Source organism: Lytechinus pictus, chromosome 3 (assembly GCF_037042905.1).
Source record: "Lytechinus pictus isolate F3 Inbred chromosome 3, Lp3.0, whole genome shotgun sequence".
NCBI lineage: Eukaryota > Metazoa > Echinodermata > Echinoidea > Temnopleuroida > Toxopneustidae > Lytechinus > Lytechinus pictus.
This window is the reverse complement of record NC_087247.1, coordinates 37,473,628-37,545,716: the sequence shown is the minus strand read 5'-3', so window position 1 is coordinate 37,545,716 and position 72,089 is coordinate 37,473,628. Positions and strand designations below refer to the sequence as shown.

Genomic DNA, 72,089 nt, shown 5'->3' with positions numbered 1-72,089 from the left:
AAGTTTTTCAATCTCTCTCTATATATGTCTAAGAAAGATTATATGTCTAAATTCATGTATATTTTATGTTGTAATGATATATGTTTAAGTGGACTTCAGGGAATGGTCGTACGCAGCAAGGGGGAAGGGGGGGGGGCAAATTCCCGATCAGTTGTTGTGAAAACACATTTTTTTCCTTAACATTTCATGAAAACTATGAAAAATGTGCAAATGTGAGATGTGTACCAAATACTTTTATTACACTTTATAAAAAAATAATAATCGCCACATGAGCAGCTCGGTCCGTTTTTATTTTTCAAAAATATGTTCGAGATTTGCCCCCCCCCCGGAAATATTATCTGCGTGTGGTCATGCAAAATGGCATGACTGGAAATCCTACATTTTGAAAAGAGCATTTGACAGGGTCAGACTTCTGTCAAGTCATCATTATTACTTTAAACTACAATTAAAACATAAAATAATTATTATCCTTTGTTTCTTTAAAAAAAAAAAAACTGACACAAGTCCTTCTCAGATGTGCTCATTATTGTGTCTATCCTCTCCTCTATTTTCTCCTCTCCGCTTATCCGCCTTCCTACGGGGTGGGAAGGGTAGATATTTTTAGGACGGGTTGTTTTGTCCTTCACCAAACTGTATATTTTTTATTACTTTGTATTTATTTTGTGAGTATTTCCCTCTCCTTTATTCATTCTTTTCTCATTTGATTATCTGTATTTATACTTTGTTATTTTGTTATTTGTTGTGTTATCTATTTCTTGAGGGGCCCACATTGTACCAGCATTGCTTTTTAGTGGGTTCCTCCATTTCCATCTTAATTTAATTTATATTGAAAAATAGTATATATATTTAAAACCTACAATGTGTTGCCCAAATCGTCTAAGTGTTTTTTTTCACAACATATGTATTATTAATTTTGTTTGCAACGGATACAAATATTTATGTTTATATATGGTATACAATTTGTTTTTGTTTGATGGAAGTGAAATAAATGAATTTGAATTTGAATAGAATTTGACTTTTCCCCTTTTCATTTTCATTTATAGTGCAAAAATATGTGCGCCGCTCGGCGGTCCCCCCCCCTTTCGCCAAAAGCTGGATCCGCCTATGCAAACTACATGTAAAAGTTACACTGCAATGGAATAGTTACTAGCAATTTAATTAACTGGCAAGGTACATGTAGATCTGAACATATTGCTCTTTCATAATGGCTGCAAAAAATATATTTCATAAATACTGTACTTCAAAGGTAATGAGAAAAGATGCCTTTATTTATAGATCCAGACCGGACCCGAAAATGAAATTCATAAATTATATACCAATCGAAAGCTTATAAGCTACTAAATACAGCAAGGTATGCTATATTAATTTTCACCGCTTCCCAGCTGAGTATTTTGCTTAAGAATATTCCAATTATCGGGCTTCGAACCCCGCTTAGAAAATAGGCTTTATTGTGCTTTTCACTTGCCTCGAGACCCTAACGTCACGTTGTGTAAGAAGCGTCGTGATTCCATAGGTTTGTACACAGAAACACTGGGTGATTTTTTTTGCTTTCCAGATAACGCATTTCATTCTCTTCACTTCTATCACAGAGGGATATCACATATATTTTTACCCACAAGCTTGAATTTATGAAATCTACAGTTTTGAACTAGTTTTTGCCATATTTATTTCCTGCTTACTTGGCGCAAATTTCAATTCTATCTGCATTTAGATTATGTATAATAACTTTTCCTGACATAGCAATTTAGGCCCAATAAGAGCCAAACAAAGAAATCACAAAAAAGTAGTGAATAGTTGTAGGTTTACAACAATTTGAACAGTGAATAATTTTGAGTGCCATTTTCATCTGAAAACGAAAAAAAAATGGATTCATAACATGGAAATGGAAGAAAATACCCAATGCTTTTGTACACAAACCTATGGAACCACAACCCTCCTGACACAACGTGACGTCATCATTTCCAGGCGACATGGGGGTGCTCAATCGAAGCGTACTTTGGAGGAGTAGTTTCTTTGATTTTTATTTAATATTTTTAACTATTGGAAGAATCATTACCTTTATTTTAATATATGATTGTTTTTACACCGGTCAGGGTCTTTATCGAAGAGGCTTCATGTACATATCATTTCCTGGCTACCTGTAGCTAGATAATAATGTAGCTGAACAACAAAAATAATTGTACGCATTATCTACATGTTCATGTAAAGTAAATAAATAAACTATAAGTTCCAAGGACAATTGTAAAGATTTTCTTCCAAAATCTAATGCACGCATCAAAATCCACATTTGTGAGATTAATCTACTTTTAAAAATCAATAATGATTTTTATTCTGTTTTCCTTATCCCTTTCACAGCTCTGTACTAATCTGTACAAAGTACATGTACTTCTCAACCCTTTTTGTCATACTCTCTGACCATGGGTGTCGATCGGTATGCTTGGTTGGGGGGGGGGGTGATTGACACAAATGTTCTTGTGGATGGGGATCTTTCAACATTACCCCCACTAAAATTACAAGTTAGGACATTTGAGAGTGGTTGATATGCATGGTGTTCTTGGAAATTGCTTAATGCAAAAAGCATGAACTAGCGTTTCTTCACTGGACGTAGGGGAAAAGTAGGGGATTGTTGCAGTGTACTTTACTTATATAATTTTTTTTTTAATTCAATTTGTGTTACAAGTAAGCTTATTATAAACCCATACGAAAGAAAAATGACAAAAATTGTCTGGACCATGTACAAAGTGATATGTTTATTGAGCATGATGTATACAACTTCTCTCTTAAATCTAACCCGACTGGCAATATCTTTTTTCTTCTTAATGCATGATCATGATAAAATGCACATTCGGACAAAAAATATAAGACTAGCACAAATTACAAACTGTGTGGCTTCTCGTGTGCCATCGGGCTTACCGTCATTCCTTAGACGATTTTAACCCTGGATTTTAACATGTTTTAAATACTTTATAAGTGCATGAAACAAAAACAAACATTAAAACAATCAAAACTCAACTGTCATGTTATGATATTTCTCCAACATTTTCTTGAACCATCAGTGTGTAATATCAGCTAATATATACATTATGTGTTAAAATGAAATTTACGTACCGCATGAGTGTGCTCATATAGAATGTAAAACTGCCATCCCTTTCCAAACTCAAAAGATATTTCTTTTTGCCAAAATAAGAAAAAAATAATCAAGTTTAGTTATTCAAGTCCATAACAATAACAAGAATAACATGAAAAAAACATCCGATGTTCATATCCTCATATCCGCTTTAGAGAGAATGAATGATTATTCTTTCTGAAACCATCAATTGATTTCACTTATTAAAAAAATTGTAAAAATATGATCATATTATATTGAGCTCACTGAACCTCAATATTTTCATGAGAGGTATCTGATGGGGTCACATGATAAAATGTTTTAATATCAATTACATCCAACCGCATACAACAAAGGCACCATATATGAGCTACTGATCACCAAACGACCATTATGACTTTTTTTAAAGTGAAATTTTTGCATTTGATGTGGGCTCACTCTTTCATGACTATAGGCACCTCATTTCCACATAGATAGATAATGAGGACATCGATGCTCTCCTGCAAAATATTATTGACCAAAAGTGATCGTTCAAGTCAAGGTATTTGGATATACAAGTAGGGGTGACTTTCGTTTTGTGCACATCTTGCTTTTGGTATATTTTCTTGTTCAAGTTACTGAATGCCGAACTTAATATATAACTACCATGACATACATCGGTAAAGTGTGTATAACCAGGCAAATAAATAAAGTGATAAGCCTATACTCTATAGAAACGCAAAGGTATTTTTCTTTTTCTCTGAATTTTCTGGGAATGAATAAGAAAAAGGTGAAATAGAACAACATCTATTTCAGGTAGTCTCAATAATGTCCGAAAATCTTTCGCCTCATGTCAGACCTCATTGCAAATAACTTTTTATGACAGCGATCCCTGGCGATTTACTTATTTTACATAACTTCAAAAATGAAATGATATTCAAAAGGGTTGTAGATTAAATGGAACAAACATCATGCACTTGGATGTGGGGAGGGGTAAATCTGAGAAAAGTTATTTGTACTTTTTCAAAATTGCGGCCCTCTGGGATTTACGTCCATGGGGTTTTCCCTGTTTACTCCCGTTTATTTTTCCACCCGTTTATTTTCCCACCCTTTTGAATTAATTGATTTATTAAAATGTATTTATTCACCAATGCCTGGTGGGATAGAACACCCTATCAACAAAAGTTGTTTTTAGTTCATCGGGGTCCTTTTATGTCATGTGTTAAAAAATATCATATACATAAACATTTAAATTTTTGTCATCTTGAACCTCCACCCATCTGTTTTAAAGTCCTGGAAAAGAATGTTCTTATTTAATAACAATATACACACATTGCGACGGAAACAAACTGATTGATGGCATACTATAATCATCACTATAATTATCATGATCATACTTTTTCATTTTTGATCATCATTATTTAATTTTTCTACCCTAAATTATTGGGGGGATGATAATACAGGCCATCCCCCCACTTGAAATATTAGGGGGGATATATCCCCCCATCCCCCCCCCCCCCCCCCCCCGGTGATCGACACCCATGTCTTTGACAGTGAAATATGTGAAGAAGACTTTGAAAATGATATATTTACAAGTGCCCACAGTAAAATGTACCGTGATGTGATCCATTCACAAGAATGAGACTTTAATTACATTGTATGAGTCTAAATTTTCAATACCCATACTAAGACAAAATGCCTTTATGTAATTACATGTGTAGATGAAGAAGAATATAAAATATATCATTCAAACATGTACATTAATTATTCCATCTGAGTAAAGTGGAAAAACTAGTCTGTATTGTTTTGAAGTTTGAAATTTGGTACATTAGCACCTTCTTTCATATATCATGATGGTAACATCATACCCACAGATTTAACCAAGATATGCACATAGAGTGAAATAACTATTATGCATGTAACAGTAATTTCCCAACAATGAAATGTCTATTTGTAGCCTTAAAAGTAATGAACTATCTTAAACTGTCGTATGATACATGTACATGTATTCACATCACATAGATCACGGACGCTCACGTCCCTGCGCTGCATAGATCTACTACATCAATCCCACGTGCACAATGTATGCACACAGCTGATAACGAGTGTGCAAAACGTAAACAACGTTGCACTGTTCGGCGCAGCGAGATTGACAAGTAACTCATGCATATTCATGAGCACTCGTCCATTGACCTTTGACCTCTGACGTCACCGCTGAGCAACTGATCTAGACGATATTTCCTCGGAGTACAGGTTCTCGGTTTTGCGCGCACACTCGGCTGGGCGTACGCACGGAATAGAACGTATATATCGGTGCAAATAAATTCGTTTAATATCGTCTAGAACTAGACTAGGTTTTTTGTAGTATGGATCGATATCATGATGAAGCCCATACCTCGCGCGTGCGCCTTTTCGAAACGTGCAAGTGTAAGTACTGGCCGCGCGCACGCAGAGACGCCGAGTCATGAAAATCTCAAGCATAACATTTTTTTTAACTTGGCATCTCTGCTGGACGGTGTCGTAAGAAGGGACGGGATCATGCGGTAACCTACCTCGAGCGAGGCGAGGGTCGCTGGTCACAGCATGAATATTATTATATTGGATGGCTCAGAAAATACCAGAAATATTCCAAGAGTTTGGGAAAATATTTTACGAATCAGTGGAATATTTTCCCAAACTCTTGGAATATTTCTGGTATTTTCTGAGCTGAGCCATCCAATATAATATTCATGCTGTTTGACTAGCGAACCTCGCATGCGATGTTTTGAATCGGTCGTGAATAATTACGTGTGAGGAATTAGATACTGGCCCAAAATCACCAATTTTGAGGATACCCGGAGGATGGACACGGAGTGAAATAAGAGTAAGAAATAAAACTATTTTTCTTTCTCGTTATATTTTTTTCTATAATTTTTACAATAAACCACCATTTGATCCCACCTTTGTCACTCGGTATATCCGAACTGGTTCACCGTCCCGATGTTCGGGCAGGAGCGGAGTGTAGCGGTTGGTGAAGTGGAGCCTGCACGTTGCACGAACATCGCTCGAGGTAGCGGTAACCTGTCTTTATAATTTATTTATTTAAAAAATAGGCCTTATCGTCATCCAAGTCACTGGGGACAAACTTGAGACACACCTCAAATATCAGCAAACTTTCAATGGAATCCACGGTTGGCAGATTTTCAAAAGAAATCTATTGTTCGCGGTGCGAAACGGTGCGAAGCTTCTCACTGAACGGGGACTTCCTTCCACCACACGTTTTCCCATTGACACAATAACATATGACTCGGACACTTTTTCAAACGACAATAATAGTCTTTTTCTTTTCTCTCCTGTGGCTGTATATTCTTCCAAGTTGATGAAACAATGATCAAAAACACTAAATAAAACAAAATTATTCACATTAAAAACACTATTTAACTGTCTAATTACTCCTCGTGATCCGAGTCCCCTTCCCGTGTTGAGACTGCCAATTTCCCATAGGAGGGGACTCGGATAACGAGTAATAGTACTCCTCGTTATCCAAGTCCCCTCCTATGAGAAATTGGACAGTCTTAACACGGGAAGGGGACTCGGATCACGAAGAGTAATAAGACAGTTAAATAGTGTTTTTAATGTGATTTTCATTGATTTTAATGATTCTTATTATCGAAAATATTCATTTATCATCTCTAGGAAACTGTCTAAAAGTGGCAGAGTGGTTTTGAAGAGGAGGGAAATGAGGGGTAGATGAATATCAACGGGTTAATTGCCGTTTTGTATTTTTAGGAGAGGGGACTTGGATCACGAGTAATAGTACTCCTCGTTATCCAAGTCCCCTCCTATGAGAAATTGGACAGTCTTAACACGGGAAGGGGACTCGGATCACGAGGAGTAATAAGACAGTTAAATAGTGTTTTTAATGTGATTTTCATTGATTTTGATGATTCTTATTATCGAAAATATTCATTTATCATCTCTAGGAAACTGTCTAAAAGTGGCAGAGTGGTTTTGAAGAGGAGGGAAATGAGGGGTAGATGAATATCAACGGGTTAATTGCCGTTTTGTATTTTTAGGAGAGGGGACTTGGATCACGAGTAATAGTACTCCTCGTTATCCAAGTCCCCTCCTATGAGAAATTGGACAGTCTTAACACGGGAAGGGGACTCGGATCACGAGGAGTAATATAAGACAGTTAAATAGTGTTTTTAATGTGATTTTCATTGATTTTAATGATTCTTATTATCGAAAATATTCATTTATCATCTCTAGGAAACTGTCTAAAAGTGGCAGAGTGGTTTTGAAGAGGAGGGAAATGAGGGGTAGATGAATATCAACGGGTTAATTGCCGTTTTGTATTTTTAGGAGAGGGGACTTGGATCACGAGTAATAGTACTCCTCGTTATCCAAGTCCCCTCCTATGAGAAATTGGACAGTCTTAACACGGGAAGGGGACTCGGATCACGAGGAGTAATATAAGACAGTTAAATAGTGTTTTTAATGTGATTTTCATTGATTTTAATGATTCTTATTATCGAAAATATTCATTTATCATCTCTAGGAAACTGTCTAAAAGTGGCAGAGTGGTTTTGAAGAGGAGGGAAATGAGGGGTAGATGAATATCAACGGGTTAATTGCCGTTTTGTATTTTTAGGAGAGGGGACTTGGATCACGAGTAATAGTACTCCTCGTTATCCAAGTCCCCTCCTATGAGAAATTGGACAGTCTTAACACGGGAAGGGGACTCGGATCACGAGGAGTAATATAAGACAGTTAAATAGTGTTTTTAATGTGATTTTCATTGATTTTAATGATTCTTATTATCGAAAATATTCATTTATCATCTCTAGGAAACTGTCTAAAAGTGGCAGAGTGGTTTTGAAGAGGAGGGAAATGAGGGGTAGATGAATATCAACGGGTTAATTGCCGTTTTGTATTTTTAGGAGAGGGGACTTGGATCACGAGTAATAGTACTCCTCGTTATCCAAGTCCCCTCCTATGAGAAATAGGACAGTCTTAACACGGGAAGGGGACTCGGATCACGAGGAGTAATAAGACAGTTAAATAGTGTTTTTAATGTGATTTTCATTGATTTTAATGATTCTTATTATCGAAAATATTCATTTATCATCTCTAGGAAACTGTCTAAAAGTGGCAGAGTGGTTTTGAAGAGAAGGGAAATGAGGGGTAGATGAATATCAACGGGGTTAATTGCCTTTTTATTTTAGAGGGGGGACTTGGATCACGAGGAGTAATTATGCAGACATTCTTGTTACCTAACGAAATAAAGCAATGGAGACTGTTAAGAGGGAGATGCAATTTGATTTATTTAGTATAAACGTGATAGACGAAATAGAGCAAAATCATAAGAAACATATATATGAAAAGAGATTTATTTAGCATAAAAAGTACGACGAAATAAAGCTATAAGGACTGAAAAAGAAGTAGATGCAATCCTGATTTATTTAGTAAATTAGGAATCAACGAAATAAAGCAATGGAGACTGACTGGAGGGATCTAGGGCCTATTGATTTATTTAGTAAAAACGTAGACGAAATAAAGCAAATTTGATATTGTAAGAAACATAAAAAAGATGAATATAATCCTGATTTATTTATATGAAAAGTACTAGTTTACGGAATAAAGCAATATAGATTGAAAAGAAGTAGATGCAATTCTGATTTATTTAGTAAATAAGGAATCAACGAAATAAAGCAATTGAGACTGAAGAGGATATAGGGCTTATTGATTTATTTAGTAAAAACGTAGACGAAATAAAGCAAATTTGATATTGTAAGAAACATAAAAAGATGAATATAATCCTGATTTATTTATATGAAAAGTAATAGTTTACGAACTAAAGCAATAGAGAATGATGCAAATTCTGATTTATTACGCCAATAAAGTGGAGACTGAAAAGAGACAAGTAACACACACAACTACGAGGTTGGTAGAGACAGGTAGGACATGTTTTACGTTGTGAAAAATTGTCCGTGGATCCGAGTCACCGGGGACTTGGATCACGATAATGCCAAAAAATATTATAAAAAACAAAATACAAACTAGTATTAGTATTACAATTATAATAATACAAATTACTATAGGCCTAAATAAAATTAAAATTTAAGAATAAGATTAAGAAGAAAAAAAAGAGAGAGGAACGATTTTAAACTAAAGGACACGTCGAAGAAAAGAAAGAAAATAATAGTAGGCCTAACGAGTTGGCGGTAATAATAGTCAAATATGACTGGTCGCCATTAATATCCAACAAACAACAACAACGTCATGAACGTCGACTATCGCTCTGCGCGCGCTCTCTCGCTGCAGGCTGCCGCACCTCCCGCATTTGCAGAGCGCATCGCCATCGGTACCGTACCCAGCCTTGCCCCGAGTCGCTGCGTTAGCGCCTCGCCCTCGGCCCTCGCTTCTTACGAAATGAGTAACACCACGACGATAACGCGCAATTTAAGTAAATTTTGCTAATTTTTCATACTTAATTGTTTCGTATTTACCCTCGATTCATATTGATGCTGTCAAAAATTGGAGGTAATCATCTTTCATCATCGGTCAATGCAAGATTCTAAATTTTCGCTTCCTTAGTTTCACGGTTGTTATGTGTACAGATTTATTGAGAAGAGAAATGTCAGATTTGCGCATGCTCGGTGCCATTAAGCATTTTAGAATGGATTTAAGGACGTTCCACAGTTATATTTGTGCGCATTATGATCTGCGCATAGTTTACACTCTGCGCGCTGACGTCACAATGGATGAACAGGTATTAATTAGCTGCGGGTATGAGCTGATTTTTCTCATCTTCTGCACTTTAACTGCAGATCCGATGCGTTATTTCATGAAGCTAAAAAATTGAATTATTCCATGGACCATTCAAAAAAATATTCTCTACAATTTCAAAATACTTTACTCTGCAGTACTGCCAAGAATCACGAATATTAGCCCGAGTTTGAATAAATGGTAGAGTGGTTTTGATTTTTTCTTCACATAGATACTAAGCATTCGGCCCATTTTTTGTGTTTTAAAAAGCACATTTGCTCTAATAAAAATGCTGATAGTTTAAAAACAAGCACATGTATGAACCCCTATTTTTTAATGTTTGTACCTCTTAGGTATACCTTTCTCTACAACTTTGCAAATTTTGGTGAAAATGACATGGATTTTGAATAAAGTGCAGCATTTATTGTACGTTTGTAGTTTGTTACTGAAATTTTACATTTTTCAGATTGGGATTTTGTTATCTTTTAGGCCATTTTTAAGAACTGACAGTGCTGTTAAACTTAAAATTGCAAACAAATAGCACTATTAATAGATTCTCCATTCTAACGATACAATTATTAATTCTCTCGCGAAATTTGATGACTTTTTCATGTATTTTGAATGAGTAATGGAGGTTTAAACTCAATGTAGTAATCTTGGGTGGTCTAAAAATGCCAAATTATTTTGAATGCGCAATTCTTCAGAACATCAATTTGGGTGAACTTTGAAGCTCTATAGCAAAAAATCAAGCACATGGACCTATGTTAATTTTTGCATATTTCGAATATTAAGGTTCTAAAGTATCTATGTGCAAAGTTTGGTGAAAATGACATGGATTTCACTTTAACTGTGGAACGTCCTTAAGACCTCTTTTCAAAAACGAATCTAAAATATCATGAACATAAACCCGGACATAAACGTGGATGATTAAATCGCCTTCATACCGCCTTCATGTAACGAGAGGGGGCAGGGGAACAGCGTGAATTTTTTTTCTGCGCATAACTTCTTGTTCGTTCCACGGACTTGATGGGTATGCGTCATAAATAAATGCCTTTGTTAATCATAAAAAAGGCCGAAAATGTGTAGTTGCCCTGAATGTTAACATTAAAGAATTTTGAAAAAAAAAAAAACAAACCAAAAAATTAAAAGCTTTGAAAATCGAGAAGATCCCTTCCCCTTCCCCAAGGAAAAAAAATCGAGGGGGGGACATCCGGACATGCTCCCCAGACACCAAAGATTTATTTGAAATGGGCTGATTGGGAAGAGGAGCTAGGGTGCTGATTTTTTTTTTTTTTGACATGCAGGCAAAGAAAAAAAAGTTTTCATTTCAAATCTTCGGGAGTGCTTCAGGGCCTTGAAATAGGCCCTGCACCTCATTACCAAGCAGGATATAGGCCTATTATAGGCCTATGCATTATAACCATTATCAAGTTCTTTGCAGCCCGGCCCGGTTTTCAGCAAAACAAAGAGGTATTTTTAAAAAAAAAATTCTGCTTTTCTCCCAGTATTTTTCACTAGGCCTACTTGAACAAATAGGGCGACTGCCCCTGCTCCCTATATAGCTTTGGAATAATACCCTGTAGCAGGGGCAGATCCAGCCCTCGCCAATATGGGGAGGGGGCGGTGGCGGATTTTTTTTTGCAGCCATAATGATCGCCCGCTCGAATTAAGTTGATTTTTGTTTCTTTCTCTGAATGGGGTAGTCCTATTCACTTCTTGGCACTAGCGTACCTAAGGGGGGGGGGGGGCAGGGGGGCAGACTGCCCCCCTGACGAGTCACAACTCATGCAGGGGACGTACCCCTGCCCCCCCCTGACAAGTCACAACTGATCCAGGGGACGCCCCCCCCCACCTTTTTTTTTTTTGGTACGAAATTTCCAGTTGAAGACCTTTTTTTTTTTTTTTTTGCTTGTCAAATTTTTTCTCGGACGGACGTAATATCCTCCAAAAAAATTGCCCCCCTTTTGGAAATTCCTGGGTACGCCGCTGCTTCTTGGCTTTATTCTTATAAATCATAATAATATCAGTGCGAGCGCGAAGGGCGAGCTAATTTTTTGAAATTGTATGTATTTTGTCCTAAAATTTGAACATTCTCGGCAATGTTTATATGTGTATATGCAAGTTAATTATAATTACTGGGAGCCAAAGCGAGCAAAAAATTTTAACAAACGTTTTGCTCTGATAAAAAAAAGGGACCTGAAAAAGGACTGCTTCAGTTAGCCATGAAGACGTTTCATAATTATTTCAACAAGTAATATTGCGAGCGCGAAGTGCGAGCGGAAATTTTTGACATTTCTACCCGCCGAAGAATGGAAATTCTAAGCATATTTTTTAATCAAGAACAGTATAGGTATATATATAACTAAACAATTATTGATGCGAAGCGCGAGACCTAAAAACGGGACTCTTTTCATGTTTTGTAAATCATGAAAAGGATGAGTAATTGGGTCTTCCTGCATTAATATAATGCGAGCACAAAGTGCGAGCAGAATAATTTTGATATTCTAGTGAACTGAAACTGGGTAATGATTTATTCAGAGAATAAGTGGCATATTTGAATAAACATGAGCGCGCGTTTATTGTGAGGTGGATAATGGATTGCACTTATAATAGAGAGTTGATATTTTTCATTATTACTTTGAGTTTTTACATAGGACCGGTACATTCTGAGGACATTTTGTCATTCATGAATGATGGCTACCTTCCTATTTCTCTTCCTAAGCGCAATCTAAAAAAAAAAATCGATATTCCATTCATTAATCTATAAGCCTAATGAGAAAGCGAAATATGTTAATACTGTATAATTATTATGACCTGAAAACTGGACATTTCAAGCACTTTGTAATTATGATTAGGATGCGTACTATATTTAAGAACTAATGCGAGCGCAAATCTCGACCCGAGATTTTTAATAAACTGTCATGAAATGGGGAATTTAAGTAGTTTGTTATAGAATTGATATTGAGAAATGCATAACTCGATCACCAATCAAAATGCGAGCGTGCAGCGCTAGCTGATAGGCCTATGTTTTGACAACCGTTTGACAATCTGACCTGAACAGTGATATTTTGAGAATTAACTTTATAGAATACACGAAAATAATAAGTATCTGGCAATTCAAATTTTGCAAGCGCGCAGCGCGAGCATAAAATGTAAATATTAAGACCATTAGTGACATTTTTAGAGAGCACTCTTTGAAAATCAATTTGTAAACCAAACAAAATGATGAAATATCGATTTCCGAGCTGAAATATGTTTTGTATATTGACTTCAAAACTTGATATTTTAAGCTCCATATTGAGCAAGATAGTTACCTAAAAGGCAATACAAGCGCGAAGCACGAGCGAAAATTAGTGACAAGAAAATGTTTTTTTTCCAATTACAAGTTTTTCCCTCATCTTATTTTATTCACTCGTCATCCTCTTCTAATTTTTCCCTTCTTTTTTCCCTCGCTTTTCCCTTCTTTTCCTTTCTTTCCCCTTTTTTTTTCTTATTTAGCTCCGCCAATGGGGGCCCGGGCCCCTTGGCCCCCTGGATCCGCCTATATTAGCTTTGCATCCCTCTCCCTATCTCTATTTTTCTTTCTATATTCTAGGCAGTTGTCATCGTATTATTGTCCATCCTCACTTGTTTTGTGTTGTGTCGTGTTATTGTCTTTTGTCTCTGAATTTCACAATCCTGTATATAAGATTTTGTTTGCCCCTTTCGTTATCTTCATGTATTCCTTTACGTATATTTCAAAATTCTTTCTATATCCTAACTTTTTGAGGGGTATACACATTTTACAAGCTTTGCTTTTCAGTGGACCCCTCCATTCTTCTCATGATATATGATTATATTGCTTTAATTATATTTAATTATATTTTGATTATATTGATTTAAATTTGACATGCATGTTAATTTATATTTGAATCACTTATTGAATATGTATATTATTTATTTAATGTTGAATTTTGTTCATGCTTTTGTTTAAATTGAATTGATTTATCATGTAATTATTTGTATTATGTTGAAGAATTGAAAAATAAATTGAATTGAATTGAATTATGAATTCAGGTCCAGGTGCACCCAATTTTGCGTCCATTCAGCGCTCTGGCATATTGAGCCAACAATTTTGAGTGGGCGAGATATATGGTATATGCAGTAAAATTCTACATATTTACGCGTAGACGAAGCGAGCGAGCAAGAATTAAAATGTGTTTGATACAGAATTTGAATTTTGTGATAGATATTTGACCCGATATCCAGAGAAAGATATCATATTTCACCTTTTCCTTCCCTTTTCTTACTTTTTTCCTTGGTCGAGAAACCAATGGGGAGCCATGGCTCCCACCCCCATCTATACTAATGCTTTGAGTCAAACATGGTAACCCCCCCCCCCCCCCCCCTCGAACTATAGAAATATTTCCAGTTAAGGGGTTAAAATGGTCTGGAATAATAGACTAATCTTCTTGCTTGCTATAAAAGTAAACTCGACCCGAGTAGAATTCGTAACATATTGTTTCGTCCCACAAATTCCCCATTTGTGACATTTTATTGTTCTTTGTGGTCACCGTGACTCGTGATGGTTTAATTTTCGATAACTGGAAATAAACGACCTCTACTCAACTCCAACATTGCTACCATTTTGGTATTATCTCCGTTACTATAGTCGAACCAAAAGCATACGCATTGCTTGGGCCTAATGTTAGGCCCCGGTGTTAGGCGGAAAAATAGGCCTATTAATCATCCGGCAAGATAATCTAGTCCCGGAATCTAGTGCATGATAGAATTATCTAGACGCTTTTTAAGCCCTAGCTGTATACAGTCAAAATGTCAAGATGTGTATTGAGGTAGCTGAAATTTTGATTGTCCACTCGAAAATGCGCAATAAGAAACAAAAGTAGAGTTTAAAAAAATCATAAATTTGGAAACAAAAATGACTACCATAACCGCGAGGAATAAGCCGAATGAATAATGTTATTATGTGTAAAAACGCTAGGCCTATCCTGCATGTGACCTATATTCTGTGACGCTCCACAATATAGGCAAGAGTGCATCGGGGGCACTGGATACATCCTCCGCTTCTTCTAATAGCCCAAGGGTTAACTTAAGCCATGGCATGTCCCAAATAAATTCTGATATCACTTTTATCCACAACTATTTTGAAATTATGTTATCAGAGAAGTCTTCTGGGGCATTCGAGGCAACCATAGGCCTTTGTCTCAAGAACTTAATTGGCAGATATTGATATTTTTGTGGTCCTGTTTTAAGATAAATATAATGATTGCACACCAATGAAATTATCTTGGTATATTTTTTATAACAAAGATTCAAGTTTCAACTTCAATCGTTTTTTGGGGGGTTTGCTTTTAATTCCTGTTTGAAGAAAAGAAAGGTTTCCACTTATCTCATACAGATAGATCGGGCTTAATATAAGCCCCCCCCCCCCCCGAAAAAAATGAGGCTGCGAAGAGCGAGTTGAAATGTATCAAGACCCAAAGGCTTTTTTAATCATGCAAGATGATTTTCCATGTAAAAAAAAATGCGAGCGCGAAGCATGGAAACCCTTGATACTGACCTAGAAATATGGCCCCAATAATGTTTTGAAGGGAATCAGTATATGTCAGGCCATCATCCAATTGGCATGTCAGTGGACTTGAATTTTTATCACACCGGAGGAGTCAGCTCGTCTGTATAACGTCACAAAATTGAAACTTTTGAAAGATTTTCTTCAAACCTTCACCATGCAACATTTTCTCAAATTTTTGCTCTTCTTTAGGCGGCGAATTAAGTTTACCCTGATTACCCTGGTAATATATGGTTTTAATAAAAACAGATAAATGGAGAAGACTCTTAAATTTGAAGGTTATGAATTTTTAAAGCATTGACTTTTTGATATCACAGATGAGCAGCTCCTCTATAATTATGTCGTGTGATATAAATTACCCCCCCCCCCCCATTTTTTTTTGAAAATTTTGATAGTGATTCTATTCCTCCTATTTTCTATGATTTGATTTTTTTTCTTATTGGAATAAAGTGAATTCAACTGCTTGCATAATAATGTCACAAATTAAAAAAATAAAAATCATAACTCTCTTATTCTTTGATGGATTTTCATGAAACCTTCACTAATATTTTTATGTTATTTTTCTGCTTTTACAAAAAAACCTACTTTTCGATAACTTCTTTTTTGTACGTCTGCACCTGCTCGAAATTAGGAGGCGAATTTAGTATGAGGTAACGCAGCTCAGGCCGGCTCGGGTCGACATCTGCGCTTGCGCAATTAAATCTGTTGTGTACGATCGGGAACATTTTTCCCGCGAGATGAATATCAAGCAAAATATCAATTCTTGGGTGTAATAATCAGGGAAGTGGATATGAGTGAATACTGAAATAGATCTCTATTAAGCACTGAACTTTTTTCTACCACCTAGCACCATGGGATTCCTTAAATTGCTGATGCTGGACAACTTCAAGTCCTACCAAGGCAAACAGACGATTGGACCGTTCAAACCATTTGCCGCGATCATCGGTCCAAATGGGGCAGGTATGTACGGCAACCCTCCGGCGCGAACTGATGTGCGGCCATGCCCATGGACGGTCAGTCGGGGCTTTGAGTCGTTAAGAATAAGAGGACTCCGTTGTAATATTTTTAAATATTTTTTCATATACTTTTTCATCACGAAGCCTTGAAACCCTCCCCATTCTGATTCTTGCCTAAGCGGGACTTAAAAACAAAGATCATGAAGATGGATTTCCCTAGGAAATCCATAGTTAGATTAGATCTAGAGACTATAGAGTCAGAGACTAACTTAAGTTTAGTTTAGAGTCTAATGGGGCGTTGCAAGCAGGGTTGCCAGATCGTCGCTAGTCTTCACGGCCAAACTCAACAGATTTTGCGGCCAAATTCGGCCAAACAATTTTTTTTCACGGCCAAATTTCACGGCCAAATTTTATCTACTTTAGGAAAAAAATTAGACATACCCCTATACTCAATTAATGATGCTATGTGCTTCCCTAATAGAGCCTGCATTCTTTAAAAAAAGTTAGATCTCATGTAAACCGTGCGGAACGGGTGCTGGAGCGGAGAATAGTTCGCAAAGTCAGTACATTGGTGACTATCGACTCGAGGAAAACGGCCGATGAAAGCACCATGCATTTCGATCTAGTTCATCAGTTACTACCCATTGAGCTTTTTTGTTTTGTTTTGTTTTGCCAATAATCATATGCCAAGCTTCATGGGGGATTTTCAAACTCACGACAAAAAAATTACAAGAGAGAGAGAGAAAAAAAATTAGTTGAGGAAGTATTGAGAAAGAAGAAAACAGAAAAAAAATAGAAAACGTAATATGTAAAGGTTGGGCTGCTTTTGATTACTTTTAATCACATTATATAGCCAAACACTGTTTATTTTGCAATTACATCTTTATATGGTCATGACTAACCAAACATGTACAGCTGTTGTAAAAATGGGAGTTGTGAGGGTTATGTGATGGCACGAGACACATACGATATATATATACGATGGCACGAGTGGTTGGTTAATTACAAGTACGACACTGACACGGGTTACGACTCACTAATTACACAAATGGGTTACTTCGACGGTACAAGACAGTGACAACAACTAATACTCACCTGACACTTGCACTGACGATGCCACCAGGTAGATACAGATAACAGCTTTCTTCAAGACTTCTAATTAATGCAGGTTGCAGACCATGGCGCCGAGTGGGGAGCTTCTGGGATGTCCTCACTCGATGGCGTCTCGGGGTCTTCTCTCTCTGGTGTCTAGTCTGGATCTAATCTCTCAGCACCAGCTTGTGTACGTGCTGTGCAACGCACACACGTAGCAGGCGTAGGAGCATATAAAGGCTCCTCCAATCAGGAGCGCTCCTCGCATGCACACAGCACACACACAGACTTAATATACATGAACATAGATCAATACATAGACTAATACACAGACTAATACATATAGGGTACTACAGGTACATGGCAAATTTACTACATTCCTCCCGGTTCCATCAGATTGCGACATATATTGACAAATCCATGAATTGGCTATATTGTGCAATCTCAATAGATATAAACAGATATGAAGAACTCTGACAGAAGAATGTAATATATGCCTATATGATTAAAACTGATTAAATACATGACATCAATAAAATACCTCAAATACACAAAAAGTGTGATCTGAGGATATGAACTATTCTTAACTTGTTCATTAAAAAGATTGCTGGTCCAGCAAAATTAAACATCTCATCACTTGAGACCAGCAAATATACACTTGGAGAAACAAGAACAAGTTAATGGTAAGTATCAATCTGGCCAGGCTGGCCCAGTCTTGTCTATGTATTGATACAAAGGTTATCTTCTTATTTAGTGCAAGTCTGAATGACTGAAAGAAGGTATGTTCATCCTTCAAAGTGCACTACTTGACGTAGATTCTTAAAGTTGACTCTTGGTCAGTGCTCTATATTAAGTTGTATATTGTACTATTAAAATAATGACAATGGAATAAAGCCTATTTGGCTGGAGCTCTGTTACCAATATATAGGCCTGTACAATGTGACCTTTACAAATATGATATATGATTGGTAATATATGTTTGAGCTCTTAAAAGCATGTAAAGTAATGATACTTCAACCAGATCTGGTGCAAATAAATATAACAACATGGACTTGACATACATACATAGTATTTTCTCTTGAGAAAAACTACTAATATTTCAACATCCTGTATGACAATATTTCCAGGGTTGTTTATAAAGCCTTTGCAAGTTTGCAAACAAGGTAAAGGATCAATGGTTGAAATATCTATATCTTTATGAAGTATAAAATATATACAAATATGATAAAATAATTATCTATTGCATAACCAGTGTTTGCACCAATTACTTCATATGTCACCTGAAGAGGTAAAAACTATTGAAAAATAAGAAGTGTGCCTTCACCTTCAGTGACTATTAAAAGAAATACAACGTATAACAGAAATTTCAATTGCAGGACTTTCAGCAACTGATCAAGGAGATACTACTCCATTATTGGGGTGGTGGCCAGGGAGGAAGGAGCCACGGACAAGGTATAAGAAATGGGTCATTACTTAAACTACAGACATATCTCTGGTTCCACCAGAGAAGAGAACTGAGGAATTCAAGGATGGACAGCTTAGGAGGGGTACTTCCCCATAGCAATTGCACAAGATAATTCTGCCCATGCTTGGCATCCTCAGTAGAGGCTCGACTGTCCTCTGACACAGTTACAAAACTTACATTATCTACACCTATGGTATTAGCTGTAACATCACTTACACATGTAGTATTGACAGTTACATCGTCTACACATGTGGTATTTACAGTTACTTCATCTACACTTAGGATATCTACATGTTTTCCTGCTAAACATTCTGGACAGTTCCTCTTAAAGTGTCCAGATTTGTTGCATACAAAACAAACATCACGACAAGACAACTTGGATTCAGTGTCTTCTGTCGAAGGAGAATGTGTATGCCTATTAAGCTCTGGGACAGCAGTTACCGATCCCTGGACTGAGGACTGGAAGGACTTCATCTGTGCCCCTGGAGCAGATTGAATATCAACCTTCTTCTCCAGATTGGGCACTCGGTCCTCCAGACTGTCCTGACGGGAGGACTGCTGAGCATTAGAGGCATGCCCGGAAACGCCCATACGGTTAACTCTGGGATCCTCCTCGACAGTATCGTAAGACCTTTGTCTTGCATACTTTGGCCGATGCTGAAACCACCGAACTAAGTAAATGGCATCATCGAGATTCCGAGGACGTGATTTGATAGCGTATTTTCCCGCTTCATGGTCTAATAAACCCTGACAAAACTTTTGCACTATTTGCCTCTCAAAAATCTCCTCAGGTAATCCGTCAAAGACGCGTGAAGCGTAGGATAGGACACGGTCGGCCCATTCCCCCTTTGTTTCGGTTGTTGCCTGCTGCGCAAAATCAAATTGCAATTGTGCGACAGGAAATTCTTTGGAAGCAAATCTTTGCTCAAGCTTCTTGATAACATCTGTATAGGGAATGTTTAGCTTGGAAGAAACAATAATTGATGCAAAATATTTGATTGCGCTTCCCTCAAGACAAAAGCAAAGTTCATTGAGCTGTTGGGCTTGACCCCAACCGCGATCTTCCGAATATAGCTGGAAATTACGTATAAAAGTGTGCCAACATCCTCTACCATCGAAGGTCACGTACTTGGGCAACGAGGACACTCGCGGACCAGTACACCCACAAGAATAAGATCTCAGGGCATCGCAACCTCGATCTAAGGACGGAAGCCTTGAATCTAGAGTAGATGAATGCCGAGATGATTTCAGTTTTTCTGACAATGATTTCATTTGAACAGCCATACAGTGCATCATCATTGCTATATAAGCATCATCTTTGGAATGATCATTAGAAGTATGACAGGAAGATTGTGGATAAGAATCATGTTTATTTGTACTCTGAACCCTGCTGTTTGATCTGGGTTCACATTGAGTATAAGATGAATGTAAATGTTTGGAATCCTCACTAGTATAGCGAGTACCAGGAGCATATCTAGAGTGATCAGTATATTGTGAATGATATCTATCCTGATCAACCTTGGAAGAACCATATGAAATATGACCAAAATTCCTTGAACAATCTTCATGATGATCAGTCCTAGAATGATAAGATGCATCAGTACTCAAATTATCAGCCTGAGGCTTTCTACCAGTATTGGGTTCAGCATATTTATATTGGCATTTATCAGCACATTTATATACAAGATCTGTTAAATCGAGATCAGATAAATAATGTATCCTTGAACAATCAAACCTCTCATAAACAAATTCATCTACAAAATTTCTTGGATAACCAAGCTTGTACAGATTATTTGCCAGTGAATACTCATATAAGTATCCCCTACTAGTATTACGACTGTCTATAATGTCTTCAACTAATCCTTGTCTTGCTCTGGCGATTTCACTTTGCATCATTATGAATTCCAGATAAATTCAGGAAAGTATTATTGATGATCACCTTGGTGATTCAAAGGCATATTCTTAAACATATTTTAAATGATACTTTCATTTATTCAATGATCTACAGTGTATTAAACTTAGCAGAATAAAGCTTGCAGATCAGTGAAAGAACTTAACTAGGTTTGTTTATACTTGTGTCACTGAACACACTTACTGCCAAGGAAAGAGTGAGGTACTGCAATACTTGTACTGCTAAGAACAAGCGTCTGAATATTAATAATAAATGTTTGTACACTCTCCTGTAGCAATGGATGTATTCAGTGAAAGTATATTTACAAATTACAGTGCAGCTTCAAGTTTCAGGAACTACACTTGTGGAATAGAATATCAAACTTCTACTACTCTGAGTAATCGCAGAAGTGTCAATAAGTTTTACTTCTCTACTACTATTAACAGAACCTAACAAGGATTCAACTTATTGAAACCTCAACAATCACAGGAGTAGCATTAAATGACAATTGTCTATTCCTGATGAATGCAATAATTCAATTTACAAACACATTTATCCCACATCCGATTTTTTTTTTTTTTTTTTTTTTTTAGAATGGGGATAAGTTACCAACTTAAAATGAAAGTGAATGGCAATGAGCCTAAAAATGACTACTATTTAGAAATCAACTTGCGCAAAATGACAGCAGTGAATTTTGTACTTCACTGAAGGATTGAATTCCAGAGCCTGAATATAAATTTGCAAATTTTCAGCGCAAGAATGATGCTCCAAATATACAAGAGCAACTATATGAAAAAATAATTTCAAAGAATGTTGATATCAATTATTCTGATATCAAAGATCAATAGTATCTGTACTTTTCACTTAAAATCAGAATCAAGAGTTGATTGAATTAAAATAAGTATTTTCAAGAACCTTATTAAAATTTAATTCAGAACTTTTTGACCTTCACTTGAGAACAATCTTTCTTTTAAAAATATAGAAATTAAATCTCTCATACGTGATATAGGATTTAAATTTACAAGCAAGAATTATTCCAAAGAAAAATTCCTGATCTAACAACGCTTGTTAAAAATTATCAACTTAAAAAATCTGAATTTCAAACAGACAGAAAGACGATCCAAGATAACCTCCAAGAAAAATTTCCTACAAAGAACTAAGGGCCTGAAATCAAATTCCAAGTCCTAGCTCGTTCAAACAAGTGTACACCGAGTCAAAAGGCAAAGCAAAACAATTGCACTTGTTGGCTCCAGGTATACACAGTCAGGAAATTACAAACACCTGAGAGATTAACAAGATTATCTGCAAGGGAAAAATTCCCAACTATAATGAAGATATTTGAAATCAAATTCTCACTATGGGATTATTCTGATCCAATATTTTTATGACTAAATTCGTCGTCGAGCTAGTTTTACAAAAATCGGAATTATCACAAACTGACAAAGATCTGATATATATTTTAGGTAAAAAACCAATTCACTGCTCTAACTCAGCTGATAAGCTCAAATTCAAGAGGTTAAAGGAATTCGAATAAATTATTTTAATTCCCAGTAAGAGTCGAATTGATCTCAAACAATGCAAAGACAAAGTAACGATAGTGCTGCCTACAGCACAACACCTACACGTGAGATAGGCACACGCTGTTGCCGTTGGCTGGTGGAGATCTACTTGATCGACACCGTCACCAGACGAAGCTGAAAAAGGTACAAACGAGAATATGGCAATATGGGAACAAGGAACTTAGCTCAATTAGCGTAAATATTGAGTCAAGAGACAATTGGCAGCTAAATCCAGCAAATTGTCAGTAAAAACTGACGAAAGGAAAACTCGTTCAAAATTTGCCTTCACGGCGACGATAGACGGCTCGTGAACGTTACCCTGGCCCTGCCTGGAGCTACGGGCCAGACAGAGAAGTGCGTTGCGCTGGTGTTGGTTGAAAACCGCGCGACGTTAGACCTAAAATTAAGTAATAAAGAATTATCAAATTACAAAATCAACTTCTACGAGTTCCTGCTTGGAACTAATCTTTAAAATAAATCAACAGTCAATCACTATAATTGTATAAAATCAGAATTTTGCAAATTCTAACTCTGATCGACTGTTGTGTTTACAACGAGAATCTCTCGATCAAGTGAAAAAATATACAAGTCACGTGATTCGGCTCGACAGTGATGACTCACTCAATTATACGTACGCCGAGCGAGGCGATCGAGGGTGGATTGTCAATTTTTGTTCAAAAACAATCTATTACCTCTTGATTTGCAAATCAATGGAAATCAAAATCAGCACATAGATTTATCAATAGTGATGATTCAATTTATTTCGAATCAAAACGACATATAAACATGTAACATGAAGAACATAGAGAACAATTTATCAAAGTTATCAAGAAATTAATAGCCTACCGGTTTCTCTGCAAAACTACACAATTTCAAAAAATTATGGAGCCTACACCCAACCAGCCCAAACTACTAATTATTCGATAGGGAAGATAAAATTATTCAGACTTCTCTTTTCCAGTCCCAACGGGTCTGACACTGGAATTATATTTATAGAAGTCTATATTCACACAAATAATTCAGACGTCTATTTTTTCCAGTCCCAACGGGTCTGACACTGGAATTATTTATAGATGTCTATATATTCACACACAATTCTACCGAGTGGGTGAACAATTAGCAACAATGAGTAACAATAACTTTCAGATTGAATTTAAGACAATGACAATCACAGTTATTAAAGAGAAACAATCACAATATCAGATGTGATGAATGAAATGCTTTAAAGAAAATTCACAAGATGTGTATTGATTAAGAACAAAATTCAAGAGTATCTTTTCAAGTTACAGGTAAGATCCGAAGCTCAGAAAACCCACCTATTTTCTAGTAACAGGTAAGATCTGAAATTCAGAAAAACCCACCTCTAACGTACCACCGACACAAGTGTAATTTCGAGCTGGGTAAAAATTTGAAGTAAATTCAGACTATTACTCAACTCGGCAACTAGGAGTATTAGAACTTCTAACACTCTTTCTGCCACTCAATGTGTACAGAACTGGCTGTAAAAAACACTTGCCAAATGTCGATAGAAAATATATACTGGAAATTTTATAGAAATGTATGAACAACTCTACGCCCTCAAAATATTGGTGCACTGCCCGATATGCAAGAGTATGAAATTCTAGGAAACTTATACCATCTGGAATAATAACTGAGGATCGAGAGAAAATTTCAAGTTCAAATTAACTTTTCCAATCCAATAAATCCACCAAATACTCACACCCGACTTTTTTTTTTTGGGAAGTGGTGTGAATGTTCCGAATTCGGAAGAAATCTTTAAAGACAATGGCGGACTAAAAATATCCAAGCCTAGAAGCAGATTTCAAAGAATTCTCAAACAAAAGCAACGAGATGGTAAGCGACGCAAAAATATGCAAGGAACGAAATTCTTGATCGCGAGCCAAACAATAGAAGAGACTCGCGAAGAATGCGATGAGAAATGCAAGTGCAACAAACAATGAAGGGCGTGTGCACCTTTGGTGTGCACAGAGAATACCACGTGGTTGCAATGAAAATGCAACGTAATGGACATGAAATAATTTCGTAGATATGGCAAATATATACCAAAATCCACTTGTATAAAACAAGAAATGATATCATGTACGGAAAAATGATAAAACTAAAACAAGATGTGTGCGAGATGCATGCGAATCCACGCAATCACGGCACGCATATTTCCAATTCTCGGTAGAGAGCGGAAAACTTCTCACTCACTCTCTGTTCGTTATTCACTTCAAAATCCCTCACAAATCAATGTCATGAGCAGATATGAAATATGAACGGACATGAAATGATGAAAACAAAATGATAGGCGCACAGGACGATCCGAAAACTCGCAATCGCCAATGTTGTAAAAATGGGAGTTGTGAGGGTTATGTGATGGCACGAGACACATACGATATATATATACGATGGCACGAGTGGTTGGTTAATTACAAGTACGACACTGACACGGGTTACGACTCACTAATTACACAAATGGGTTACTTCGACGGTACAAGACAGTGACAACAACTAATACTCACCTGACACTTGCACTGACGATGCCACCAGGTAGATACAGATAACAGCTTTCTTCAAGACTTCTAATTAATGCAGGTTGCAGACCATGGCGCCGAGTGGGGAGCTTCTGGGATGTCCTCACTCGATGGCGTCTCGGGGTCTTCTCTCTCTGGTGTCTAGTCTGGATCTAATCTCTCAGCACCAGCTTGTGTACGTGCTGTGCAACGCACACACGTAGCAGGCGTAGGAGCATATAAAGGCTCCTCCAATCAGGAGCGCTCCTCGCATGCACACAGCACACACACAGACTTAATATACATGAACATAGATCAATACATAGACTAATACACAGACTAATACATATAGGGTACTACAGGTACATGGCAAATTTACTACACAGCCTTCAGATAAGCTGGACCCGCCCCTGTTGGAGCTGTGATTTTCCTCATTTCTTTCTCTGTCATCCTACTTGCATACTAGTAGGCATATTTTTATCACATATTTTTAGTAAAAGCCCTGATTTTAAATTGTGAGAAACACCTACTCGATTTTAAATCCTAGTAGATATCCTATAAATAAAAAGAAGAGAGAAAAAAAGACGTAGAAAAGAAAAAGAAAAAATAAAAAGGAAAAAGAACTAAATATTTGAATTTTACTTTATTCAATTACTTTTTTTTAAGAAAACAAACGTTAATAATATAATATATATGATGGCGAAAATATGATGTTGGTGACTGGTTGCCAAATAAAAATAAGAATCCCCTCCACCACACGCAACTAATCGCGCGTTTTGAGAACGCATGCTGTGATTGCGGTCATGCGTAGACAGACATGCAATGCATGTATGCACTAATAAGTTAGTGTATGCCCATAGAGATGTATACTAATATTACTCTATCTCTATGTATATGCCGTAGACCTGACTGCATTTGTATATACATAGACCTATTTAAAGTGATTTTCTGATCAAATTTTCTATCTGATTATGAAAAAGGCCAGAAATGAAAACTCACGGCCAAGATTTCTGTTTTACGGCCAGAATACGGCCAAATTTGTTTGGCCGTGAATTTTTTTTTTTTCACGGCCAAGCTACTTTTTTTACGGCCAGATTTCGGGAATCTGGCCGGAAAAAAGGCCAGTTGGCAACCCTGGTTGCAAGAAACTTGCGATCAATTGCAAGTCTATTTTCATTCCCGAAATCAAGCAAATGCGGTGCAATTAATTGCAAATTTGCGATTGATTGCTAATCTGCTCCATGAAACAAGGAGTGTAATCTGATTTTCTAAAGACAAAGTTAAAACTTAAAAGTGACCAATCAACTGTAAAATTGCAAAAGAATATTTGTGATTGATTGCAAATATTTTCTTGCAACACCCCATAAGACAGTTAGAGTTAGACAGAGCCCACTCACACTATTGCGAGGTTAGTTTATGCTATACGAACCTCGCACAACCAACATGTTTTTGTAGTGGATTTTAGAGTTGTCGTTAACATCGCTTCATAACGTGAATGATGTTAGCCGAAACCCATTCCGCTACTCACCAGGGCTTTTTCTGGTAGAAAGTGTTCCATTATCAATTTTTAACATTTTTTTATTTAAAAAGGACACAAAAAAGAGCAAAATCGCTTACCTCCGCCTGGAAAGTGGCTTCGCACGTCTCTTCCACGGAAATAAAAGGAAGGTCGTTGGTGGCGCTAATACAGTTCGCTACCTTAATTCAGCTTGGTGGTATTTTTGTCTCGCCTGCGTGGCGGAGCGAGACATAGGTATCACTATTTCCGGCGTCGTCGTCGTCAACAATTGTGTTGTACACCCAATAACTTTCTATAGCTTCGAGGTAGGATCACCAAATTCATACCAGAGGTCCATCTCCTGAAGGCACAGGTCAAATTCGAATATGAGTCGAATTTGATTAAGGTCAAAGGTCAATGAACTTTCCATGACTGGCACTGTACTATGTTGTACACCCAATAACTTTCTATAGCTTTGAGGTAGGATCACCAAAGTCATACAAGAGGTCCATCTCCTGAAGGCGCAGGTCAAGTTCGAATATGAGTCGAATTTGATGAAGGTCAAAGGTCAGTGAACTTTCCATGACTGGCACTGTGCTATGTTGTACACATAATAACTTTCTATATCTTCGAGGTGGGATCACCAAATTTATACCAGAGGTCCATCTCTTGAAGGCACAGGTCAAGTTCGAATATGAGTTGAATTTGAATAAGGTCAAAGGTCAAAAGTCAATGAACTTTCCATGACTGGCACTGTGCTGTGTTGTACACACAATAACTTTATATAGCTTCGAAGTGAGATCGCCAAATTCATAACAGAGGTCCATCTCCTGAAGGCACAGGTCAAGTTTGAATATGAGTCGAATTTGATTAAGGTCAAAGGTCAGTGAACTTTCCATGACTGGCACTGTGCTATGTTGTACACATAATAACTTTCTATATCTTCGAGGTGGGATCACCAAATTCATACCAGAGGTCCAACTCCTGAAGGCACAGGTCAAGTTCGAATATGAGTCGATTTTGAATAAGGTCAAAGGTCAATGAACTTTCCATGACTAGCACTGTGCTGTGTTGATCGCCAAATTCATAACAGAGGTCCATCTTTTGAAGGTGCAGGTCAAGTTCGAATATGAGTTGAATTTGATAAAGGTCAAAGGTCAATGAACTTTCCATGACTGGCACTGTGCTGTGTTGTACACATAATAACTTTTTATATCTTCGAGGTAGGATCGCCAAATTCATATAAGAGGTCCATCTCTTGAAGGTGCAGGTCAAGTTCGAATGTGAGTTGAATTTGATTAAGGTCAAAGGTCAATGAACTTTCCATGACTGGCACTGTGCTGTATTGTACACACAATAACTTTCTATAGCTTCGAGGTGGGATCGCCAAACTCGTAACAGAGGTCCATCTCTTGAAGTTGCAGCCTCAGAAGTCATATAGCATAGTTTTGACATGCAGTCTCTTCAGGACTGCAATATGCAGGCGAGACAACGCTTGGCGTTTGCCTTGTTTAAACTAGATTCATGATTCATTGTATGCGCAATTCCAATAATTGTTTGATAAAATAGAGACCCCAATAAATGCAATAACTTAAAAAAAGTACTTTTTTATTATTTTTGCTGACGATATTCAAAACGATGACAAATTAAACAAAAAATATAGAAAATTCTATGTACCTTGAACAAAGCCCCGCAAGTGCTACCGTTCGTTTGTCAATTAACGTTCCACCAAAGTCTTTACAGTAAAAAGATTGAACACTTTGCCGACTTCGCGTAACGCTTTGCATCGATTTACGTGTAAGATAATTTCTGTGTCTAGTCTTTCAATTGTAGTGTCTTTGATATGAAGATAAATCACGCGCCCTCTTTCGCTCATTAGACGAAAAATTTAAGAGCTAGAAAGGTAGCTCTCGTATTTTGTCAACGAGAAGAAAAATCAACGCTTAAATGACGCATTTTGAGGGATATTCATCGAATTATGAGGAATTGACTTCACATCGTTTCGTAAGTTTCGTAGGAGGACTTCATTCTGTAAGTCCTTGTATTAATTTTTCGTAAATTAACGTTATTTGTTGAATGCACCGTGCCTTCAATTATTCTGTAGTCGGCGGCTGAGATGTAGCCGTGGGTGGACAGAGCCAGGCCCAGGGTGAAAATTGAAATCAGTTTGTTTCTCTAGTCTTGACTTTAATTTTATCGAACCTCAGTCATACGCCTTTAATGCGTTAGTATAAATATGAAAAATGAGAGGTTTCGTACCACTGGTACCAGACCGATCTCGTGTAGATCCTTTGGCCTCGGGCAAGAGTTCCATATGATATGCACCCCCCACTAAAATTGAAAATAAAAACATGGAGAAGGCCAAAAAGGTTCAGAATAATATATCTAGACCTAAAATAGATCTAGAAGTTTATGATGGGGAGTGTAAATACCAAAATATGGCTTTATTCCGTCAAATTTCGAGCAGGATCTAGTGTGTGTAATTGTCCATAGACATTGATTTATTTAGTCAGTAAAATAAGGGTCTGTGAGTCAAGACTAGTCGAACTATCGGCTGATAATCGTTAAAATATACCCCTTCTGGTATCAGCGCTTCTCGCAAGCGTAGCGGAAAGAGGTCTTGACTGCAGATAAAACGAGGTGAGTTCAAGTCCCAACTAAGGTAAGCAACAGTAAAAAAATGACAGAAAAATCTGAAGTGAACGAACCGGAAGTCTCAACAATCTTTTGTTATTTTTGGTGGGGGGTGCATATGGAACTCTTTCCATCCCTCGATCCATTCGTGAACACCGCAAATACAAATAGGCATGACCCTACCCTTGGCCTTGAACTGCTTCGTTATGAGTATGACCAGTACTCAGTAGAGGCGCTAGTCAGAAAATTGGGATCGTCCCGGTTTACAGGGACTGTCAGTTTTCAAAGATTTCTCCACACAAGAAATCTAGGAAAGTTCATTCTCCTGTCAAGTGCCGACCCCAATTAAATGGGCTAGTCAATGTAAACATATCAGGTTTCATAACAAGATTATTGGAAGATGGCAAGTTGTGAAAAATAGACGGTGAACTGGAGGGTTATTGAGGTCACTGAATCTATTTTTAGCATTCTCAACGCCGTAATTGCCGTTTATGTCCTGCAGGGTTAAGTGAAAAAAAAAACTCCCCATATCAAGGACAATCTCAATTTATCAAGACATGATTTGTCTTGGTTTATGAGGATATCTTTGTTTTCTAGGACAATCCCAAATTTTGGACCAGCGCCTCTACTGACATGACTGATGACGTAGCTTCGATAAGCGATGTTACAAAATGCCGTTTCATAGATCAATTTATAGATAAAAATTATTATTCAACCAATAGTTCTAGACCATAATAAATTTTGAAACTTGATTATAAATAGATCTAATTATTATTGTAGTAGTAATTATTTATAATCAAGTTTTAAATTTTATTTGTTAAATCATAATTTTTATCTATAAATTGATCTTCAAAACGCACAGTGGCAAATTGTCCATAGACTGTGTACAACGGATAGACAGTCTCTGCACAGCGATTCGGAGACTGCTGATTGGTCAATCGCGCAGATCATGTCATGACTACATGGTCGCCAAAATAATTCCTTCAGACTGCATGCGAAAGTATCGATAGCGATAACGATATCCGGTCACATTGTCTATGCGGGAAATGGTCTTGGTTCGTGATCAGATCGCTCCAGTATCGATCGAAAATTATCGAGACTTCAGCAGGTATGTTAATGTATCACATGCATGCAAGTCCCCCGCGAGTGCGGGTCCCTGTAGTTGTGGGGAGGGAGTTTAAGTAATTTTTGTCCGATATTTGGGGGTTTTACTCTAGATCTAGTCGTAATGCATTTGTATGGCACTCGCAGTAATACACAAGTCAAATGCACACAACTATGACGACAAGGCTTGTTGGTGCTCTCTCACTCTTTTATACCTTTATACCGGATCTACTGGAAAAATACAGTTGTTTCTGCAGACAAGTTTCCAGGTCAATCTTGTATGTTGTCTTCCTATCTAGGGTATTAAATTTCTCATTCTGTGTCCTGTAACATGCAGTGAAAAGGGTCACTGTTCCCATGGGTGGTCATAATGCAACGAAGACCAAACCTTGTCTTGTCTTGGGTTAAAGGGGAATCCAGCCTTGGCCATAAAATGTTGTGTTAGGAAGGAGAAAAATAAATTAAACAGAAGGGTGAAAGTTTGAAAGAAATCGGACAAGCAATAAGAAAGTTATAGCTGCTTTAAATTGAGATCACCAATACTATGTAGATTTCAAATTGGCAACTGGGTAAGTAAATTATGACAGGGGGCAAGGACAACTTTCCCATAGGCCATGTACTTTATGATCAGGGATTTGCGGTTTTCTCCTAAGTACCCATTCCCCTGGGGCAGTAATCTAAATATAACCCAGGTAGTATATTGTTTTATGTCCTCATGGAAGAAAAATATAATTTGAAATAAAACTTTTGGGGAAAATGACATTTTAGCCATAATATGTATTGGAGTACGTGGAAGAGTAGTCCTTGCCTTACATCACTCTGACATCCCATATGCGGCCAGTTTGAAGCCTCCATGGGTAAAGTGATTACCAATATTTACAACTTTTAAAAATTCATAACTTTCTTGTTTGTCCAATATTGTTCAAACTTTCACCTATCAACTTGTCTGATTTTTCTTTTCCTTATAAAAACAAGTTTTTATTTGGGTTGGATTCCCCTTTAAGTCGGCATATGCAGACTTGCTGTACTCTGCCAACTTCATTGATGAGTGTGAGATCACCGAGTCTTGAAGCTATTGACCGTTGATGCTGTAACTACTTCAGATGGCAAAGAATTCCAGTCATTGACCCCTCTGACACTGAAAGTTTTCTGTCTCGTATTCAGTATATTCCTTTCCATAAACAGCTTGTATAGATGGCCACTCGTTGCTTGAGTGATAGCTGATGTGAAGAATAGATCTCTATTCACATCATCAATGCCATGAATGTCCCTCCTTTGTCCCTTCTGGTAGTGGTAGCTGGTTGAAAGGATTTTAATTGGTTAAATGAATTGGTGAGAGTGCTATGAAACAGCCTTTCTCATTTGAAATTGCATCATAAATATGTGTGCCTTTAGGATATAAAGTAAAAAAAAAATTGTTCTCAGAATACAAATTTGGAGAGAATTTATGGATATTATTTATTTCACTGATTTCAACAATCTAGATAAACAAAATATTTTATCTTGAGATAAAATGCATCAACGAATACCACCCCTGTGCATTTACTTGTATCTTGAAGATAATCTTCCTGATTGCAAGTGTAAATATCAAATAGTAATTGCAAGTTTAAATTTCATATACCCGGTAGTAAATTAAGATCCCTTAAATATTGAATATTTCTCCTATGCTTGCAAATTGTAGATATACTAAACTTGCATTCTTGAATGTTGATTGTAATTTTGCAGGAAAGTCCAACTTGATGGATGCCATCAGTTTTGTACTGGGAGAGAAAACATCCAATCTTCGTGTTAAACGACTTTCTGAGCTGATTCATGGAGCTCCTATTGGCAAACCAGCATCTAATCGGGCTACAGTCTCAGCAATCTATTCTGAAGAAGATGGTAGCGAGACACAGTTTACCCGGATGTAAATCAATTTTCATTCTGTTTGTTTACAATTAGGGAAAAAAACATTTTTGGTGCCCTTCATGATCCCTAGCCAAAGGGGATGTTGCATCTTGCAGAAAAACTTGTTTGCAGTTTTCAATGTGAAATTTATTGTAGTTTATGTCCATATTCCACAGCAAAACAAATGTTCTGATGTTTGCAAGTTGGAAAAAGTGAAAAATCATATTACAGTTTTAGGCAAATAGTAGTAGCATAGTGTGGGGGGGGGGGTTAAAGTGGAAATATAGCTTGTAAATTTATCAATCTTTATGGGTGATAGTGGTATAGCAAAATCAGTTCTTTTTTTTTCTTTTCTCTTTTTGCATCAGTAAACCAGCATTCAATTCCAAAATTTCAAGTAAAACTTGTGATGATTGATTTTGAGTCAAGATTTGCAATCAATAGATGTAGGAAGATAGAAGAGCCACTTGACATTCTTTGTCAGAAATGGTAGTTCTGTGGATTTCCTTGATTTGTTGTCAAATTGCTTGTTTAATTTGCTTCAAGTATTGTTACAAGCTTTGATGCAATTCATAGACAGTTAGAAGCGTTCAGAAAATGTGTCATGGTTTATTCATGAAAAGTTGATTGTGTTGCAATTTTATTTGACTGCCATTCAGAATCATGGGAGCTTCTTCAGAATACAGGATTGATAATAAAGTGGTTAGTGCAGCACAGTATGCAGAAGCCTTGGAGAAGATTGGTATCCTTGTCAAAGCTAGGAACTTTCTAGTGTTCCAGGTAAGGGAAAATGAAATTTTTTATAATTTGAAAACAGTTACCAGTATTAATTTGATATTTTTGTGAGATGTGAAACTAGCCACAATGATTACATGTATGTCCCAGCAATGATCACTTATCACACCTGATATGTATTTTAAACTTTCTTAAGATCAAATGCCAGGTCCCTATTGCAAATTTTCTATTAATTATAAGTTCACCAATCAATGTTAACCACCACAGTGACGTTTCTCAACAACAAATAAAAATCGAGGATAGAAATGATTGTTGCTGTGGGTGGCAAGTTTAAAAATCTATATGCCAAGTATTGTCACAGCGCCCCCATTGGTAGAGTCCATGTTATCATCGTGATTGTGAGATTATTTAGGTATACGTATGATAAATCAATCTACAGGATTTGGTTATCGTGGCTGTTATCCTTGCTATCTCTTGATTTATCTCTCATGTTATTGGTCCCTCCATGGTCGCCAAAAATGTCACTTGTTTGTTGCCTGGTTTTGAATTTAGGATCAATTTATTGATAAATATGTTGGATAACACACGACCAATAACATGAGAAATGGTAAAAGCATGAAGTATATATTTCCACTGTTTAATTCAATATTCTCACAATGGCAGCTTATTAAGCATGCAATAAGCATCTAATATTTCATCCGACCATTTAAGACTGATTTTGTTTGTTTAAATTTGAGTGGACACCTACTGAAGAAATCAATCAATCATTGCATGTAGTAAACAAATCATGATAAGAGTTCTCCCTTGTTTGTTTGAATAAGAAAGGAGTTTTTGAATTATCTATAACATTCTATCGATTTCGGATAAGTCCTACTTTCTTTCGATGAAAGTGGATGACCAATTCCAACACCTCTACACTTTGACGAACGAAAACTTCTCGAGTTGATGGTCTTAGTGAAAGTGATAGGTAATCATCAGGAACGCAGCGTCATTCCTCAATATCATTCATGTTGTTGACGGCAAGTCCGTCAAAGACCCAATTACATTGAAATTAGGTATAGCTATTGCAACAAATGTACAGTCAGGCACAGAGCCGGTGTCCTATTTCTTGACAGACACGGGACTCTCTCTTAGCCCAGCTAAGCGGTAGACCAAAACTGCAAGGATATCTTGGTGATTCCGGTCCTTGTTGCTGAATCATGGCGTGTTTGGCAGTCATGAAGGATTTTAGGATTTGCCAGCCTGTAATTGCTAGTGTTGAATCTCTTAAAGCCCTCTTAACACCAGTCTCAACATTTAGGACACATTAGCAACATCTCTCACACACAAGGAGGTGAACATAACCTACCCCAACCAAGGTTGAAATATGATCTGCCTAGGGTATCTAGCTCACAATGCTCCCTCCAACACACACCTCAATTTCTACCAATAATCTCACTGCCTGTCCCTATCAACAAGCAGCAGAAAACAATTTAATTGCATTCATCTTTTTTTTTTTGGGGGGGGCCTCATTTTGTGTCAGTTCTGTGCAGTGTAGCAGAAAAGAGGAGGATTAAGCAAAAAAAGAATAGTGTGCAAGCTCCTAACAATGCAGCAGCCCTTTTTGTGTTCAGGAATGTATGCAGTTGGTTAAACATATGCACTAAAAGTATAAGACTAAGACAGAATAAATGTCTTCACTAGTCCTGAAAAAAAAAAATGTCCAAGGTGACAATTTACATAATGCATTGTTGTTTATGTTTTATTCATAAAATGTAAATGCTTTAATACTAATATAGATAAGTTAAGATGAAGTGAAAGTACTATCAAGCATGTTATGCTTTCCCTTTTATATATTGTTCTTTTTTTTCATACCTGTACAGTACTCACTCTTTTATCAGCTTTAGCTGTTATGTAAGCACCCACTGGATAAGGTCAAATGTCTTTGTTGACTACAGTAATTCAGTTAACTTTATTTGACCCTGGCAGTCTAGTGGGTGCTCAATCTATACTCTTATGTTCATTATGTGTTGTAATACAGTGTACCAATTTGATATACTTTTCATTGCCGAAATAAAATAATAATAAGTTACCATGGTCATAAAGTTAGCCATCAGTTCCCTAATGCATTGCGACATAAGATTATGATTCATGAAGTATGTGGGGCTTGTTAAAACTGTTCTGTAGTTACATTATGGATAATTGTTACTAATGCTCCTTCTGATGTGTATTATTTGTATACATAATTGTCATAGGGTGCTGTTGAGTCAATTGCCATGAAGAATCCCAAGGAGCGAACTGCCCTCTTTGAAGAAATCAGTCGCTCTGGTGAACTACGGGAAGAGTACGAGCAACGTAAGGCTAATATGATCAAAGCAGAGGAAGACACACAGTTCAACTACCATAAGAAGAAGGGTATCGCTGCTGAACGCAAGGAAGCTAAACTTGAAAAAGAAGAAGCAGAGAGATACCAGAAACTCAAAGAAGAATTGGTAGGTTTCATATAAGGCTTTTCATTTATGTTTACTTTGATGTAAACAAATCAAGAATGGACATAGCACTAACCAGCAACAATTGGGACTTGAGAGCAAATTAGATCCCTTAGGCCCGTACTCTGAAGTCGGGTCTAACTTAAAATCAGGTTTGAAGTTGTGGTTTGAGTATGGATAGCCAATTGTTACATAAATCACTAACAGTACAGAGATCATATTTTAGCTCATTTTGCTCTCAAATCATTCATAATTGTCTAGGAACTATAAATAGATGATTGTCTTCACCATCGATGAATCAGGAAAGAGCACAGTAAACATAAGGAACGTACAACTTAATAAAAATTTTGACACTTTTGGCTTCCCATGATTTTAGCACAGAGTTAGACCATGGTCTAAGTTAAACCTGACTTCAGAATATGGGCCTTAGTGTTCAAAATATACCTCATGCACATTGCAGGATAGCCCCCTCAAATTAAAATTGGCATCATAATTTGTAATGAGCAGAAGCATAAAAACAGTTCCTGTATAATAAAATATTATTTACCCTCTGGCACATACAGACTTGTTAGCACAGTTACACACCATGGGGTTAGTATTTCTCTAGTATTTGTCATTAAATAGCAAGTGGGGATTAAGAAGCTGTACTTGCAAGGTACTAACCAGTGAGTAGAATGTTATTCAGCTTTTTCTAGTGCAATTATTGCATAATGCATTATGCTTTCGCATGTATGTTGAGAATTGCATCGCTATTTAGGGTTGACAGCTCTTCTCCAGTATGACTTTATTTTCCTATTTTCTGGTACACTAGGCCGACAAGCAACTGGAGTTTCAACTCTTCAAACTATACCACAATGAGAATGATATCAAAAGGCTTTCAGATGAATTGGGAGGTAGGAACGAGGAACTGAAGAAGTCTGTTGAGAAGAGGGAAGGGGTAGAGGAACGTATTCGAGGAAAGAAGAAGGAACTTGGACAGCTTACCAGAGAGTTGGCTGCTATTGAGAAGGACACTAGAGAAAAGGTGGGGGTCCATGCTTTATGGTGAATAGTGATATATGAAAGTGAAATCTTATAAAATGTGTTTCTGATGCAGTGGATTGTAAAAAAAATCCTTATATAAATAAAAGGTTACACAAAATGGAAATAAGTCAAATATATTTTGAAGCTATTATTGTCACTATAACTTTTAATGGTTCATGGAGTTTGATTTGAAAATGTTTGAAAATATGTTGTTGGTGCCATTGCAGAATTTTAAATTATAGAATGGATTTTAACCATAATTATGTAAAATATGTTAATGGAACAAAACATTTAAATTTCAGTGAAGATTTCAGGGCCAGAAAAGAATGTAAATATAAAGACATATATACAGTCTTGTTGCCCTGAAAGTTTTTATATTTGGCTCAAAACTTAAGTGAGAGATAAGTTAGATAGGTATGAGCAAGCTTGTGTAAAAGTGTATGCAGGTGAAATATGGAGAGGAGGGGTACATTAGTTACATGTAGCTGCCTTTGTTACTACAAATAAGTCTTTTCTCACTTTTTATTGTTATTTTTCAGGAAGTAGAGTTGAACAAGAAGAAACCACAATTCATCAAGGCTAAAGAGAATACAAGCCATATGAACAAGAAGCTGGAAAATGCCAAGTGAGTTTATACATGATCAATGTTGAAATATTTTTTGGTGAAATGATTCAGGTTATAAATCTGCATAATAAGACAAGTCAAGCAATACTGGGTATGATGCTTACTTTACAAACAGCATTCTATTTTCATGTAGATTTGGTGTTGTGAGTAATTTCTCTCTTTTTTTTATATATTTTTTTTTTCTTTTTTTTTTAGGAAACACAATGTCACTCTACTTCCATGAGTTGATTTAAAAAAAAAAAAATGAATGGGGAAGATGAATACCTTATTTAATGTCTTAATATTGCCTGTTGGTTTTTCACATAAAGAAGTTGGTGCATCTTTTATCTGATGTTCTCAATTTGATCAATATGACCAATATTCTTTGCTTAAAGATGCAGCACCATATCGTAGATCACTAATTCTTGGATGAAACAAAAAATACTACAAACATTGCACCCTTTTATTGGTTTGTAACAATTATTTGTAAAGGAAGATCTGGATAAATTTCTACAAGAGAAAATTGGGTGCCTATTTTGGTGGGGTTTCTTACCTTGAGTTATCCATTCTTCTACCAGCATGATCATTCTATGTGTTGTGTTTTACCAGGAAATCCCTGAAGTCTGCTAAGAAGGCTCATGATAAACACATGGCTGATATCAAAGAGCTAGAAGATGAATTGGATACTGTGGAGAGGAAGAGACACGATTATGAAGAGAGATTAGAAGAAGAGAGCCAGAGTCAAGGCAAAGACATGACCCTAGAAACATCACAGGTGAGTGCACCATTTTAAATAAACCCTCAGGGTTCTATGTTGTCAGTTGCTTCTTTGCTATTGTTCACCTCATTCCCACAAAAATCAAACCCCATGCCAATTTTTTCTGATACCAATTTCAGAACCCATTGTATGTGTAATAGAGTTTTTACAGACAGTTGTCACAAATATTATTTGTCTGGGATAGACCTTTCATGTCACCAGGGCTCGATCAAACCTTGAAGCTTTGTACCACTTTTTAAACTTAGAAACCCATTTGTGTTATAATCTAATGTGATGTTTTTCTGCTATAACCTATCTCATGCAATGAGTCATTGCATGAGATATTTCAGAAAGAAAATTAAAATGATATGTTTAATACTTGTATATTACAACAATCTATTTTTTATATCTATGTTCTTTCAAATTAGTGGATTTTACTTCACTGACTTTAAGAAATCTAGTAATTTCACATGCAATTAAGTATCTTCTGCCTGGTATCCATTCACTTATGGGTGTAGAATAGAGATATGAAATCAATTTCTATGCTGATTATGATCTATTGTATATAGTTTGTTGTAGACTTATAGTTATCCTTATGTAATTAATTGTATCTTATATTTTGCATGACCTTGCGTAGTGTGGACAAATGTAGTTTAACATCTTGAAAAAAGACATTACATTAAATATCAGTGATCAGAATCCCTTTCCTTTTAAAATTCTTGTCCTGTGACTTATCCGTCAATCCTTGATACCACTTTTTGTCTATCTAAATCTACAGGTTGAGGAATACCATTCTTTGAAGAAAGAAGCTGGTATGAGAGCAGCTCAACTCCTGCAGGAGCTTGAGAAACTCAACCGAGATCAAAAGTCTGACCAGGATAGACTGGAAAGTGAGAGGACACGAAAATCAGAAATACAAGCCAAGATCAAACAGAAAGAACATGAAAGGTAGATGCTTCTATTTTCCATTTATTTGCATTTTTTCCCAAAATTTCAGCCACATGCTACAAGATTTGAATGAAGAATGTTGTTCTAATTTTAATATTGATTAAAGATAAATGACAGTTGTGGCAATTATCTCAAATGAGCCCAAACAGAATCCAATAAAATGACCACCCAAGTGTTTGTATGTATAAATAAAAAATATTTATGCCAAATGACTATTGGAAAAAATGTGTAATTGCTGAGAAATGAGCAAAATAAGCCTGGAATTACATATAATGTTTCCAAGTAATATTAATACTCTGTCCCACATATGCCTTTTTGTGTCAGTGATCATCAGAATTATCGGTTTTCAGCAAAAATTTCGTGATTTCACAAAGATCAGTTTATATCAATGTACCAGATCTAGATCTATGATGATATTGTGGCAATTAACCTCGATTTTAAAGACTTTCTCATTAAATAATTGTATGCTGCAACTACTGTCTTTTACCTTTAAATGTTATAATTGTGCACATTTTTTATTTTCAAGTATATCATATTATGTTATATTTATAAACCTAACCTAGAGCTTCATGAGGTACACAAAACTTCTACACAGAATTTTGAAATTTTTAGTAGAACAATTTTTATGTTAATTTATGCATATTTTTAAAAATTCACATAAAATGCTTCTTCTTAATTTGTTGACCGATTTTGATTTTTTTTCCATCTGGTAGAGCTTCATGAGGTTCACCAAACTTCTACACAGAATTTTGAAATTTGGAGTAGAAAATTATTTATGCTAATTTATGCGAAATTCATAAATCAGAGAAAAAATGCCTCTTTATTTGTTGATTGAATTTCAAAATGCTTCTTCGTCATTTCAAGTCTGATTTCAATTCTGTTTGCTTTCTATGATAGCATTAGGTGGGGGATTCAAAACTTCTACACAGAAGTTTGAAACTCATTAAATATGCTACTTTATGTGCATTTTTCAAAATTTTCAAAAATGCTTCACCTTCGTTATTTGTTGACCAATTGTGATCTTTTGGCTTCCTTCGGGTAGCACTTCATGAGGTTCACCAAATTTCTACACAGAATTTTGAACTTTTGACTAGAAATTTTTTTATGCTAATTTATGCGTATTTTTAAAATTTCACATAAAATGCTTCTTCTTTAATTGTTGACCAATTTTGATTTTTTTCTTCCTTCTGATATAACTTCATGACGTTCACCAAACTTCTACACAGAATTTTGAAATTTTCAGTAGAAAATTATTTATGCTTATTAATGCAAAATTTATTCATAAATCACAGAAAATGCCTCTTCTTTATTTGTTGACCAATTTTGATTTTTTTTTCTTCCATCTGGTAGAGCTGCATTGGGAACACCAAATTGTACACAAAATTTTTAAATTTTGTCTAGAAAATCATTAATGCTAATTTATGCAAAATTCATAAATCACAAAAAATGATTTTTCTCCTTCATTTGTTGATCAGTTTCAATTTTGTTTGCTTTATATGATAGCTCTAGGTTGGTGATACAAAATTTCAACACAGAATTTTGAAACTCATTAATATGCTAATTTATTCATATATTTTCAAAACTCACAAAAAATACTTATTTATTTGTTGATTGATTTTGATTATTTTTGTTCCATCTGAGAGCTACACGAGGTTCACCAAGGTTCTACACAAGAGTTTAGACATTTTGACTAGAAAATTACTTATGCTAATTTATATGAAATTTATTCATAGATCACCAAAAATGCTTCTATGTCATTTCTTCATCAGTTTCAATTCTATATCCTCAATTTATGTCACCAATATCATTCACTACAGTGTCAACTGGGCTGAAATTAGAATTGTGTTAAATCTCATTGCGAGATGCCGGATGAGCTCCACACCATTGATGTGCTAGTTTAAATCTCCCATCTTATATATTTCAAGGGTCCATGTGAATCTTTATGAAAAAAAATAAGGGTTTTGTTTATCTTTCCAGGGAGGAGAATCAGAGACGTCTTGAGAAGCTGAATGATTACATTAGGTAAGTTTCGATGTATTTATTCAAGCTTTTATACCTGTCTTTTGCTATAAGTTTAATTAGAACCTTGACAAGACTGTTTTTGCTTTTTTTTTTTATGTTTCATATCTGTGTTTTTACTTCTTATTTTATATTGACTTTCTATGGCATCAAATTGTATTTCGATTAAGATTGCTATATAGATATTAATAATTGTAGTGAAAAAATCATGTTAACTCTTATGAAAACTCCAGGTAGTTAAAAGCATCTTTAAGAAGGACTGGTGATCCTTCCTTAGGTGCAAAATCAACTTCAATAAAAATTTGTTGTACCACAAGAAAAGTTCACTAGTCATTCTTAAAGTCCCTGGTAACTTACGAAATGCTTTAGGAAACACCATCCCTGTATATTTTTTTTTATTAGGGCAAGTGAATCAAACATAGCAGAGCAGACCCGCCTTCGTGAGAGTCTTGAAGAGGAGGTGAATGGAGCATCGAGTCGAATGCAGGAGATTCAGACAGAGATGACATCCATTGTTGAGCAGCTAGGAGAAGCCAAGGTTGATAAACATGAAAGCGCTCGTCATCACAAGAAGGCTGAACTCATTGATAATCTCAAGAGGCTTTTCAATGGTGTGGTAAGTAAAGGAGCCTGCAAGAGATGTGCAAGATGTATAGGCTGACCTGATGTGTAATATCCATTTATTTATATATCTTAGAGGGATATGAAAATTTGCGAGACTGGAAACATACCTTAAAGCTAATCTCATGTAGCTGCAGCAAAGTCAAGTTCAATTGTCACCATATACGGAAGATCTAAATCTGGTTGATTTACATGAACCCTTTATTTTTAATGATGAAATCTATGCTGAAAGATAATCTACAGACAAGCACCTGTTGGACATTGTGTTATAATTGCTTGGATAAAGATCCTCCACTTGGCTTGAATGCCATCCTTCTTTTGCAAATTTTTCAGTTATTATACATTTCCAACGAAATAATCTGGCACTTTTTTTGTTCATGTTCAAACGCTTAGTTGGTCATTCTGTTGGATTCTGTTCAAACTCCTAATCAAGATCTTTAAAACAAGTGGCATTTGTGTTTAAGATTATGGCAAACATAGGAACATTCTAATTTTTGTATAGAACATACAGGATTCTTTATATATTTCATGCTTTGTGTACGATTTTTTATTGATTAGTCCCAGACATTTATAAACGGTTTCTTTATACTTGATTATTGCTTCTTATTAAAAGATTAAATAGTTGTCCAAACTGTTTTGTGTCATAGTTGAATGATGTATTTGAAGGTATCTCAAAGATTTCATAGGTTATTTCATGCCCTATTATTGAGGATGTGGATACTGAAATATTTAGAGGACATTTAGAAACTTGAAAAAATGTATATTGATATGATGCATGGGTTGTATTAGTTAGGGGGTGTTGCAAGAATAAAAATCATTGGCAAATTTGCAATTTATTTATCAATTGTGTCTAGCAAGTCAATTTGTACTTGTGCAAGAAGCAGACCAGCATAGATTTGCAAATTTTGCAATTGATTACAAAATGTGTGATTATTTTGTTTGGGAACTAAACTTGCAATGTCTCCTTCTATACGGACATCTTTTTTTTTTCCCTCTCAGTATGGGCGGTTAATTGACCTCTGTGAACCAAGTCAGAAGAAGTACCAGATAGCTGTGACCAAGGTGCTAGGTAAGAACATGGATGCTATCATCGTAGACTCCGAGAAGACTGCCAGAGACTGTATCCAGTACATGAAAGAACAACGTTCAGATCCTGAGACTTTCCTTCCATTAGATTTCATTGAAGTCAAGCCCATCAATGAAAAACTCAGGTTAGTGTCATTCTGAGCTTCGTCACTTAAAGATTCTAATTTGTAATTCATTTTAAAAATTCAATAATTCTTATAGCCTCAATCTAATGACAAGATCCAATATAGAAATAGATATTTCTAAAATAGGGCTTACTTTTCCCTTGTTTATATGATTATCATTGGAATATAAGTAGCTATAGATCATTATTACTATTAGGAGATGACATATTTTGACCATGGTTTGTTTATTTAATGCCTATACCTTCCCTTGTTTATTTGATTGATGATGCTTGATGTTGTAATTGATTGTGAATCAGTAATCTAAAATTTATAAGCTTTACACAATTTAGGGATTGAATAAAGCATTTTTTCATCAAAATTTGTTTAATTATCAGGGAGATCCGGGATCCTCGTGGAGTGAGGCTTGTAATCGATGTCATCCGATATGATCCGCCGAATGTGAAGAAAGCACTGATGTATGCCTGTGGTAATGCTTTAGTGTGCGAGACAGTAGAAGATGCCCGGACCATTGCCTTTGGACGTCATGAGAGACATAAGGCAGTGGCCCTAGATGGGACCATGTTCCAAAAGTCTGGAATCATTTCAGGAGGTGCTAGGTAAGAAACGTGATAGAAGAAATGTTTCTTGAAAATTATTTAGATTGTTAAGAGGAATGCTTTTACCTCAGCATTGTTGCCATGTGATTCATGATGATCATTATTCCCAAGATGGCTGTGGGTGAAAATTTTATTTATGAGGATAGAATTCTTTGAAAAATCATGTGGTTAAATTGGAATCATATGCTTTTGTTAAAATAAATCTTAAAGGAGAATGAAACCTTTGGAAAAAGGTAGCTTGTGTGAAAATAGAAAAATCAAACAAACAGATCAATGAAAGTTTGAGAAAAATCGGACAAATAATGAGATAGTTATGGGCATTTGAATATTGCGATCACTAGTGCTATGGAGATCCTCACATTGGCAATGCGACAAAGATTTGTGATGTCACTTGTGAACAACTCTCCCCATTACTTTAGTATATATTTCACTTAAACTGCCTCTTTTATCATATCTATCGGTAGTTCATGTATTCTTTCTATAGGAGGGCATGTACTATAGATTTTTAAAGAATACATCATGGATAAAGAGTTTGTATCACCATAAGAAAAAGCAAAAAGATACATTTGGGGGGGTATTTTATAGTCCATCAAAGGAAAAGTTGTTCACATGTGACATCACACATCCTTGTCACATTGCCAATAGGAGGATCTCCATAGCATTAGTGATTGCAATATTCAAATGCTCATAACTTTCTCATTATTTGTCAGATTTTACTCAAACTTTCTTTATTCTTATCCTTTGATTTTTCTGTTTCGACACAAGCCTACTTGTTCCATAGGTTTCATTCCCCTTTAATTCATCACCTATTAGACTAATGGATTGCATCTGTGCAGAAATTTTGCTTTCATTTTGTGATAAAATGTGCAATGCTTGTGTGAAATCATGTATTAGTTTCTAAATATTCGTAGTGTGGGAAGGGAACTTACACATGCATCTACAAAGTTTATCCCTGATGGGCTGTTTTAATTTTTACCTTTTATGGTTTTTTGTGGGGGGCGAGGGTGTTTTGTTTTGTGAATAGACTATTTTTTATGTTTCATAAAAATATTTTTCATTAAATTTTAAACAACAATTTTTCACAGTGATTTGAAAGCAAAAGCCAGGCGTTGGGATGAAAAGTCTTTGAATAATCTGAAGCAACGTAAATCTGAACTGAACGATAACCTCAAGGAGCTACAGAAGACCAAACGTAAGGAGTCTGAGCTGAACAACATCAAGTCACAGATCAACGGGCAGGAGACCAGACTGAAATACTCCATCAATGATAGAGATAATACTGTGAGTAGCCACGTGCTAGCATTAACATTTTCAGCATTTTTTTTCTATTGTACATTTATTAGCTTATGGGGGTTAAATTAGCCTAATTTAAAGTTTTCTCAATGCAAATTTTACCCCTTGCAGACTTTTTATATCAATTTTATTGCCTACACTTGTATGCTTAGACATAGGAAGAGAGTGGCAGGAATGAAGAAACAGACAAAAATAGAATGAAAGAAAAAGGAAGAAAAAAGAATGAAAAACAAGGAAGAGGGTGAAAGAAAGGGAAGAAGAAATGAAGCATGGGAGGTGTCCTTGTTTAACTGTTTGTTTCAACGAGACTTGATATATGATGATTATTGTTATTATCAATATGATTTTGATAGTCAATATCACCATTCTCCCTATCCTACCATTCTCACCTTACACCATTATAAATGCATCTGATTTTACATAAGTAACGATATACCACTCCGAACTGTTATTTTTATTTATCAGGTTAGATATATAATATAAATATAGCGCAAAAATTCATCACATGTTTGTTTGTTGTTGTTTTTTCTTAACAGCAAAAGAAAATCCTTGCCAACAATGACAAAGCTATTCAGAAGCTCATGCAGGACCTTGAAGGGTTTGATGTAAGTTAATTTCATATCTTTGTTTTAGTATATATATATATATAGATATCATGTATAAATCTTTCCTGTCTTTATTACAGATTCTTCGCCTATAATAAAATTGAAATATGATTTATGAATTAGAAAGGGAAACTTGAGTTTTATGTAGTATTTTCTATTTAATAGATAAGAGTATGAAGTATTTAAAACTTCAAAATGGCACCATATAACAATTTTTTACCTAATGTCACTGAGAAAATGATTTATGAAAATAAGAGTACTGACCTGAAACATTGATGCCTTATCATCATGTATTTGCTTAAAGTCATTATGAAATGTTCATGGATTATAAACCTATAAAATATTGTTCACGGATTAAAATTTGCGAAATCATAATTATTTCTTTGCTTATTGCCAACAACTTTTTTAGTAATTCACAATATTGAGTTGTTTTTAAGTTCTGTGATCCCTTTGAATACTGATTATATTCTCCATCAATCCCCCATGTTATTGTAGCCTCGTATGAGTGCAATCGAGGAGCAAATCTCCCAGAGAGCGGAGCTGATCAAAGCCAAGACCACCTCAATGAACCGTGTTGAGGATGAGGTCTTTGCGAACTTCTGTGACCAGATCGGTGTAGCCAACATCAGGCAGTACGAAGAGAAGGAACTTAGGGCCCAGCAGGAGAGAGCCAAGAAGAGGCTAGAGTTTGAGAATCATAAGTCACGTCTCATGAACCAGCTGGAGTATGAGAGATCAAGGGACACAGAAGGTTGGTTTAGATGTTTGTGCTGATATACTGGAGATGACAGTATCCTGGTATGACATAGACATGTAGAAATATAATTCTGGAGATGGTAGTCAATTGAATCTACCTCTTTGGGATTATCAGTCTGAACTGTTAGACAGAGCTGCCAAGTAGTACGATTTTTCCGTATTTAGTACGTTTTTGCAACCACCAAAATACGGCAGTACGTTTTTTTTTTTTACAAAATCGAAATTTATTGAGAAAAATCATCTCTATATGTCTCTATTTCATAAAACGTACAAATATGGTTATTAGATCAATGAAATTTCAGGTAACTTGTTTTTTTTTCAATCATTTTGTAAAAACCAGGGTGAGATATACACAAGTTTCAATGTTTTTTTTTTTTCATCTGCAAGAGCAGTGCACATTTTAGCTTGCATGCAGCTTGAGCGCCGTGATGGGCGAGTGCGCCAAGCATTTTATTATGAAATACACTTTTTTGGGGAAAAATACAAAATATTTATCTCACACGGTAAAAATACTGATTTTTTTTGTCAAAATACTGATTTTGGGGGATAAGAATACTGAAAATGCAAAATACAACTTGGCAGCTCTGGTTAGACATGGAAAATTTTGTGTAGATGTGTTGACTTTTTTGAAGAGATAATAGAAGTTGGAAATATATGTGGAGTATCATAAAAAATATATGTTGAAATTTAAGAATATTGATACGAAATGCTAGGATATATATAGGTTAGTGTTCCTGTTGACAAAAATTTTGAGAGTGAACACTGCAATGGAAAATGAAGTGTTTCTAAGAATTCAAAACTAATTTGCATGTTTTTCTTCAATGTGTGTGTGTGTTGTAAAGACTACTGAAGACTAAATGTAGCGGAAATTTTTCGTCCTTAATTTTTCTTTTCTTTTCCTCCCTCAGCCAATGTGACCAAGTGGAAAAAAGATGTTGCCAAAGATGAGAAAGATTTAGAAAAACTCAAAAAAGAGGAAGCAAAACAGATGAAGGTGATTAAAAAGATATGTCTAATGCTTGCTATTCATCATTATATGTTTTGAAAGTACACTGAACAAGTGATAGTTATCTGGATGTAGGCAAACTGATATTCTAAAATACTAAGACTGGGGGTCGTTTCATAAAGCTGTTCGTAAGTTAACCCTAAATAGATTGGGCTATTTTGACGCCTAAGAAGACTGAGGGGGGTGGCTGATTCAGCCCCCCCTTATGATCTCGGCCATCGATCGTGCGATAGCAACGAAAATTGTCTACAAAACTGTAAGATAAAATTTTGCGAAAAATCTCATTGCTAATTAATTATGCTAATTTATGCGTAAAATCAAAAGTTTGCTCTAAGTAACTAAATAATGCCCCTTAAATGGTAATTTTTTGTTCACAGACTCTTTACAAGAAGCTGATCAAATATACCCCTAAAAATTCCAACATAACATTTATTTTCTTATGTATTTTATTGTTTTCTAAATTTCTTATGTATTTCATTTTTTTTTTTTCTCTCAATGGAAATTGTTGGGGACTTTATTTTGACCATAAACACAAAATTAATTGATTATAATCAGTAAAAGGAAAAAAATTATACATTTATGAATTTTGGCTATAAACACTATTTGCATTGGATTTGTACACAGATCGTTTTTGAGCAATTTTGGGTCTGCAAGAACTTTCAAAATGATGCGTAATTTCGGAACTTCGTACCCGGGAGTAGCAATTTTGGTCTCAAAAGTTGCGCGAGACTTGAAAGTAAAAAGTCAGCGAGCGACGCGGTAAAAAAAAATTGTGCTGCGGATTTATAGTGAAAAATATCAAGGGGGGGCTGAATCAGCCCCCCCAGTCTTTTTAGGGTTAAGAGTGACTTTAAGAATGACTGGTGGTCCTTTCTTGTGGTAAATGATATACACCATTAAATGTTCATTGGTGATTATTTAGCACATAAGAAAGGTTCATCTGTCATTCTTAAAGTCGCTCATAACTTACAAACAGCTTTATGAAACATCTACCAGGTCTTGGATAAAATTTTAGAAAAAGACTGGTACTGACTTATTTATGTGAATAAAGTCAATTAAATTGAAATCTAAAGATATTATAGATAAATGTTAATTTATAATCAACAAATGCATATAAACTGTCTACCTGTATTTATTATCAAACAAGTTTTACAAGTTGGATTGTCAGAAAAGATTTGACACCATACAGGCCTTATGAATTGTGTTCTTTTCATGAAATCAATAGAAAAGATGTTCTTTTTGTTAAAGCATAATACATGCTCGCAAAAATCAAAGCTGTCCCCTTAATTATTCTGATGAAGTAACATTATTGAATTGTAACTGTTCCAGATTATTGATGATGAGACAGAGGCAATGACAAAGCTGAAATTCTCCAAGACAACCAAGAAATCTCAAATTGATGACAAGAATTCTGAAGTTGAAGAGATTCGTAAGCAGCTTATATCATGCAACAAAGAAATAACAGGTTTGTATGGAGTTTCAAAGGTAGCTTAAGCAGTTGCTTTTGATATCGATTAAATTTTGTTCTTTGAGAGTGTGTTGTACATGTTTTCTTCACAATTGTGGGGTACATCACACTTGTAGGGTAATGATTTAGTGTGCAATAATTTATCTGTCTTTGCATTTAACTCAAACCTGCAAGTCAATGTGTGCAAGTGTTGTACTTCCTGATTATGTCAAAGCTCTGAAAACATGACCCACCTCCCTGATTATTCACACTAATTCCCATGAATTGCGTAAATTTGACAAGATGCACGACACTGGACATAAACACATTATGAAAATCAACAATCATTAGCAAATTTTGAGTTTAATGAGCTGTACACTTCATTCATTTGGTCTTGTAGGGATTAGAGAAAGAAATTAAAGCATACACATTCATTGAGAACTTAAAAGCTTTTATGCATTATTCACTCTTTACTTAACAGCCAGGGGATAAAAACTATTGAATAGTCTTGCCCTGAGTGTGCTTAAGAATTGATTTTGTCTTTGTTCAATAGATCACACAATGAGTTTCCTGTTTGATTTCTCCTTTGGATTGATCGTCAATCTTGAAAAATGATTCAGATATCTAACTGTAATAGATGTTGTCATGTGGTGAAATACCTTAGTTGCAAATATGAATCATTGAGATAAAATTATGATCATCATTTTCTCTCTCATCCCAGGTGTCCAGAAGCAGATCACAGCGACTGAGACAAAGCTTGAGCAGAAGAAAGCTGATCGTCATAGTCATCTCAAAGCTTGTAAGATGGAGGATATCAAGCTACCAATGAAGAGAGGAAATATGGATGACATCTCAGAAGAAGCTGAGGTATAACAAATCATTGTGCCGTTTCATTGTACCACCATCATACAAAGTTTTAATTGTGCTGCTGTGGTAGTGTCATATTGTGATAATGCAATTTCCTCGCATAAAGCCATCGGTAGAGATGTTAATCACCTTCAATGATAGTTTTAGTTAAGATTTAAAATCATTTCCTGTAAGATCAATTGATTGGTTGAGAGTACAAACATGATCAGGAATTTATTTTGCCTAATTTGCAATTTTTCCTTCAATGCTAAATTGTTCAATTATCTGGTGAAGTAAATCTAAAGACTCTTTTTCATTAAGATTTTGGAAGCTGTTAATGATTGCAAATCGTATGAAATGGGACTCATGGTGGTTTGAATGTTTAAGATTAAGTTTTATGCCGCATTGAAAATATATATCAGATATGTAACAGTCATGATATGTTATACTGAAGCTACCTGAGAAACTTGAATTGCCTGTCTGGAATATGAACAAATAAAAGCATTTCTGGATGTTTCATTAAATCAGTGATTCTTCAAAAGACGAAAGTGGTTTCATTGCATTTCTATGTGGGAAGTTTTGCCCTCAAACAAGAACAGATCTGTACAACAATCCTTTGTGACAAGTTTTTTTTTAACCAATGAAGTTTATTAAATCCTTATGAATTCAAATTCAAGCACCTTTTTTTTCTTACGTCTTACTTCTATTTCTTTCAATCTATTTCATATCTTTCGTAAATTGTATTTCTTCTCAAATGTGTGAATAATCATCTCTTTATTTCATCTTGTATTCATCAGCATGGTGGAAGCCAGCGTGATGCTGATGACATGGAGAGTATGACTGGAGCTGATAGTATGAGTAGCCAGGGAGCCAAATCAATTTATGCTAGAGAAGCTAATATCATCATCAACTACCGCAGACTTAGTCATAGTCTCAGAGAGGTGAGTGTAGATTTTTATTTCCACCCCAATTCAATTTACGCTCATACTGTCTGTGTTATATGAGGCAGCTTTATATTTGAGATGTATGAGAAGACAGTGATTATTATCCTCTTTTTTTTTCAAATGATTCTGGGCCAATCTTTCTTCCTTTCAGATCTACAACATATTATCTTCAACTGCACATCCTGACAATATGTGCATATTTAACACAATTGGTGCACATCAAATCCCTTCTTTTGCTTGAATTTAGGGCAAGAAGATCTCAAATTGCAGCTTAACCCTTATTAAACTGGGGGGGTCAATTTGACCCCCCTGGACAAATTTTGTCACTACGCTGTCGCGCCAAATTTTTTTACCGCACCGTTCGCTGACTTTTTACTTTTAAGTCTTGTGCATCTTTTGAGACCAAATTTGCGATGCACGGGTACGTGGTTCCGAAATTACGCAACATTTTGTAAGTGCATGTCAGACCCGAAATTGCTCAAAAACGTGATTCCGTGTACAAAGTCAATGCAAATTGTGTTTTTCAACCAAAAATCATAAATGTATGATTATTTTCACTTTTGTTGGTTTTAATGGATTTATTTTATGCTATTTATGATCGCAAAAGAATCCCTGACAAATTTCATCGGAAAAAACAATAAAAAACAAAGAAATACATAAGAATTAAAAAAACAATAAAATACATAAGAAATTAATCATATTTTTGCATTTTTTTTGTAGATATTTGTTAAAAATGTAATAATTGATACTCCCACCAAAAATTAGCATTCTTCTAGCTATATAAATTGAGTTAAAGGCAAAAACATACACAAAAACCCAATTTAGGGCAAGTTTCATACGCTTTTTTGCATAATTAATTAATAAAAAATATAAACAATTAATATTTTGAAAAATTTTCTATATAGTCTTGTAGTTTACATCCGGCTCTACGCATGTGCAAATTTTCGCGGCGATCGCGCAATCAGCGGCCAAGATCTGAGGGGGGGGGTCAAATTGACCCCCTCCCCCCAGTATATACTGGTCCGAAATAGCCCAGTTAAGATAGGGTTAAATCACTCTGTAACATGTTGTTACCTCAAGGGAGTTTCTATAGAGGGATATATGTGCATTGAATCCAAAAACACAATTATCTCTATGTGGGACTACTCTCATAATCTGATTGTTTTTATTTCTATAGCTTGATGGAAGTGAGATCAAAGAAGAAGCAGATAAACTATTATCAGGGATTTCAAGCATGGAAGCTACACTACAGAGGATAGCTGCCCCAAACATGAAGGCCATGGAAAAGTAAGTCTCAATGGAAAAAATACACTGTTAAATCTGACGCAATCAACTGATCCCCCATGATCATCTCTATATGTGATAGTGTATGGTAATAGAACAAATGAATGAGCTTTTATTTTTTAAATTTAAATTCAATATTAATTATGTACAAATTGAATTGAAAGCAGAAAAAAAAAAACATTTACAATAATTGTTTCATGAAGTAAGAAGGAATAGACCCTAAAGGATGAATTAGCTTGTAACGGGTACACCATTGTGCTTAAATTTAGAAAGACTTTGAGAGTAGAACAATAAGAATATAGGTGAGAAAAGCAGAGACATGAAGGAAAATGAAAGAAGATGTAGAGGCTGCCAATCACTTAGTAAGGAAGCGATTGTGGCAAAATAGAACAACTAGCAAGATGTAAGAATATGTTGCAATATACATTAGGCCCGTTTCGGGTACACGTGTACACGCACGGTCAAGTCAGTGCACGTGTACTAAATTCCATCACCGTGTACACGGTAGCATCTACATAAAGCTTGCATGGGACTGTAAAGTCAGTGAACAAGCTCACAGCCTCACATTCATTCTTAGTTCTCAGCCACTGCACATGTTTTAATCACTAATATGTCAATATATTTCAATTAACCTAGAGTGAGTTTACTTCCAAAATCGCCGATTTAATCCACATTCATTCTGGAGACTCAAGTTTTTGTACCACGAAATGGGTCTGCTCCGGTCTCGAAAGCTCGAAAGCATTGCTCAATCACACTCGGAGTCAATTTGAGAATCACCAATTGCGACAGCAATCATTGTTACAGTTACGTGTTATACGCTCGTACACATGTGCTACAAGCCTACGAACAAACGCTCCTCAAATTGGCAATAAAATAATGAAAATCAATCGATAACTTCAGTTACACTTAATTCTGCAGCGATCTGTGCATGCATGTACGGTACAGTATGCAAAATGCGCATCCAACGAACGTCGGCGCTAGCTAGGGCCCTGCACTGATGTTCTTTTGCATTCTTTATTAATTTAATGCGCTGCTAAGCTGAGTAAACTTTTAAATTGCACCAATTTTTGTGGATTGATACTTCTAACTTCTCAGGTAAGCTTTAAAACCGCGACTTAGGCTATATACCGGTAGACCCCTTTTTATGTTACATTGACATGTTGATGCGGGTTCGTGTCGAAATGTCGGAAACACTGAAAACATAACTCGCTCTCAGTGTTTACAACGTGTACACGACCGAAAAATACGCCGTGTACACGTGCATCAAAAATGGACTTTCAAAACGGGCCTAATATACATGTATATATACAACAAAGCAATTTTGGAAAAACAAATATCAAAATATGAACAGTTTGATGATTTTTTATTTAATCTAGGATACACATTTACATTGTATGGCGCCCTCTCTGGCAAGCAAGCTGCATTGCTTTTTCCTCACTGTAGGTTTTGTTATAAGATGTGAAAAAAATGCTTCAGTATTCAAGCTTTAATTGAACAAAACAATGGAATGTTCACTATTGAAAAAAATTCAAACAATATATAATTGATTAAACTGTTATGATGTTTACAAAACTGCTTCCATTAGTAGTGTTTTTAGAAGCTGTACAATGAGATGGGGCCGATTGCACAAAAGGGTCTTTCCAAGGACCGTCTTTCGTGTCGCCCATCTTTTATGATACGCTGTATGCGGGATATTTCTGAAATGTATGATAAACAAACAAAATTTGTTAGCTAGCATTTAAATCAATTTGTATACAAATTCATGATATATCACATCATTTTATAAACAAAGATTTTGTTTACTTCAACGGATGAATAAAATATGTTTGCAGGTAATATATCTAAAATGCGTTTCATATGGCGCATCATAATAAATGGGCGACACGAAAGACGGTTCTTGCAAAGACCCTTTTGTGCAATCGGCCCTGAGATGATTCACCTTTAAAAAAAATGAAATTTTAATGCCATGCAAGTTTTGTAATGCTGATACTCAAAATAGAATGATATTCACTCTAAAACTTAGATTAACAATTTTATTTCTTTTTTTTAAAAGAAACTTTGTCATTCAAAATAAATTTCATTATGGTTCTTTTTATGTCCTTAGACTTGATGGAGTAAAGGAGAGATTCCAGTCCACCACAGAAGACTTTGAAGCAGCCAGAAAGAGGGCCAAAAAAGCCAAACAACAGTTTGAGATCATACGCAAGGAACGATATGAGAGGTTCAATACCTGCTTCGAACATATTTCAAATAGGATTGATGACATCTATAAGGTAAGATTCATTCATTTTACTATAACTGTAGATATGGAATATTTCATGGTATGGACAAATCTGTACAGTTTTCACAGCTCAGCATTATCACAAAAAGAAATCTGCTTGAAAAGTTACCATATGTTTATCTTGCATACAGCTACATGTATCCTAACTGCATAAACATGTGTGATTGTAACAGGTATGTAGTTTCTGCATGTCAGAAAATGACAATTTTTACAGTACCTAGAGTTTGGTTTCTTGAAGCTGTTGGTGTGCATCAATAAGAAATTGTATGTTTAATTGCATTTGTTGTAAAGTGGAAACTACTTTGAACCATTGTTATTTCATATGTACATGTAATAGAGCGTTTTGATGAAATATGGGGGGGGGGGAACGTCTTCTTGGATGTGTATGATGTAGTTGTTCTGATGGACTGGAAAGAGTGTTCTTCCTCCTTTTCTCACTTTTGTCTCTTTGTACATGTATTAACTTCACAGTAAGATATATACAGATTGAATAGTATTGTATAATACATTGGTATAGACGAGCACCATGAGTGCCATTATCTGGCAGGTGCTGCCACTATAAAGTTTGTCTAATAATAATAATATATAGCATTTATGAAGTGCCGATTATCTAGTTGCCTATTCAATGGCGCATAATACATTACCCCGACTGTAGCTCCTGCTGCTAAAGGCGCTTGGTGCATTCAAGGAATTAATCCTACCAGGTACCCATTCACCTCACCTGTGTTATATTGACACTCAAGTTTGTATTGAGCTCAATGAAGTATGAGAGATTTTCTTGAAATAACTTATATCAGTATTCATACCTTTGAAGTTCATTTGCGTCAAATATAACTTGCAGATAATGATACAGATTACAGAGATTGATCAAAATCACTTTATCACTACCTGAAAAGTGCCACTGTGCGATTCCCATTCTTATAAACTATTAAGTACAAATCATAATTACCTAAGAATTGCTAGCATCTCGGCAGTCTTTGATCTGCGTGTAATTGCATTCCAGAACCGCTGGATACAACCACTATTACAGACATTTCCTTTGCACTTCACTTGTAATGGCAACTTTGCCAAATTACTGGAGCCTTGGTAGAATGATTATTAGATCGCATGTGATTGATTACACATTCAAGTTTAATTCCCAATGTATGTGCTGAAGGAACTCTGTTATGCTACCATGTGAGAAAGACATCCCTGGTTATTTAATGAATCTATGCAACATTTTTTATAATGGTGTTGAAGTGATGATTATTGTGCTTAATCTGCTGATGATTGTAAAGGTCCTAAATCTTTTGTTTAGCAATCAAAGTAAAATGTGTAACACATTATTCAACTGAAAAAGGCACTGCAGTTGCTTTTTAACTCAATAATCTTTCATCTGTTTTGGATTTAACCAAGTGATGTATAGATAATGCATGTTGAAATTTTATTGTTAATACTGTTGGGGGTATATGTGTTATATGTACAGGTTTAATTTTCACTATCATGACTATGTGATATGTACTTTAATTATTCGTCATTTGGATTGATCATTTAAAGGGATAGAAGTGGTTAAAGCAAATTAATCCTGCTGAAAATAGTATCATATTCAAACTCTGCATACATTAAAAGGTATTTTTAAGAAATTGTGTGACAATCTGTCCATGAATCCTAGAGAATTCAGTGTTTTTGTCCGAGAAGAATACAATATTATGATCAAACTCGGTGAAAGGCTCAGATGCCTGCATGCATACAAGCTACATGTAAGTTACACAGTGCTCCCCATACTGTATGTACACGAATGTGGGCAAATGGAATGCCTATTGTATTTACTTGTGTGCTGGTACTTAAACTTGAATGTACAATGCTGAGTGAGGCAGTATGTTTTTCATTTACTATTTCTGTTACAGCTGTATTCCTGAATCAAATTTGCTCAAGTAAAATGTTATAATTCAGTAATTCAAGGTCATATTATATTAGGAACTCAATATCATTCCAGCTAACAAAATACAGTCAAACCTATCTAGTAAGGCCTCCCGAGGGAAATAGAAAAAGTGGTCAATGTAGACAGGTAGCCCTAGACAGGTTCTATTCCTTTCAAATGAAAGACAATTTTGGTAGCCACTTAAGATACATGTAGGTAAATGGCTGCCTAGACAGGTTTGACTGTAGTTCTAAATTACCAAAGGGCCCTCTGTCCCAATACTAAACTTCCTCTATGAGTTTCATAAATTGGTAGCTGTATGTACATGTAGCTCAGATCAAGTAGAAAACAATTAGCCTACATTAGACTGTACTGTAGACTGTATTGCTTGATTTGTGGTCACACCTGAAGTCTGCAAGGTTTCCCCCATGCAGTTTATTGAACTATTACATGACCTTTTATTAGCCACAGATCACCTGATCTCTGTGATCATTCACATACTATGAGGAAATGGATTTGTTTTATCAACAAATAGTAATCTTTTAAATTCTAGCCTTATTGTATTCTAGTCTCATTGTCTATTTCTGCTAATTCTTTTCCACATGTACTTTTGTAGGATGTAGGCTATTTTCTATCATTCTGTAAATCTTGTATACTGTAGATAGCATTCATTGGTCACTAGGGTTTAAAAGCACTAAAAGATGATAAAAAGAGTAAATGATTGTGTAACTTATGAGATTGTAATTTGGTTGATTGTTCCTGTTACTTCTGTCTCTTCATGTTTAGCACTCCCATTTAATCACTCTGACACATGTCGTCTGGGATGTTGGAATAAGATGCAATCAAAGTTAAATAAAATGCTAAACAACAGTTTAGACATGGCTCCTTTGTTTGGTGTTCTTTATACTTAAGATATAAATGGGATGGGCCCTTCTTGAATGAAAAATAAAATTACTAATATCTAAACTATAAACCAAGAATTGCAGGCATAACAATACTTTTACTCAATTTCAACAAGATTCCATGCCTTTATGATGTGAGTTAATGATTGTCCAGAATATGACATTTTAACCATGTGATACATGTATATCAAAATAATAGCCAATACATGTTATGCAAAATTTACTTTTTGATAGTTTTGACTTGAGTTTATTTCAGTGCATTCTTGTTTGTTTCTTCTGAAGCACAAAAAAACCTTACAATAAAATAACCAAAACAAATGGAAACTATGAAAAAGTTTATAAATGGAACTGTTCATGTAATTTTTTACATATAATTATAAATTAAATTCTATACATGTACATGTATGTTGCCATTTGAATTTGAAATACTGTATGTTGTTGCCAATGCCATTTGAAAATAACAGAACAAAAATGGCTTTTTCGCCTATTCTGGGTGGAAGTTTTCTTATGTAAAACTGTTACGATGATGGCTAGTGTTCATTCTCACAATGGGGTAAAATGAATTTGATGGACTTCTGTAGAAATAAATACTCCACTTTTTTTCAGAACATGGGGTGACCTTTTAACTCCTTATTGAATTGTAAACACTTATAGCTTTTAACATGTTTTCTGTTTCATGACTTTAGGCCTATATACACAGGAAAGGTTCATTGTAGGTTGTGTTTACAATGGCAAATTATACCCAAGTTTATAATCTTCATTATGAAATAATTTATACACTATACAATGCATTCCATCTCAGCCAGACTTTCAATTATTCTTCTTAAATGAACTGGCTCCAAGCAAATCATCCAGTGACTAACATGAAATATGTGTAGAACAAGAAATATCGAAAAGAAACTTGTCTCTCACCTAATTTAGTGTGTCTGTGCATTGTAATTTCATTTCACACCGTGATAATTGATCAAATATATCTTTATTGAGCTAGGTTGTGATCTGTATTGGGAACCGATCATATCATTATAATGGAATGTAGAAAGTATATTTCATTACAGTGTAAGACCGAAAGGAATATGGAACATTGAGTTCATTGAACTACTATGTTGAGTAGAGATCTGTGACGACAGTGACAGTAGTGTACTACAGTGTGTGATCAATTTAAACCATGTAACAAGAATTATACTTTTGGATACAAAATCTCTCGGCATTTTATTTTGTCTGTACATTGTAGATATATCTTAAAAATGAATCAAATTATGGTTATTTGTTAAAATCAAGAATCATTTTAAACTTAATGTGAATACTATTGAGTGTCTTACTATTTTTGTCTGGAAAAACGTGACCAGTGCATAGGAATATTGCATATTTGAAGAACTCATTTTACCTTTTGGTTTGCTGAAATGAGTGTACATGTAGCAAAAATATGTTTTTGTAAAAAAAGTTAAATGAAGAGAGATTTATGGAACTTTGAAAGAGATTTCACAATAATCCTTCTGTTCTGTCACTGTGCCTCTTGTACTAAAGTAGTTATTGATTGTGCCAAGTGGTTGGCTTTCTTGGCAGAGGGGGAGGAGTCCCACTGGAACAACTATTTCCAAGACCTGTCACATGTAATCAACATAAAAGAGCTCAAACCAAATGCTATTTCACAAGTAATTTAATATGCAATGTGCTGATGTGTGAACATAAATATCAATTGCTTTCTCTGTGTTATAGAAGTGCATGTTTTTCAACAAAATGAAGACATTCTTCGTGGTCATTAGCAATTAAAGATGATTTTTTTTTTTTACCGTGTAGAGGACACACATGTTGCCCACCATGTTGTGAAATTCCACAGAGTAAGGTGTTATATTTATATTTATGATGATTTATGTCAAATCTGTCAAGAGTTGTTAAAAGTAATTTTCTTAACAGTTTTGTAAGTAAATGAGAAGATGGTATGACAAGCTTCTGAATTTCTATCAAAATATGTGTAACATCCAAATCTTCCAGCTTTTGAAAAAAAAATGACACCAAAGTTAGAGAATTGCCTTCCTCAAAACATTTTTTCATGTCAATCTTTAAAGACATGTTTGTTTTATTAGCTATAAAACTTACAAATCATAGTTGAATCTTTGCATTTCATTGTCAAATTGACTAGTTACATTGCATACTGCCTTTGTATTGAATATTGCTGTCAATATAATTATCGCTATCATGTTTTTTTCCACATTGTTCTTCACTTCTGTAGGCTTTGTCACGTAATCACAGTGCCCAAGCCTTCCTAGGACCAGAGAACCCTGAGGAACCCTATCTTGATGGCATTAACTACAACTGTGTAGCCCCAGGAAAACGCTTCAGGCCAATGGACAACTTATCTGGAGGAGAGAAGACGGTTGCTGCTCTTGCCCTTCTCTTTGCCATCCACAGGTAAGGAATTCACAGTTTTTGTGTTGTATCATATACTCTTAATGTAAAATTGCAGGTAAAATATCGAGTACTTAGTTTCCTTTTTATTCCCTTAGGTATTAGAAAAATTATGAAAGTGCGATTTTGTATTAAAAAAAAGGGGCTTCTAATAAATAGCTTCGATGCTGATGTAAAATTTCAAAACAAGAAATACTCAGGCAGCATATATTTGGTGTATTAAGAATGCTTGTATCTCAAAACTATTTTCAAGTAAATTTCAGGGGAGTGAAAGTAAGGGCATTTAGAGATCACCTGCAACAAGTGCCTTTTTCATTACGAAAGTCCCATTTTAAAACTAGGTGGTGGGGAGATTCAGCCTTTAAGACCCCTGTTGTCGACATATCCACCAAAAAACTAATATGCCTATTGCCCACAACATATTCTACGATACCAAATTACTCAATAGCCTACATAGATTGATTTCTGAGTGAGGTATCATAGGATTAATGATGTTTGTAGTAGTTTAATTATTATGCATTAAAGTTTAATGTGATTCATTGTACAGCTATCAGCCTGCACCATTCTTTGTGTTGGACGAGATCGATGCTGCTCTCGATAACACCAATATCAGCAAGGTAGCTGAATACATCAAGGAACAGTCTGAAAACCAGTTCCAATGTCTTGTTATTTCACTCAAAGAAGAGTTCTACAACCATGCTGATGCCCTCATTGGAATCTACCCAGAGGTAAGTAACTGCATCTCAAATCTTAGTAAACAATTACAGATTTAAAAAAAAAGGAATTAATGTATAGCACCATATATATATATTGCTACAGCTTGAACAGCCATAAGCCATTAAAAGAAAATTATAATTTGTGTTCAACTGATTGAATATAATTGTAAACACCAGAGACTATAACACAATGCACAAGACTCTCTCGCACACTTCTAATGGACTGACTATCGGGATCAGATTGAGCTATGTTCTAAAACAACAGGTTTCAATTGGTTCATTTATAAACCATAAATGGATCATTTTTCTTGGTATGATTCCCTTTTTTGTTGTATTTGTATTTTTTCATGGAAGATGCTTGATTTTTTTTTTAAATAAGGGGAAAGGGGTTGGCTAAATTTTCTTTTTTGTTCTTATATGTTGATTATTATTATGTTGGAGCTTTTAGAATAGTAAAATACTAGTACTCAAAGAAAGTGGTTTGTATATAATTTACCAAGATATTTTACAAGGAGGGGTGTGTTGATTTACAGTATGTGTGAAATTAATTATAATGCCAAATCTTTTTTAGTATAGAATTGATTCCTATGGCCTGTCTCATGGAACTAATTTTTAAGATCAGTTTAACCAATCAGTGAAAATCCTATAGTATTCAACTGCAAAATAAAACTTTTTTTTCAAGTGCATTGATCATGCCTTTCATCTCAACCTCTTTCATCTTTACAGCAAGGGGAGTGCATCATCAGCAGGGTGTTAACCCTTGACCTTACAGAATACCCAGAAGCCCCTCAAGTCCCCAACCCCATCACTGGTATCCGCTAAATCTATCCTCCCAACCCTCTTCACCCCACACCAACACACTCAATCTGCTGCAGCCGTCAGGGAATGGTTGGATCACACAACATCATCGTATGTCTCCTCTGTTTTCATAAAACTTTGTTTTTATTTAAGAGTTGTATAGAAGGTATAGGTAAATCTTTGTTTACAAAATATGTAAATCTCGTATCACAACTTTGTTTTCTTTTGGAATCATATGGAAAAAAGGAAAATTATCGAACACTTGGAAACTATCAAAGCACAGCTTGAAACATCGTTGTTATACATGTAATTGATTAGTTTTGAGTTAACCATTATCATACATCTGTATTCCTAAATGCATTATGATTTCTTCATAATGTCTTAGCCTACCTTATCCTTACTGTCCTTGTTTACAATATTTTTCTTACAAAATTGCCCTGAGCAATGCATTGACTGAATGCTTCCTTGGTACTTCCTTTGCAACTTGACTGTCGTCGAGGGTTATGACTTGAGACTGAGTCTCAATCAGTACCGTATAGTGACATCTCAGTACCTACTTTCATCCAAAAGGGCAGATGCCTTTTGTGTGACAGGTTGATCCTAGACCATCATAGGGAGCCTCACTCAAGTAAACCAGAATTGTGTTCACACAATATTAACATTGTGTAGAATTTGAATCCTAATACATGTTAACAAAGTCACTTAAGATGAATGTTTAGGCAAAACAAAAATTTTCAAGTATGAATTGATTATGTGATTAAACATTTTTTTGTAAACACAAGCCTGCACCCATTTTAATTTGTGTTTCATCATGGGCTACATTCCTTTGAGTAAGGAGCCCTTGAGGTGATAGCTGTAGATTGTTTTTGGTTTAATTCAAGGTAAATTTCATGTAAGCCATAACCTCAGGTCCTGTACAATCTACCACGGCAAGTCAATTGGATAGGTTTTATCCTCACTACCTCAACTTAAACAAGGGCGTCTCGTGTGAACCTTCCATACTCTGCTACTTACACACACACACACACACTTGCCTTGAGATTGTGAACCTAACTAGGTCAATGCCATTGTCAGCCCATGTGTTCTTGTTTGTTTGATCAGATTTAAGGAATGCTCTAGGCTGAACTAGATCAAAAGTGGTTCACAAATTTATATGTAATGTAGCACAGTATGTCATTTTGGTGCTGGGGTCAAAGGTTAGTGTCATAGGTCAGAGGTCAATCCATTTCCTCAGCTCAAGTTCTCCTTTTGAGTAATGATAACAGTACAGAGGGTCCTGCAGTCATATTAAGTATAATTTCAAAATGATAGAAAAACTGGTTGGACTTGGGTTTGTCATCAACTGATTTTTCCTTGCACCTTTTGAAGTTGTTAAATATTTATCTGAAAAGGGGGCCTTAAAGGGATCATCAGTGAATTCTTGATACTTGGGTTTTACAATACAGATGTAGAGATAATGGACTGTCAATCTATATATTCGAATTAGAATTGGTCTATCCATGGTGTGTAAGAGGATGGGGTTGTGTTGTTGTTACCTTTGTACTGTAAATAAGTAAATTGTACATGTATTTGCACCATTGATCTCAGTAATTATTGGGGACAATCACATCAGACACTGTTCAAATCTTGTTACATGTATGTACATAGTGCATTCCAGTAGTTTACATTTTCAACTTCCCTTATTATCTCCTGCTTTTATAAATCTAATGCAAGTTTTGAAATTGTAAATACATTTTTTCTCATTCATTCCTTTCTAATCTGTTAGCTAATATTTAGTGTCGGGTCAGAGGTCTAGAGTTATTAGATTGCATGTTAACAGTTTCTTTCATAGACTTTGTACCTGTGATTCCATCCAAGGTCAAGGGCATGGTCGGCTAATATAGGCCTCAATGTCAGCTTTAAACTTGTCACTCCCAATAGTTATAATGAAGGTGCCATTAATGTTTAGTGAAGGGTTGATATAGTTGTTATTGGTCACAGGTATACAATTAAAAAGTACCAGTGAGTTTTTGTATGACTTTCTTCTTATTTCTCCTTACATCGTCCTTTCTTTGCAAGTCAGGTATCAGAAATTTTAAAAATTGAGGGATTGACATTGGAATTCTCTCCTAATCATTGTATTTATAAAAATTTATCTTTATTCCCTGTTATTTACAAACCTCCTTTGCCTATATTTCATCCAAGAGTAGTCTTTGTTAGGTATTTTTGATAATGATAAAAAAGTTTACTTGAAACTTGTACAGCTCATTGATCTATGTATCTGTTAGAATTTGATGTTGGTGTTTACTTGTTTTAACTGTGCAAAGGGATAATGAATTCAAAAACGTTTATTATTCAGATGTGAATGCAAGAAGACTTCTTAATTGTGGTAGTATGACAATAAATAATCCAATTTGTATGTAAATATTATGGCCTGAGTGTGTCTCCTTTAATGTTTGACTCGTAAAAATGAAGATATCTAATAAGAAAGAGCCAAGTTTGTATGTGTTTTATTTTTCATATTTCATACATCTCATATTGATAACAAATTAACCAATGATTTCAACTAAATCTTGATTTCGGTACACTTAAATTAATTGGTGACCTGCCAATTGGTCTTCCAACAATTATTCCCGTCTTCATTTCTTTTACGTGGGCCTTAGATTAGGGCACGGATGAGGCTTTTAGTGTAGAAAGTTGCAATGTTGGGTTTGGGGTAAGATTCGCGTTTGACTTGAAGAACATGTTCTCCCCCAGATTCTCTCGATAATCTACAGAAGCAGTTTTTGCCAAAGTAGATGGCATGGAATTAAATTGAGTATCGGCCAGTAGTGGTGCTATAGGGGGCAATCACCCAAAGTTTTTTTTAGAAGTGAAAATAGGGAAATAGCTAGGAGAACAATAATAAAGAAGAAAAATTCCACCAAAAAGAGGGGTTTGAGTAATATAACTATAACATCACTGTTTTTCAATTTTATTAAAATGTCACCTTTATATCATTTTGCCCTGCCCCAAATAACTAAACTTGGGCGCCACTCCCGAATAGCACACACACAAAATACAATAGAGGTGTTCTCTCCTTTTCGAAAAACAAGATGAAATAGATCAATAGGATACACTCTTCAAGTACTACCACCTCCCCTGTAAGAAACCAAAAAAATGTGCAAAACCTTGCGTTAGCATCGCCTAACCGAATGGGAATAACTCAATACATCTAGATTGTAAATATCTATTTTCACTGTAGGGCGGTTGTTGACACCATAATAGCTGTATGGGGTTTGTCCTATTATGGGTAGGGCATTCATCTCTGCAGGGCCGTCTGCACCATCCCGAGTTTTCAAATTAGCGCGCTATTTCTGATCCGGCAAATTATCCCGATCTGAAAAATCTCGAGATAGTTGGCGGTGCAGACGCAATTATCGCGCTAGTTCGTAGGATTAATCTCGAGATTGCAATCCCAAGTCAACTCGGGTTTATTTGCAAAATAGCGCGCTATTTTACGAATTATCCCGCTAATTCGTCGGTGCAGACGCACTCGAGATTGGACTCGGGGTAATTTATTCATGACGTCAGTCCATAATGCAATTCGCGTTCCACTTCCGCCTTGGTCAAAACATAAACACGTGCGGAAGTCAACTTTATACATATATGCGAATAGCGTTCATAAGCAACGATGGTGTCCCACCAGTGAATGGATTTTGGGAGAGACCAGACCGAAGGGGGAGGCGCTCATCGACGATGGTCATATTCAATAACAACACTGACAGCAGTGTTGTCTTCCTTCGCAAAATGTGAGCAAATAGCATTTATTTCCTCCTTCTCTCCCCCTCTCTCTCTCTGTCGTTGCCTCCTACTCCGCCATCATATTTAACGAAGAATACATCACTTCTTCACTCGCTGAGCTGAGAGAATTGTTGCATAACACCGGTTGAATTCGGCGAAAGTGCTAGTGAAAGGAGTACATTGCTTGCATATCGCGGGAAGTTATTCAAAAGCTCTTTATTTTATGTATTGAAATTTTGGCTAACAGAATAAGACTCGATCCAGAAATTCACGGAATTAAGTTTGGAAATACAGAAGTTAAGCAAATTCTATACGCAGATGATATGACAATTTTTGTAAAAGACACTCGGTCCATTGAAAAGTTAGATATGCTGTTCGAATGTTTTGCCGAAACGTCAGGATTGAGGATGAATAAAGATAAAACCTTTATTATGTTACTGGGACACCATGAACAAACAGATCAAATTTTACCTTTTGGTAAAGTGGAGCAGATGGTTAGGATCTTAGGTATATATTTTTCATTAGATAGAGAAAGTCAAATAAGAATAAATTACAAAGAAATACTTAGTAGAATAAAGAAAATTTTGATGTGGTGGAAGCAAAGGGATTTGACATTAATGGGCAAAATTCAGTTAATTAAAACATTTGTACTATCTAAATTGATATACATTTCTTCTCTTACCATTATCCCGACATGGGTAATAGAGGATCTTAATACATTGATCTTTGGATTTTTATGGGGTGGTAGAGATAAAATTAAAAGAGACATTGTTTATTTAGATTATGATCATGCTGGTCTAAAAATGACAGATTTTCAGTTATTCATTAAGACACAAAGAATTATGTGGATTAAAAGACTTATAATGGGAGAGCCAAAAATGAAATGGAAACAATATTTCAGATACTTAGCACAAGGTATGGGAGGATTGCTAATTTTTTTTAGTAACCTCACAATGGATTTGATAGGATTTGAACTGCCGGAATTTTATACAGAAATGTTAGATGTATGGTTTAATAAGAAATTGTTTTTACTTAAAGAAGAGAAGAATAAAAGAAATGAGATCATTTTTAATAATAGGTTCATCCGTTTGAAAGGACAAACATATTATAATGAAAAGCTGTTTTTGAAGAAAATTTATAAACTCCATCATATTGTAGATAAAGATGGGAAAATGAAGTCTATTTCGACCTTTCAAAAAATGGGGTTGGATCGTTTTGAAATAGAAAATATACTCGAAATTTTTAATAATATTCCATACTTTTGGAAGGACTCGCTGAAAAAAAATGGTCAAAGTTCCATAGATAGTGAGTTAGTTTTGGATTTTCAATTAAAGGGCAGGATTTTTGATTTGCAAGACATCACATCAAAAAGAATATACGATACTCTTATAAGTATGAAATCGGATATACCCCAAGCATTTAAAAAGCTTGAGGAAAAATATAATATAACAAAAAAGGATATTTCTGAGATTTTTCTAAGACCACGAAAATCGACTCTGAATAGTAGACTCAGAGAATTTCAATATAAAATATTACACAATATACTATACACAAAAAAATATTTATATTTATTTAAAATGACAACAGATGATTTATGTTCATTCTGTAGTAAAGAAGAAGAAACATATGATCATATATTCTTTTCATGTGATAAGATAAAAACTATATGGAAAGAATGTGGGAACATGCTTCAACTCCCTATCATTACAAATATAGATAAAAAAGGTGTACACGTAGGCGTGGAATGTTCAACTAAAGGAGAGGCTCAATTATTAAATCACATAATAATCCTGATAAAGTATATGATTTTAAAGAATAGTAGAAACACAAAATATCCACCGACCCTTAACCATATTAAGGAAAAAATACAAGAAGATAGACTAGAAGAAAGAAAACTAGCTGAACAGAGAGGTCTATTAACAAACCATTTCAAAAAATGGGACAAGTTTATTTTCTAGAGATGCTGGGGCTAAGAAAATTCAAGCATACATTTAGGTGCACAAGTTAGATCATGATTGCGGCACAGAATGCAGATTGAAATGGAGGGTAGCTAGGTTGAGGGGAGGGAAGCAGGCCGCGCTTCCTGGGCTGGGCTTAGATGGGATATGGAGGGGGGGGGGGGTTACTCATTCATTTTACTCATTCAATTTAATTGCGTTGCTATAAAATTTTTGTTGTTGTTGTCTGTATTTTTTTTTTCTACAGACTAAGTATTTACTTTGTTGTAGATGACTCGAATGTTATATTCTGTATTTTTTGTATGTATAATTTTTTGTATTATGAACAATTATTTATTTATTTGACTTTGTGAACAGTGTTTTGTTGATATTATATTACTTGTATGAATTTGAATTGAATGATTTTAATAAATACTATTACAAAACAAAAAAAAAAAAAGCGCGGGCCGTTGAAACTCCAAGATCCGAAAGTGCGCATGCTCGTAATATCGGGCTTGTTGCCTCGCTCGAGCAGGAATCGCTCTTCGTGGGATGGTGCAGACGGGGTTTCTTGAATCTCGAGATTAATCGCGAAGAGGGCTGATCGGGCTAAAATCTCGAGATTGAGCAAACTCGGGATGGTGCAGCACCGCCTTGCATGACCAAAGCCGATCACCTACTATGCCAATAATCGACCACTTATCGCTCCGACGCCAGTACCTCCTTAATAACAGCCTTGAAACAATTCGACTTTATATGAAAAATCTAAAACTTTGTTCATACCATGTGGTGGAGGAAATTATTTTCTCTTTCCTCCATTAACAATTCAGAGGATGTGGAGACATGTTTTAATGGGGGCGACTTCTTTATTTTATTTCCATAGGTGTTTACAAAGTTTTTGAGCTAGTTCGTTTGTGGTGCTCATCTAGATCTTGAACAAGATCATGATTCCCCCCTTATATTCCTAGGTCTACCGGTATTTACTTTGTGGGTAATGGGCCGATTTAAACTAAAACATGCCAGCTCCGTGTTTGCATAAAAGTTAACATCATGTTTCAGAGATTTCTATGAGGCATTATATTTTCTTTTCTGTTTCCTTTGCTTCTCGTTAATCTTAGATTACTCACCTTTACGTTTTCTCCTTTCACATTCCCCCTTTTCTGAAAACTTTGATTTGGATGCATTTTCCAGACGTTTGTTTATGGTGATGATTGCTGTGAGGATGATTAGAAGGTCGAGGGAGGGAGATGACGATGATGATGATGATGGTACGGTGATGATGATGATGATGTAAATTGATGATGCCAATTAATGATTAACATTTATTGGGGAATGAGTAATCACAGTAGAGCTTTCTAATATCAATTCCAGTCTCCCAAATTTCATAAAGCAGTCTCCTCGACAGAGCAGTAAATTGACAAACATGGCATTTTACTTCTTGTCCAATCCGATCATGGTCTCAGCCGGATAATTATGCATTGAATTTACCCTTTAATTTAGCATGAAACAAATATAACATACTTGAACTGCACTTTTACTGCCTTATACATTTTATTGATTTATCAGACATTAAAAGTTGAGTAAAGCTTCCATCAGGGCAAAAACAACAAGGGTGTTTACATGTTGCATAGTTACGCAGCAGTAAGCAAGATATCGCCCACCTTAAACGATCCATGTCTAAAATGAGAGGTAATAAGTTGTTTACAAACTACTGATCAATGTCATGTTTATGGGTGTTTTGGGGAATTTTTACTCAGCCTTGGTCTACACTGGTATACATCCCGGTGTGAGAGGTTACTTTAGAGGTACAACCATGCTAGGATCAAGTTTGCTCTAACAGTATTCATTTCATCTCAAAATCTTTGAAGAAATCAAGGAAAATATTGGGGTTGAAGCTGACGTGACAGATAACAGACAGTTTGAATTGACATCCATGAGATTCCAAATCTATTCAAAGCAATTTTTTCAAGAAGAGTTGCATGACGGTGAAGACTGGGTAAAATGATGGGTGTGCATAAACGGGTGCACACATGACGGAGAACAGACGGTCTAATAATTAACAGTGATTCCAATACCAGAAAGGGGAGTTGCACGGAACTTTCTTGAAAGTGTAAAACGGCGATTAATGGTTAATAATTTGATCAGAGATGATAATATTAATATACATCACTGTTTTAGATTTACATGGCTGCCCCACAATAGAAGAAAAAAATTCTTAGTTACTTTAAGCACCAGCTAGACTAGAGATCCGATGGCTTTCGCTCATTTCATAGAACTTGTTTTGAAAATTACTGTTAAAGATCCTTGGTTTATTCGATTTGGTATGAACTTGAGTTTCTTCAGGGTCTAAAGACTATGAACCATCACTGGTGTACAGTTTGGGGGTGGCCTGGGGCCATGCCCCTCCCCCCGACTAAGAAAAAAATAAATATATAAATAATAAAAGGAAAGGAAAGAGGGTAAAAAGAGATAATACTTTTTTATCTATCACAAAATCACATTTTCATTTTAAAATTTAACTCGCTCCGAACATTTAATAAATCTTGTCATATTCAGACACCATGTTATGCCTCCTCTAAATTCTTGGCTTATCATGTCACCGTGAATCATCAACATCAAATACCAGGCTCCAACAAATTCACCGTTATAACATTAACTGAATGCCGGCTGACTCATTTTAATTGACTCTCCATCACTGAAAAAGAACGTTAGACTGGTAAATTGATCGGATATACTTCTCGAACTTAATCCGAAAAGAACTAACCCGAAAAGAACATTAAAATTTACCATAATCAATATGAGCAGCAGAGCAGTGGAACCTAACAAGAAAATCTTCATTCAACACCAGCCCCCCCCCCCCCCCCTTCATTCTCAAACTTGATGATTGATGGATACCAACCATCACGTTCACGAACATCTCTCGGGTGCAGTTTAAGGGATTTGATTTAGAAAAATGTAGAAAGACACGAAAACAATCATCATGATGGTATCAGATGTATCAAAGATGCTCTTTGAATGTACTTACTTCACGCATGAAAACATTTTATTTTATTGTAGATGAACCGTTTATGTATTTGCACAGCGTAGTAAGCCAAATATAAATATTGATTTCCTGTTTAAAGGGAAGGGGGAAATGAAATATTAAGATTAAAACGTTTAGGTTATTTGTATTGTATAACAAATACAAAACAACAATAAATAAGCTTCACTTATCTCGTGGCGGAGCATGCAGGAGACAACTGACTTCATCAAGCTCATCAATATATATATATATATATAGAAAATGGTCTGCCTAGCTATATATATAGCTAGGCGACCATTTTCTTTCTTTTTTAATCGATGGACACTCTCCAGTATTGACTTCAACTCACCAACGGTGAGAAATTAATTCAAATTCTTAAATTAAACTTTTGAGAAGGCCCAATTAAAAAAAATTAATAGTGACATTCAAAAGATATCATTCATTTATCATTCATCTTTTTATTTTCAAAATACGATTATAAAAAAATTAATATCTTCCATATCAGCAAATATTTCATCAGATTCAGATATGGAAAAAACATTTTTTCATTTGACACCGCACATTCAGTGTATTCTTGTACACCTGCGATTCGGCCTTCTTGTTATTTTACGATGAAGTGATCTGAACTCTGCTCCAAATATTTTGACAGCGATTTCTAAAATATGTTTCCGCCTAATTTTTCTCGACAGGGCTCTTGGTGGTATGAGATCAGATCTTGTTTGAAACCTGTCCGAGATGTTTCCCATCACACGTGGAGGTCCTACCGTCATAAACATTACCCTAGCTCAAGAAGTAACTTAGGAGGATAGTGTATGGATGTTTAATCTCACATTCAAGAGTCTCATTTTTATGACAAGCAAAAATAAAAACATATTACTCAAATTTATCATGACATTATAGGAGAATATTTGTACAATTTAACTCTTAATTTGAAACTAATTAATTTAATTGATATTAAACACGTTATAAAATCTTATTTATAGTTCTTGTTTAGTGTGTATAATAAATATAACGATTACTATATATACTTTGAATTAGCTTACTATAGAATTATATGAAGAAGTCGCTGTGTGTATCCGAAGGGCAATTGGGACATAAGCCCCCTCTCCCTTGCCCAATTGTGCCCCTAATCACCCTGCTCGTTTTGGGCGTGATTTATGTACCATCTCTTTCATGAAATCTTGTTAAATGTCAAGAACATCCCAACACGTTGATTTGAATAAACAGACAAACAAACCTGGAAACTTTATACAATCGGTTGTAAAAAAAGAAAAAAAAAGAAGAAGCTGTGCATAACCCAGATGAAATATAACAGATAAAAGGAGTGGAGTGATGAAGTGAATCAGATGATGTCACGTATTCACGTTTTCATATTATTTTTTCCTCATTTAAACATCATTAGACTTCAACATTGATTGGAATCGCCTGTGTTGTTATGTATTATGGTTCAATCAAGATCTTTTATTTTCACAGCTGTAAAAATAGAATATATCATGAAATACCATCAAAATAGTGAGGGTGTGACATCATGGGCTTTACTTGCATCCCATTTAACCTCACAACTGTGTTATCTCCATCATATTTTGATAACATTTAATTTGAGAAAGCATTATGTATTTTGATTTTTTATACTTATTTTTTAAACTTATTATGGTGGACTTAGCCTTTGACATTTATGTTATTTTACAAATTTTGAGTGCACATTCTTTACATTTCATTACCATTACGTATTTAATATAGCCATTGAAAGTTGCTAAACCCCCATCGGTCATCGAAACAGAATTCATAAATACCGTTTGTGCATGTCATAATTCAGTGGCGTACAGATGGGGGGCTTGGGTGCGCTTGCCCCCCAAAATTTTTCATGACTAAGAAAAAATAAAGAGAAACGGAAAGAATAGGAAAGAGAGAAGGGTGAAATAGCGCATTATTTTCTGAATATTATGTCAATTTTTTAGGGACCCCGGGTAAGAACAGGTTGGCTATTAATAGCCAATCCGAAACGGGTCTGTCCCTGCGATATATTTATATTTTTTGTATTACATGCATTGTTAACTTTAATTATTGTTATATCGTATATAATTATTTGACCATGTAATGTTTGTTTTGTTTATATTTTTGTATTTTTTTTTCAATCGTGAATAAGACCAAACCAGAATCAACCACAAAATTTGACTTTTTGTAATAAACGGGTCAAAATTTGTGTTCGCTCGCAATTTAAAAAAAACCAAATTTTTACCTGATATGCCATATCTTGCCCCCTCAAAAATTTTGGCTCATTACGCCACTGTCATAATACCTGAATATTTCATTTAATATAACAATATCATACCCATGTGTATGTAAAGATCAGCAAGCTGTGACCAAATTGAAATTACACTTTCCTGTACAGTTGCATAGGTCCTATTTATGAATATTATTAGAATATCGTTTTCAAGGTATATGAACTTAAATATGGAAGACGCCTGACGAGAGGGTATTTCCTCAAGAAGGAACAAGATTATATTAAGTTTCTGCTCATTTCTTCTTCCTTCTTTTCATTTAAAAAGGGAGAAAATTTGGAAATTTGAAGTCTTCATTGGGCCTACAGTTTAATTATTGCACTAATAGTGTACATACATATACATACGTATAGACATGCATGCCTGCGTATAGATTCTTATTAGATGTTTAATGGTCAAGTCCACCCCAGAAAAATGTTGACTTGAATAAATAGAGAAAAATCAAATTAGCATAATGCTGAAAATTTCATCAAAATCGGATGTGAAATAAGAAAGTTATGGCATTTTAAAGTTTCGCTTATTTTTCACGAAACAATGATATGCACAACTCAGTGACATGCGAATGAGTCAGTCGATGATGTCTATCACTCACTATTTCTTTTGTTTTTATTGTTTGAATTATACAATATTTCATTTTTTACAGATTTGACAGTGAGGACCAACTTGATTGAACCATATAGTACTAAACAATCATAATTCCACATGGTCAGGGAAGAATTAATCCTTGTTTCACTTGACAATGGGGAGAAAATTAGAATATTTCATATTTCATATGATAAAATACAAAATAATTAGTGAGTGGATGATGTCATCAGTCTCCTCATTTGCATACCGACCAGGATGTGCATATAACTGTTTTGTTAAATTGAGCGAAACTTTCAAAAGTCATAACTTTCTTATTTTACATCCGATTT

General features: G+C 35.4%; 1 protein-coding gene across 1 annotated transcript; it reads left to right on the top strand.

The window, feature by feature from the left end:
* The first annotated feature begins 30,494 nt into the window (after nucleotides 1–30,494).
* On the top strand, nucleotides 30,495–62,576 carry LOC129255647 (structural maintenance of chromosomes protein 1A-like). Its single transcript, XM_064096968.1, has 23 exons — nucleotides 30,495–32,025; nucleotides 32,666–32,786; nucleotides 34,976–35,212; nucleotides 36,021–36,233; nucleotides 36,772–36,857; nucleotides 37,446–37,611; nucleotides 38,372–38,541; nucleotides 40,519–40,563; nucleotides 40,963–41,176; nucleotides 42,181–42,392; nucleotides 42,767–42,988; nucleotides 44,074–44,269; nucleotides 44,818–44,886; nucleotides 45,382–45,637; nucleotides 46,551–46,636; nucleotides 47,978–48,113; nucleotides 48,817–48,962; nucleotides 49,739–49,882; nucleotides 51,063–51,172; nucleotides 53,274–53,442; nucleotides 58,483–58,661; nucleotides 59,206–59,386; nucleotides 60,101–62,576. The coding sequence occupies exons 1-23, from the start codon at nucleotides 31,784–31,786 to the stop codon at nucleotides 60,194–60,196; spliced, it is 3,696 nt and encodes a 1,231-aa protein (XP_063953038.1). The 5' UTR covers nucleotides 30,495–31,783; the 3' UTR covers nucleotides 60,197–62,576.
* Nucleotides 62,577–72,089: the final 9,513 nt, after the last annotated feature.

Coding starts and splice junctions, on each gene's coding strand:
- LOC129255647 (XM_064096968.1), top strand. CDS start 31,784: ATGCTTGCAAATTGTAGATATACTAAACTTGCATTCTTGAATGTTGAT. Junction 36,858..37,445: donor AAGAAGCTGGAAAATGCCAA/GTGAGTTTATAC, acceptor GTGTTTTACCAG/GAAATCCCTGAAGTCTGCTA. Junction 37,612..38,371: donor TGACCCTAGAAACATCACAG/GTGAGTGCACCA, acceptor CTAAATCTACAG/GTTGAGGAATACCATTCTTT.